The 72089-nt window shown below is 36.9% G+C and overlaps 2 pseudogenes; both read left to right on the plus strand.

Annotated features, from left to right (window-relative positions):
- Positions 1-4416: 4416 nt before the first annotated feature.
- Positions 4417-34730, plus strand: LOC116866781 (annotated as a pseudogene).
- A 17426-nt stretch (positions 34731-52156) lies between these two features.
- LOC116866782 lies at positions 52157-54509 on the plus strand (annotated as a pseudogene).
- The last annotated feature ends 17580 nt before the right edge of the window (positions 54510-72089 follow it).

Consider the following 72089-nt stretch of genomic DNA (forward strand, 5'->3'; position numbering starts at 1 on the left):
AGGTGCATAAAAATACATCTCTGACTGATATAAACATAGAATCACAGATTCTCGGGGTTTGAAAGTTTTAATTCGCTTGGTTCAAACATCCAGCTGATTTTGGAAGCCTTTCTTGCATATTCTTGCCAAATCATCTTCGGAACTAGGTTTGAACATCTCCATGGATCATGCATCGTATGTAGTAAGGTGGTTAAGAGCGTGGGCTCTAGAATTCAATGGACCTAGATTTGAATTCCTAGTCCATCACTTCCACTCATGTGAACTGTGGCAAGTTAACTTTCCTCAGAGTTTCAGAATCTTCCTCAGTACGATAGGAGTAATATTACTACATAAGTCAGAGGTATACCAGTGGAACAATACATGGGCTTCACTCAGCACAATACCCAACAGATAATAAGCCCTCAAAAATTTTTGATACTATAATTATTTTTATTAAGCCATTATTATTATCACTTTCCAAGGCATCATCTTTTAATGTTGGATAGCTACAATAGAATTTTCTTCTTTGCGCCACTTTGAGACCCATGAAAAATCTGTTTTTTTCAGAATATAATTTGGTGAAATAAAGTCAGTATTCCATTAGCCATAATTCATCAGAAAGTTTGAAAGACACTCCTTGTAAAATATATGCATAATCTCATAGATACCCTGTTAAGATCTCAAGATATCTTTTCAATAGTATAAAAAGAGAAACACTTGAAGTATTAAATCTTAAAGCCTTGTCAATGCTATCTGGTTCATAATACTCATGTAAAGTGAAGAGATGTGGACAAGAATAATCTGTTACCTGACATCACAACTGGGCAGTGACTCATATGGCAAATTTAATTTCAGTACCACTCACAGTAATCATTTCCCTGACTTCAGAGCTTTCAGTTGACGTAAGGTACCCCAGACAATCAACAGAACCTTCCTGAAGGAAGGTTTCTGTGAAGCTTCTCTTAAATTCACAGAAAACAAATCTTCGTGCTACCTGAGTTCCTTACATCATTCAAACATATTGCTGATGAATGTTTTTGTCAAGATGTTTGGAGTGTTTGATAATCAAAGTAAGATAATAGAATCAGAATTTCAAGAACTACAATAAAATAAATTATTTCTAATTCATGGGGATGATACTTGACATAGCTAGTAAATTCTGATATACGTGAATGAACTTTTTCATGACAATTATCCAGTTCTTTAAAATCATATCTTCTATGTTATAGTGTCGTGGGGGAAAAAAAAAGTCTTAAAAGTCATTTAACCCTTTCTTCACCGTTTAAGAACCTGTATTGAGAATGCATATATTTTGCACTGAGAAAATCTTTGCCAAAATATATTCTCAGAAAACGTTTGATATGTCATTATTAGTTACCAGGAATCTTTTTAAGTTAATATTCTTTGACTATAGCTTAAAAATAAGGCAGTCTACAAATGGAAGACAGAAGCATTGATAAGTTGAAGAGGGGGGAAGTTAACTTATTGGAAGGAAAGTAACAATAAAAATAAGAGGATTGATATACATGAGCTCTAAAATCCTTTCCAACTATAAAGTTGTTATTCCTGTTAAATAAAAGAAATCAGAACTCACTGCATTAAAATTAGCTGAGATTGTAGCTACAAATATGAAGCTAAGAAGAAATACCTATTGGGTATTGGGAAGAAATACCTATTTAAACCATATTAAATTTCCCACCAAAGACCTCAGCCAAAAGAAAACATGGTAGTGTTCTGGGCTGAGATCTGAAAAGTAATTTGGCTGTTGGATGTTAAGAGAAAAAGAGCCTCAAGTAGCCAGGATATTGTGACTCTTCTCAGTTAACTTGCAAGTAGTTAAATTGATTTGTAGATTATTCTACATAGTGTTAATTAAATTTATCCTCAGAAAATGCACAAGTAGCTTAAAAGTCTTCCTGTAATAAAGGTTAAAGATGATGTAATAATAATGTAAGCACAAGCAAATAGCAAGAAATGGAGGAAGCTGACACTTCTCCCATCAGAAAGTGCTCTTCAGTATCACAGCTAGAAAGACAATGACAATTTTAATTAGGTCTTTGAAAAATTTAAGATTATAAAGACTATTTATAAAATGGATTTACATTAACTCTCATTTATGATGAATGCATTGCTCTAATTTTATTTCTTATTGTCTAATGATTTTAGGAAATGATGATAATTAGCAAGCTGACATTTAAAAATATTATTTATACCATCTTTACCTCAGCCTTTTGCAATTTCCATTTCTCTGTTCATTTTGTAATGTACTTTATTTACTAGGTACTTAATACAGTTGGCCTTGTATTTAAACTGCTAGGACTAATAGTACATGCATATACTAATGAATAAATAAATACTGGTGGTACAGTAAATATGCATTTTCACTGAGTTAAGCATTAGAATTAGTATTCACTCAAAGCCACATATCACCATCATGGAAAGAACATATGGTGTATAATAATAAACAAAATTTTATCAAAAACATTGATTACTTCAGATTATTAAAAATTCTAGTCATTACCTTTCTAAGTTTTGTAGTATTGTCTGAGAATAATAATTTCTCAGCACTGTCATCTCTAGATTATTCTGCAGTCACTAGACATAAATTCTTACTTTAACTGGTCCACTTAATAAAAGGTTAAACTCTTCAATGCATTGAAGAATATAATTCTGGAAACAGTATTCTGGTAGCATCTTTCCTACTGAGAATTTTATACTAACATCCATAGCTTAAGCTAATCTTAAAAAGTCATTATCAAGTACTGAAAATGCCTAAGAGTCTCTAGAAATGACTTCACCAAGATTTCTATTGAAACTCTAAACTGCCATAGCCACAAAACATTAGGAGCTTTTCTTTTTAGAATTGGTGTTATAAAATCTGTTGTTTTGAAGTTTGATTAGTGAGTATAAAATGTGCTTTGGATACCTTATTTTTCTGTAATTCTCTTCATTATATTTTTATGTTCTTTTTTACGTTTGAGTTGAAAATCATTTATCATAGGTGTTTATACAATTTTGTAGGATTTTTCTTCCTTGTACATTTCAAAAGGACAATGTGGGCATCTTTCTATTAAACTATTTTCTCCAGATGTGAAGAATTTTCAAAGAAACATGGAACAGTTTAACAACTTTTTTTTTCATAAAACAAGTACACCAAATGAATCTAAAAATATTAGAATTATGATATAATCTAATATATATTATTAGATTTTTGATTTATGATTTAGATTTAGATTTTATTTTATTAATTTTTGTAGTATTTTGTAATATTAATATTTGTTGCCTCAAAAAGAATATATTGGTCTTTTCAAATTTGTCTACCTAATATGCTATTTGGTGTTTATCTGGACTACCACTCTATTTTTCTATTTAACTCTTTACCAATTCATTAGAATACAAAATAACAAACTTTAAACTTTTGTAAACATCATTAATTATTATACTTCTAACATGAGAAACAATACTGCAGTCATAAATGTCCTGAATCAATGCAAAACCATAATTGTTATAAGAAATAAAAAGTACCAGATATGTTCATCTTTTCCTGTCAACAAACGTATAATCAATTAGAATGTTATAATACTGACAAAATAAATAGTAAAAGTGAAACAGCCAATTGTTCCTTGATAGTGCATGACAAGAATGATTTATAAAAACCATGCTTAAGAGAAAGGATTCCCAAAAATGAAAAATGTGCTTCTCATTTCTCAATAAATCACAAGGTACAGTATTTAAACTGTTAGTGCTCAAACTGTGCATCTTCAACAAAGAAAAAGGCACTCTTCCTCCTAAGTCTGATTTGGAAATTTCTGCAGATCAGAAATTGGACTTGAGTCAATATCAACACTTCTTTGACCCCAGTGACTCTGAAAGGCTATCGAAGAGAGTTTTCTCTCCTCCTTGCTTGGGCAACACATTCTTAGTGATTTTTGCTGACAGCAAAGCCTAAGCCTAAATCCAGAGGGAAAACAAAATAGTGATTTTAAAATTCTCACTGTTCCCAAACTTTGGTACTTAACCCCAACCAGGGTGAGCTTTCAAATTATGTCTGGTCTCCTTATTTCTACCTAAATTATCACCTTTTTACAAAAACATTATATTAGAATTAAAATCTCAATGAAGTGAATAAGTAAAGATCTGAGATAAAAAACTAGTATAAAATTTCTAAAGTGAGAAAGTGCATAATTTTCAAAAGACAGAAACAGAGACTACAGAGTTAGAACCTAGAGAATAAAGAAGATTGTAATATAAAATGAAATCAGAGATAGGCTGAGCTAGACCATGTAGAGGTCTGTAGGCCATGATAAGAAGTTTGGATTTTATTTTAGATGATACTAGAAGTCTTTGGGGGGCTCTTTAAGAAGGAAGAGATGTAATCTTATTATGGTTTTCAAAACCATAAAACAGGCAGCTTAGTTAAAATTACAACTATTGATAATGGAAAATGTTGGCAAAGATATGAAGCAACTAGAATTCTCAGACACTGCTGGGGAGAAGGTAAGGTGAATATGAGCACTTTGGAAAAATATTTTATAGTGTCTGCTAAGTTTAACGTTTTCGGACAAGTCATTTATTGTCTCCCAGCCCCAAGCTTTCCTTCATATTCTACTCTTCTATTTTCCCTTTATTGAACCATGACAAATCGTGGTCAGAACTTTTTGTTAAATTTCTCCTGTTTTAAGTCAATCCACTTCCCACAGTGATATGTCTGCTACAGCTTTGTTCCTACACCTACTAATAATGTAATTTTTGAAGTTACATTTCATGTAAAATGGGAAACTTCCTAGTCATCATATTTCTAAGCACCTTAAGACTAAAAAGAAAAAAAGGAAGCAAGATAAGAAATAAGGGAGGGAGAAAGGACAAAAAAGATTTCATTTTACTTCTAAATGTATATTATTTTGTATCATAATATATGCTATGTACTATATATATGTCATATGCTATGTGTAAATGCTACGATATAAGAGAGAAGAGGTGAATTGTGGGCATTAAATTTTAAATATTTCTTTCCAGTTCCTCAAGGTATGATTTCTAGTATGGAACTGGATAAAACATGAGTTCTAGTGTGGAACTGAGTAAGTGTTAAGTCTTTATCCTGAAAATAGGTCTTTATTTTTTTTTATTATGTTATGTTAGTCACCATATGATACAGCATTAGTTTTTGATGTAGTGTTCCATGATTCATTGTTTACAAATAACATCCAGGATTGCTATGGTCTTCAAAAATTGTAAGTCCATAAGGAAGGGGCTGGGGATAGGAAGGAAGTTATAGGGAAATACAGGATCTAGCCAGTTTTGTCAGGAATTGAGTATGTGCTGCCAGCCTCTATCCTCATTTCCTTAAGGTGGACCAGGTTCCTGAAACAAAAGGTTAAGAAGGGATGAGGGGAAGTTTGCAGAAGAGAGAAAAAAGTTACTTTAAAATCAAGCTTCCTTCAAGCATTCGTGCAGCCATTTTGATTTTTGTTCAACTTTATGCTTTTATGTTCAACTTTGCTTCAGTTTCAGTTCTGAAGTTTATATCTGAACAGAAACGTTTATGAATCTGGGAAACTGATATTAGTGATTTGTAGTACATGTACCAGATCTCTCCTTTCTAACAATCTGAGATCATCTACCAGTTAAGACTTTGCTTTTCATCTTCTCTAAATAGCAATACTGCTATGTAAATATATTTTATAAACTTGACCTTTGCATAACAAGTTCAAGCAATCAAATTTTTGTATTTATTTTTGTGAGTACCTAGATTTGACTCAGCATTTATTTTTGCTTTGCAATTTAGAGATAATCCGTAATAACCTTATAAATTTTGTTTCTTACATAATCATAGTTTGGAATGAATAATTTGAAGTGCTAAAAGTCCCAGAAGAGTCTAGCATTATTAATTAATTAATTAGTAATTAGTTATTCTCTTAAATGCAGAAACATTCTTTACTGCCATAACCAAATTTAGCTACATGATATTCTGAATCACTCCCACTGATGCCATTTCATAACAATTTGCTGCAACATTACCATGAGAAGTCAAGGATTAGGAAATGAAAGGGCGCCTGAGTGGCTCAATCGGTTAAGCATGTAACTCTTGATTTTGGCTCAGGTCATGATCTCAGGATAGTGTGTCTGTGCCCGAGTTCAGGCTCTGCAGTGGGTGTGGAGCCTGCTTGAGATTTTCTCTCTCCCTCGCCCCCTGCTCCTCCCCTGCCCTCTAGCACACTCGCACTTGCTCTGTCCCTCTCTAAATAAATAAATAAATAAGGAAATCAGTAAGAAATTTACTTGGTTACTACAAAAGATTTGGTTCCAATTGGTATCATCCAATCAGATGATTAAGAAATATCATTTTCAGTGATCCGAAGGGGCACGTGCACCCGAATGTTTATAGCAGCAATGTCTACAATAGCCAAACTATGGAAAGAACCTAGATGTCCATCAACAGATGAATGGATAAAGAAGACGTGGTATATATACACAATGGAATACTATGCAGCCATCAAAAGAAATGAAATCTTGCCATTTGCAACGACGTGGATGGAACTAGAGGGTATCGTGCTTAGCGAAATAAGTCAATCAGAGAAAGACAACTATCATATGATCTCCCTGATATGAGGGAGAGGAGATGCAACATGAGGGGTTAAGGGGGTAGGAGAAGAGTAAATGAAGCAAGATGGGATTGGGAGGGAGATAAACCATAAGTGACTCTTAATCTCACAAAACAAACTGAGGGTTGCAGGGGGGAGGGGGGTTGGGAAAGGGGAGGTGGGGTTATGGACATTGGGGAGGGTATGTGCTATGGTGAGTGCTGTGAAGTGTGTAAACCTGGCGATTCACAGACCTGTACCCCTAGGGAAAAAAATATATTATATGTTTATAAAAAATAAAATTAAAAAAAAAGATATTTACCCATATGCTAAAAAAAAAAAAAAAATCATTTTCTTGGCACCCAATACGTATTTGTTCTTGATATCTCTGCCAGATGGTGACCTGATGCTCTAAGGTAATTTTCCAGAAGGGGAAGGAATTTTACAGCAGGAGTACTATCCATATACTTCTGTGGTGCCTACATAAGAAACCTGGAAGGTGACACACTTGCCTCTCAAAGTAAGGGTCAAATAGTTGTGAAAAATAAAATCTTTACTCATTTAAACATTAAACACCACCAAATTGGGAAATTTCAAAAGCATGTATTTTCTCATCTTCTGCATTTCACAGTAAAAATTGTTTTAATAGAATTCTTAAGGAAATAGAGTGATTCTTTAATTTACACCGGTTTGAAGCATGCAGAGACCAGAAAAAATGTTTTAAGACACTAATTATAAATCTCAGCTTGCAAAGTTGGAAAATGAAAAAATAATATTTATCTAAGTGTAGTTTACATTCTTTGTTTGAAAGAAAACTTAATTTTTCTTATTAATTTTCAGTACCTTATATATAACAAATTTTTGTAATGCTTATCTTTTGTAAATAACTTTTAGTACAGAAGTATATAATTATTTTTAGTTAGATTTTCAATTTAAGATTTAATGCTATTTTTTAAAGGATTTTATTTATTTATTTGAGAGAGAGAAAACACAAGCAGGGTCAAGGGGCAGTGGGAGAGGGAGAAGTAGACTCCCTGTTGAGCAAGGAGCCCAACTCAGGGCTCAGTCCCAAGACCCTGGTATCATGACCTGAGCCCAGGTCAGATGTTTAACCAACTGAGCCACCCAGGTGCCCCAGGATTTAATACTATTTTTATTCTGTCATTTAATAGTGAGTTACTAAACTGAAGTTATATTTATAAACTTAAAGAAAATATTTTTTATTGAACTCATATTACTGATTTCTTTAGCTGATACTAACACTGAATATATTTCTTTAAAAAGACTTATTTATTTATTTATTTATTTATTTGAAAGAGAGAGAGCACTCACACAAGCAGGTGGAGGAGTAAAGGGAGAGGGAGGAGAGAATCCTCAAGCTGACTCCCCACTGAGCTCAGAGCATGACACAGACCTCAATGCCAGGACCCTGAAATCATGACCTGAGCCAAAATCAAGAGTAGACCGCCAAACTAACTGAGCCACCCAGGTTCCCAAAACTGAATACATTTAATGATTATTCTAAATGTGCCTTTTGTCCTTTCAGAAAGTGTTTTCATAGTAACAGTAAACACAGACTAGGTATATATTTCCATATTTGTCACTGGTATAAAATGTAATTTCACTCAGAAAATTAGTTCATACAAGTTAACTAAATATTACAGCTTAGAAACTTTTGCTTGAGAGTTCATATACAATCAAATTTATTTCATTTAATAATAAAATCGAGCCTATATTTGTTTGCTGGACATCAGCTCTGACCCATGGTTTTTCACTGTGCTTTATATGAATTCTCTACCTGGGCCAGACAGTTTCATTCAGGAGGAACTGCTTTTATCTGTAAGTCAGAGGAACCTGGAAAATAACCCTTTAAACTCACCAGGCTTTAGTGTCTCAGATGAAAGAATCTGGAGATGGTCAGTCCAGGGCTATCTGGCAGCTGCAGGAAGGCATCAGGGACCCAGGCTACTTCCAGCTCTCTACTCCACTATTCCTGCGTGTGGTCTTAATCCTCAGGGTCTAAGATTCTCACTTGAGCTCCAACTGTCCTTTGGCCTTCCAGGTAGTAGGAAAGGCATACTCCCTCTCTTTGAGACTTTCCAAAAGTCCTATGCAGTGACACAACATTTCTGCTTGCATTTCACTGCCAACAACTTATTACTTAGATGAAACAGGATTCAAAGTGGAGATAGAAAAGAGTTATTATCTGGTTATATAGTTGCTCTGGTATAAAATTAAGGTTCAGCAATTTAGATGGAGCAGGACAATGAGTTTGGAGCAGGCAGCTAACAATCTTTTGTTTATATATTTTGTTTATATGTCCATCGTCATTTGAATAAACCAGATTTCCCTTTCTATATCTTGTTTCAGGAAACTTGCCTTTCCTAAAAAAGTCTTATTCCCTTCCCATACTACTCTTATTGAAGTTCTAGCCCTTCTTCAATGGCCAACATTGTTTCTATTTCTTCCTGTTTTTCCCACTTCCCCAGAGCTCATTCAAAACTCAAGATAGTATTATATTTTAGATCTATACTACCTACTTGGAACTCACAGTGAATTCAATCTCATTACTAATTTGTTTCTGTGTATGTGCTACATTCCCAACTGTTTTTGAGCTTCATGAAATCAGAGATCATGCCCTTTATTTCTTTGCATCCTTGGGGCTTGGAGGATAAAAGATTATATCTGTTTTATTCCATGAGAGATTTGAACTAGCTTACATAAAACATTGATAAAATGTCAATACAAGTTTGGAGCACAGAAAGTATAAACTGAAATAGGAGAGGAAGGAAGTACAAAATACAAAATAGGAAAATGCAGATTGTAAGAATTTGTTTTAAAATTTTTAATATTGAGCTAGTATTTGACTCTATGATACATCCTTGACTAAGATACATATGCTATTCCAGGTAACCAAAGTGAATGAAAAGGGAAATATGGACAATTGTAAATTACCATTGAAAGGGGGATAATTTTGCAGTGGAAGCAAGTCCATTTCCTTTCGCTAAATTTTAAAAGAAATTATTCACTGCAGATTTTCAATGCAGGACTAAGAAATATAGTAGAGAATGTCTCTAGTAGCATTCGTATGTTAAATACAGTAATGGGTTTATGAGGCTGTTTCTTATAGCACCCATCAGTAAGGGGCATGTTATCAAACGCAGTAATGAAGGTCATTTTAAAGAGAGTCAATAGTAATTTTCTTATTACTTAATTTTCAAGATTCAATAGTAATTTTCTTATTGTTTGAAATATGATAAGAATAAAAATAATCAGAGCAATAAAATAATTAGAGCAATGCGTATCTTTCAAACTGTCATTAGTACATAACTCTCTCTTAACCTCATTTCTGAGTTAGGCCAGATGGTAGAGAGTTTAAGGTTGTAGACAGCCATGTATTAGACATGTGAAGCTGTGTGGGGAAATAGCACAAGATAAAAGCACACAGGCTCAGCCTCTTACTGACTGTAGAACACTGGGTAAGTTATTTAAGTTCTCTTTGCTTTCATTTATCTATAAAACGAGAATAGTCACATCAATGAGTTGATGAGGACATTATAACACTAATACTAATAAGATTGTTAGAACGAGAGCTGGCACGTGTTAATTGCTATAAAAGTGGTCACTTATTCATTTTAAGTAAATAGTACTGTTGAAATACTTACATAAAAATTGAGACGGTGGACCAGGGATTTTATTTAATGGCTGTCCACAAGTCATTCATTCAGTTCTTCCTGATTACAAAGAAAATGGCAAGAGCTAAAAATATGGATGAAACTTACTTTGTAATTCACAATTTTAGGATCATGATTTAAAATTTAAATCATGGAAGTCTTACCAAGTGGGAGAGAATGGAAAACAAAAATGCAAATATCTCTAATATTACTCAACAAATCAAACTGTAGAAGAGATGATATAACGAGACAAAGAAAAGCTCAAGAAAATGGTATATAGTCATCTATGAACTTTGAGATATTGGAGACTCATTTAGCCTTTTGTTATTTCAATTTCTTCATCTAAAGTGAATGTGGAATTGTGAAGGCAAATGTCATGAGTTATAAGAAGGATGATCTCTCTCTATGTCATTGTTAAAATGAAAATCCTAGTAAAATGTGAGAACTGCTTATTAGTGGATCAAAGGTAATATACAGTGATACTTCTGTATTACATTACAGCAAAAGAATGTGCTTACTGAGTTATACAATAAACTTACATTTAAAACTAATATTTTAAAAATGCATATATGAAATATATATTTTAAATATATATTTGTAAAAATAATATCATCATAGAAAATGTTTTAAATTCCAGTAAAATTGATTTCTGAGAGTAGCAACAAAGCTTGAGCAATTTGCAGGTCTAAAAGCAAATTATTGGGAAGGAAGTCAGTGTAAAAGCAAATTATTGGGAAGGAAATCAGTTCCCTTATGCCAGCAGAATCTAAATCCACAACCTAGCAACAGCTCAACCTTATCTCATTATCCAGAAAAGGTCCTTTTTAAAATTGACCTTTTTCTATGTTCACTTCTTAAGAAAAGCTAATTGTCATCTTTGTAAGACCTCATGATCATTCACAGATCACCATTTCTCTTATACGTGAGGCATGATCTGACTCCTATTGGGAAGATAATTACAGAATGCACCATAAGCTCCTAAAAGGCAGAGACAGTGGTTTTTATCTGTCCGTGGATTCAGGAACTGACACTGTGCCTGACGTTCAGCAACTGCTCGGTAACTCTTTATTGTTGAAAGAATGTAAGTCTGCAAGATGTCTTCCCAGGCCTATTTAGGTGCTTTTAAGAAGCCCTTTTTGTACAAACAGATAAGATGGAAGAAATGGGAAGAAAGAGCCTTCTCTAAAGAGAGTGAGAGAGAGATTCACACAATAATCTTTCCTCTTCTCTTGGCCAAAGAAAACACTTGAGTAATGCAGCTCTGGAGGGATCTGGTAAGGGAGAAAGGTGAGAGGAGAAGGTTGTTTAAACCTCTTTTAATTTAAACAGCCAGCCTCCTTCTCTTCAGGGTTGAGAGTTTGTTACCTTAAAGCCTAATGACTGTAACCCAATTTAGATAAATATAGCAAGATACCAGCCCCGGACCTGCTAAGAAATTGTTTACTTCCTTATAAAATCATTGCTAAACATTGATATAGTCCATATGGTATTTTAGAAGTGAATAACAAATCATACATGTCACCACTGGAGGAGACAACTACGTTCAGTCCTCACTCTGAAAATTGACAATTAAAAAAAAGATTTAAATATCTAACTTGCCTTTTTGGAGGAAGTCTAACTCATGGCTATTTTTAAATTCTCAATGAAATACTGATTTAATCGAAGATCAAAAAATGTTAAAGCCACCTGGGGTAAGGCTGGTCAGGAGCAGGCTCAGTCCTAACCATTATTCCATAGTTTGCTTGGCAGTTACATGACAGCCTTTACAGCACAGACATTTGACTGGGCTTCCTAAGCAAACTCTTGGAAGGGCAACCTGTCGTATGTGCCTTGTGGGAACTAATATAAAGTCAACACTGGTGAGGCATTCCTGCCCAAAATGCTTCATCTATACTTGAAATTTACTAAGAGGGTAGATCTTAAATTTTCTCAACACACACACATATACACACACAATGGTAACTATGTAGAGGTGATGGATGTTGTTTAGTTTGATTGTGATGATCTTTCCACAGTGTATACATATACCAAAACATAAAATTGTATACCTTAAATATAAAATCTCTATATGTCAAAGATGCCCCAATAAAGTTATTTTTAAAAATCTCATCTGAATCTCCTCAAGACTTTAGACCTATTTCCAGCTTTATAGAAATAGAAGACATAAGAGAACAAACTGAATTGTGTCATAAGGAAGTCTTTTTAACTTTTAAATCCAAAATGTATGATATTTCTCAAAACAGTGCTTTCTCTTCAAAAAACCAATGTCATGGAGAAAAACAAACATGGAGTGTTGTGACTAAACTAGAAATAGATTCTAGAGACATAACAACCAAACACAGTCCTTGAGTCTTAAGTGTATCCTGGTTTAAAAATCATCTATTAAAGATACTCTGGAGACCCCTTAAGATATTTGTATATAAGTAAATAATATATGATATTAGGGTATAGTTATTTATTTTCATAGTTATAATGGTATTGTAATTATGTGGAAGTTTGTTCTTATTTTTAAGAAATGCATGCTAGAATATTTAATTAAGTGTGATGATTTCTGCAAGTTATTTTAATGGTTCAGTAAAAATACATTTTGTATATAAAATTATATAAAAATTTTATATATAATGTGTATAAATAGGTATAAAATTATATAAAGTATATAAAATATATTTTATATGTAAATTCTAATAATATATAAATCAAATAGATACAAAAACATGTATACAAATATACATACGTAGTGTTATTAGAGTGAGGAGAAGATATATACATCTGTAAAACATAATGAAGTGCTTAAGAACACATCTTATAAGATGATTCTAATAACATAAATGAAATTTGCATTCAGCACAATGCTATTTCATTTAGTGGAAGACACACCAATTCTGTAATATTTACACTGAACTGCTTAAGAACATTTCTTATGAGATGTTTCTAGGGGCACCTGGGTGGCTTAGTTGTTAAGCCTGTGCCTCTGGCTCAGGTCATGATCCCAGGGTCCTGGGGTCAAGCCACATTGGGCTCTGTGTCAGCAGGAAACCTGCTTCTCCCTCCCCCTCCCCCTCTCCCACTCCCCTTGCTTGAGTTCCCTCCCCTCAACCTCTCTGCCAAATAAATAAATAAAATTTTTAAAAAATATGTTTCAAAAAAGTTTCTTGTAAGACAGACTTAGCATAGTATTATTTAAGTTAAGTGGAACACATTCCCATTTAACTTCATTGAATCCTGGTTAAGGATATACAGGTGCCTATTAAGCTATTTCACCTTTTCTGTATGTTTGAAAGGCTTTTATAAATTACAGATAAAAGAAGCCAGAAAAAAGTAGAAACCCAGTAAGATAAACACTGTTGTTAGTAATAACTATTTACTGATCACCTACTGTAACTAAAAACCATACTAGTTTCTGTACATACATTATTCATTTTTTAAAAATTGTGGTAAAATACTTTTTACAAAGTGTTTTCTTAAATTGTGGTAAAATATACATAATATAAAATTTACTATCTTAACTATTGTTATGTGTACAGTTCAGTGGCATTAAGTACATTCATGTTCCTAAGCTGCCATTACCACCACCATCCATCTACAGAATTCTTTTCATTTTACAAAACTGAATCTCTATACCTATTAAACAAGAACTTCTTCCTTTCCCTTTCCCCAAGCCCTTGACAGTCACCATTCTACTTTTTGAATGAATTTGACTACTCCAGGTACCTCATAAAGTGGAATGATAAGAGTATTTGTCTTTTTGTGACTAACTAATTTCACTCAGTGAAATATCCTCAAGATTCATCCACATTGTAGTGTGGGTCAAAATTTCCTTCCTTTTTAAGGCTGAATAATATTCCTGTGTGTGTGTGTGTGTGTGTGTGTGTGTGTCCCAGATTTTATTTATTTATCTATTCATCCATTGATGGATACTTATTTTTGCCTTTCGGTGACTATGAATAATGCTACTATAAATATGAGTGTACAAATTATCTCTTCAGGATTCTGCTTTTGGATATATATCCAGTAGTGTAATTACTGAATCCAATGAGGGTTCTAATTTACATTTTTTGAGGAACTATCATACTTTTTTTTTTAATAACAGATACACTATTTTACATTCCCACAAACAGGGCACAAGGATTCCAATTTTTCCATATTCTTACCAACATCTCTTATTCTCTGGATTTTTTCTCATACTAGCCATCCTAATGAATATGAGACGACATCAGTTGTTTTGTGGTTTGGGTTTGAATTTCTGTAATGATTAATGCTGTTGAGCACATTTTCATCTGTCTATTGGTAATTTGTATATCTTTGAAGAAATCTTTGAAGAAAAGTATTCAAGTACTTTTCTCATTTTTAATTGAGTTTTCTTATTGTTGTGTTGTAAGTGTTCTGTATATATTCAGGTTATTAATCCTCTATCAGGTATATTATTTGCAATATTTTCTCCCATCCATGGGTTATTTTTTCCCACTATAGACTATGAGGTTTAAAGTTTTTAATTTTGATATAGTTTATCTATTTTTTCTTTTTTGCAAACTGATTTGTTTTTCATATCACTCTGAGAGATTGGTATTATAGCCAAATTTATACATGAATAAACTAAATCCTGGGGGAAACAATTAACTTGGCCAAGTCTACCAACTCCTACAAGGCGAAGCTGAGTTTCAACTTCAGTTCTGTGTGTCACCATTCTGCAATAAGAGTTCTGTTATTTATGTTGTTACAAAATTAAGAATTAATTAGAATAAACTTTCTGTCCCATCCTGAATGTGCAGATTTGTCAGTTAACATAGAGTCTGGTTAAATTAAGAGACTCTCTTCCCCAAATGCAGAGCTTGGACAGCCAAATGCCTCATATATTATCTTTGACATGGAAGTACTTAGAATCAGAAAAAGATAAATAGTCACGCAAGACTTCTGGCAGACTGTCATTTTTTGGAATAACTAAGACAAGACTTGAAGGGGTCAGACGTTATGATAAGGATTGTCTGAATATGACAACAGGTCCATTGTGGACCTGTTTTGAGATAGTCTCAAAAATTACACTCAACAATCTACAGAATTGCTAAAGAGAGTTTGATGTTCACCTTCTCAGTAAATAAGAATGAGGAATAATTTAATTAAAATAAAAAGTATCTTGCACAGACCATAAAAAAAAAAACACACCTTTTTTTTTTTTTTTTGCCTAATTTTCTGAACCATGAGCTTTCATCTAGAAGGAGCTTAAGGTCATAAGCTAACCGAAGTCATGAATCCCTCATAACAAAGCATAACCTGGATCAATTTTCTTCTGAACTCCTGTCCGTTCTTTGGAATGAAAGAGAAAGCAAGTTTAAGGATCCTCTTTTATAGTCTGTATATCTGTCAAGCTTACCATCTGAGCTTCTTATGAATTTTATTCTGATTATAGGAGACTTAAACACTTCCAACATATCAAAAAGACAATATTGTCTGATTTCAAAAAGAAAAGTCTACATTTACAGGTTTAAATGAGTGTAGTTTGCATATTGGAATCTGACAAGATCTATTTTAAAATATACATGAACTTTGACCGGCAGACTTACTTTTCATAAGCTTACCATTTAACAACAAAGAAATCAGGGGGGTTGTAAACAATCTTAATGCTCATCAATAAAGGAACACTTGATCTGTGCATTTATACAATGGAAATTATGCTGCTATTTTAAAAATAAATTAGATCTTTATGTATATAATTGAAGAAATGATATTTCTTTTCAGTGAAAACAGCAAATTATGGGAATGTATATATTTTTACCCTATTGTGAGCTCAGAAAGGAAGTGTAGACAGTGGCATGCTAACATGGGTTATTTTAGGACTGGAGGAAGAGTTGAAGGAAATATGATCAGTGTCTTTAACTCTCCTATTACCATTTTTTGCATCAGCAAAGTACTACTTTGTAATGTTGTATATAATAAAAAACAAAATGAAACATAAAATTCTGTTCAGGCCTCAAAGTAAAATTACTAAGATCAAATTCTAGGCAATGGAATTAATTCACTTTCCTTTTCCTAAAAGTTAATCACAAAAAGGAAATTTTTTAATTTTAATTTTTTTATTTACTTATTTGTTTACTTTGAATGAACTAAATAACCTGAAAACTGTTTTGTGAGATCATGGACACTTAATCCTAACTTGATTGCATATAAGGGGGAAATAGGGAGCCTAATGTATATTAAAATAAACATCCTACTATGGATTTAATAAATGCTTTTTCATTGGCTCATCTGTAAAATGAGATATAATTCCCTTAGAATAGTGCCAGACACATAATGAATTTTCAGTAAATGAGTTAGGCACATTGCTATAGGATTCAGTTACTGCCCTCCAGGAGAACTTAGTGGAAAAAAAAAAAAAAAAACTTAGTGAAGTAGGGAGACAAACTTCTAAAAATTAGTCAGTAACTTAGCTAATGAAAATTCCTCTGCAAAGGATCACAAACATTTTTAATTGTCCCTCAGGTGACATGTTTTGTAGTAGCTTGGAGATCATGTAAGGACTGTCAGTGTATATTAACTATATATAATATATATAATATATAATATAAGACTATATTAACTTAGAATGTCATTCTGGCTTAAGTCTGAAAGGAGAGCAAATGTGAGAAGAAAGAGATGACTGTTTTCTTTCATACCTGGACGCAAGCATATGGTATATTCAAAAAAGTTGAGATGAGAGACTTCTTGGGAAGATGACAGAGTAGAAAGATCCTAAGCTCACCTTGTCCCACTGTTACCACTAGATAACCTCCACATCAGTGTAAACAACCTAGGAAAAATGACCCAAAAAACAGGCAGAACAAACTCTCCACAGCTAAATGTAGAGAAGAGCCACATTGGAGAGGGTAGGAAGTGTGGAGACATCATCAGGAGCCAAACTGACACACACAACTGTCCACAGAAAGGAAGGACATGGTGGGCACAAAGAAAAGAAAGAAACAACCCCCTAAACCAGGTACACTAGGCATGGGGAAGATGAATCCCCATAACATTTGGCTTTAAAAACCAGAAAGGCCTAAGTTGGTTAGTTTTTTTTGTTTTTTTTTGTTTCTTTGTTTGTTTTAATTTTATTTTTTATAAACATATATTTTTTCCCCAGGGGTACAGGTCTGTGAATCGCCAGATTTACACACTTCACCGCACTCACCATAGCACATACCCTCCCCAGTGTCCATAATAACCCCACCCTCCTCTCCCAACCTCCCTCCCCCCCAGCAACCCTCAGTTTGTTTTGTGAGATTAAGAGTCACTTATGGTTTATCTCCCTCCCAATCCCATCTTGCTTCATTTACTCTTCTCCTATCCCCTTAACCCCCATGTTGCATCTCCTCTCCCTCATATCAGGGAGATCATATGATAGCTGTCTTTCTCCGATTGACTTATTTCGCTAAGCATGATACCCTCTAGTTCCATCCACGTCGTCGCAAATGGCAAGATTTCATTTCTTTTGATGGCTGCATAGTATTCCATTGTGTATATATACCACCTCTTCTTTATCCATTCGTCTGTTGATGGACATCTAGGTTCTTTCCATAGTTTGGCTATTGTAGACATTGCTGCTATAAACATTCGGGTGCACGTGCCCCTTCGGATCACTACATTTGTATCTTTAGGGTAAATACCCAGCAGTGCAATTGCTGGGTCATAGGGTAGTTCTATTTTCAACATTTTGAGGAACCTCCATGCTGTTTTCCAGAGTGGTTGCACCAGCTTGCATTCCCACCAACAGTGTAGGAGGGTTCCCCTTTCTCCGCATCCTCGCCAGCATCTGTCATTTCCGGACTTGTTCATTTTAGCCATTCTGACTGGTGTGAGGTGGTATCTCATTGTGGTTTTGATTTGTATTTCCCTGATGCCGAGTGATATGGAGCACTTTTTCATGTGTCTGTTGGCCATCTGGATGTCTTCTTTGCAGAAATGTCTGTTCATGTCTTCTGCCCATTTCTTGATTGGATTATTTGTTCTTTGGGTGTTGAGTTTGCTAAGTTCTTTATAGATTCTGGACACTAGCCCTTTATCTGATATGTCGTTTGCAAATATCTTCTCCCATTCTGTCAGTTGTCTTTTGGTTTTGTGAACTGTTTCCTTTGCTGTGCAAAAGCTTTTGATCTTGATAAAATCCCAATAGTTCATTTTTGCCCTTGCTTCCCTTGCCTTTGGCGATGTTCCTAGGAAGATGTTGCTGCGGCTGAGGTTGAAGAGGTTGCTGCCTGTGCTCTCCTCAAGGATTTGGATGGATTCCTTTCTCACATTGAGGTCCTTCATCCATTTTGAGTCTATTTTCGTGTGTGGTGTAAGGAAATGATCCAATTTCATTTTTCTGCATGTGGCTGTCCAATTTTCCCAACACCATTTATTGAAGAGGCTGTCTTTTTTCCATTGGACATTCTTTCCTGTTTTGTCGAGGATTAGTTGACCATAGAGTTGAGGGTCTATTTCTGGGCTCTCTATTCTGTTCCGTTGATCTATGTGTCTGTTTTTGTGCCAGTACCATGCTGTCTTGATGATGACAGCTTTGTAGTAGAGCTTGAAGTCCGGAATTGTGATGCCACCAACTTTGGCTTTCTTTTTCAATATTCCTTTGGCTATTCGAGGTCTTTTCTGGTTCCATATAAATTTTAGGATTATTTGTTCCATTTCTTTGAAAAAAATGGATGGTACTTTGATAGGAATTGCATTAAATGTGTAGATTGCTTTAGGTAGCATAGACATTTTCACAATATTTATTCTTCCAATCCAGGAGCATGGAACATTTTTCCATTTCTTTGTGTCTTCCTCAATTTCTTTCATGAGTACTTTATAGTTTTCTGTGTATAGATTCTTAGTCTCTTTGGTTAGGTTTATTCCTAGGTATCTTATAGTTTTGGGTGCAATTGTAAATGGGATTGACTCCTTAATTTCTCTTTCTTCTGTCTTGTTGTTGGTGTAGAGAAATGCGACTGATTTCTGTGCATTGATTTTATATCCTGACACTTTACTGAATTCCTGTACCAGTTCTAGCAGTTTTGGAGTGGAGTCTTTTGGCTTTTCCACATACAGTATCATATCATCTGCGAAGAGTGATAGTTTGACTTCTTCTTTGCCGATTTGGATGCCTTTAATTTCTTTTTGTTGTCTGATTGCTGAGGCTAGGACTTCTAGTACTATGTTGAATAGCAGTGGTGATAACGGACATCCCTGCCGTGTTCCTGACCTTAGCGGAAATGCTTTCAGTTTTTCTCCATTGAGAATAATATTTGCGATGGGTTTTTCATAGATGGCTTTGATAATATTGAGGTATGTGCCCTCTATCCCTACACTTTGAAGAGTTTTGATCAGGAAGGGATGCTGTACTTTGTCAAATGCTTTTTCAGCATCTATGGAGAGGATCGTATGGTTCTTGTTCTTTCTTTTATTAATGTGTTGTATCACATTGATTGATTTGCGGATGTTGAACCAACCTTGCAGCCCTGGAATAAATCCCACTTGGTCGTGGTGAATAATCCTTTTAATGTACTGTTGAATCCTATTGGCTAGTATTTTGGTGAGAATTTTTACATCTGTGTTCATCAAGGATATTGGTCTGTAGTTCTCTTTTTTGATGGGATCCTTGTCTGGTTTTGGGATCAAGGTGATGCTGGCCTCATAAAATGAGTTTGGAAGTTTTCCTTCCATTTCTATTTTTTTGGAACAGTTTCAGGAGAATAAGAATTAGTTCTTCCTTAAATGTTTGGTAGAATTCCCCCGGGAAGCCGTCTGGCCCTGGGCTTTTGTTTGTTTGGAGATTTTTGATGACTGTTTCAATATCCTTACTGGTTATGGGTCTGTTCAGGCTTTCTATTTCTTCCTGGTTCAGTTGTGGTAGTTTATATGTCTCTAGGAATGCATCCATTTCTTCCAGATTCTCAAATTTGTTGGCATAGAGTTGCTCATAATATGTTCTTATGATTGTCTGTATTTCTTTGGTGTTCATTGTGATCTCTCCTCTTTCATTCATGATTTTATTTATTTGGGTCCTTTCTCTTTTCTTTTTGATAAGTCTGGCCAGGGGTTTATCAATCTTATTAATTCTTTCAAAGAACCAGCTCCTAGTTTCGTTGATTTGTTCTATTGTTTTTTTGGTTTCTATTTCATTGATTTCTGCTCTGATCTTTATGATTTCTCTTCTCCTGTTGGGTTTAGGGTTTCTTTCTTTTCTTTCTCCAGCTCCTTTAGGTGTAGGGTTAGGTTGTGTAACTGAGACCTTTCTTGTTTCTTGAGAAAGGCTTGTACCGCTATATATTTTCCTCTCAGGACTGCCTTTGTTGTGTCCCACAGATTTTGAACCGTTGTATTTTCATTATCATTTGTTTCCATGATTTTTTTCAATTCTTCTTTAATTTCCTGGTTGACCCATTCATTCTTTAGAAGGATGCTGTTTAGTCTCCATGTATTTGGGTTCTTTCCAAATTTCCTCTTGTGATTGAGTTCTAGCTTCAGAGCATTGTGGTCTGAAAATATGCAGGGAATGATCCCAATCTTTTGATACCGGTTGAGACCTGATGTAGGACCGAGGATGTGATCTATTCTGGAGAATGTTCCATGTGCCCTAGAGAAGAATGTGTATTCTGTTGCTTTGGGATGAAATGTTCTGAATATATCTGTGATATCCATCTGGTCCAGTGTGTCATTCAAAGCCTTTATTTCCTTGTTGATCTTTTGCTTGGATGATCTGTCCATTTCAGTGAGGGGAGTGTTAAAGTCCCCTACTATTATTGTATGATTGTTGATGTGTTTCTTTGATTTTGTTATTAATTGGTTTATATAGTTGGCTGCTCCCACTTTAGGGGCATAGATATTTAAAATTGTTAGATCTTCTTGTTGGACAGATCCTTTGAGTTTGATATAGTGTCCTTCCTCATCTCTTATTATAGTCTTTGGCTTAAAATCTAATTGATCTGATAGAAGGATTGCCACTCCTGCTTTCTTCTGATGTCCATTAGCATGGTAAATTCTTTTCCACCCCCTCACTTTAAATCTGAAGGTGTCTTTGGGTTTCAAATGAGTTTCTTGTAGGCAATATATAGATGGGTTTTGTTTTTTTTATCCATTCTGATACCCTGTGTCTTTTGATTGGGGCATTTAGCCCATTAACATTCAGGGTAACTATTGAGAGATATGAATTTAGTGCCATTGTATTGCCTGTAAGGTGACTGTTACTGTATATTGTTTCTGTTCCTTTCTGATCTACTAGTTTTAGGGTCTCTCTTTGCTTAGAGGACCCCTTTCAATATTTTCTGTAGAGCTGGTTTGGTGTTTGCAAATTCTTTCAGTTTTTGTTTGTCCGGGATGCTTTTAATCTCTCCTTCTATTTTCAATGATAGCCTAGCTGGATATAGTATTCTTGGCTGTATGTTTTTCTCGTTTAGTACTCTGAATATATCATGCCAGCTCTTTCTGGCCTGCCAGGTCTCTTGGATAAGTCTGCTGCCAATCTAATATTTTTACCATTGTATGTTACAGACTTCTTTTCCCAGGCTGCTTTCAGGATTTTCTCTTTGTCACTAAGACTTGTAAATTTGACTATTAGGTGATGGGGTGTGGACCTATTCTTATTGATTTTGAGGGGGGTTCTCTGAACCTCCTGAATTTTGATGCTTGTTCCCTTTGCCATATTGGGGAAATTCTCTCCAATAATTCTCTCCAATATACCTTCTGCTCCCCTTTCTCTTTCTTCTTCTTCTGGAATCCCAATTATTCTAATGTTGTTTCGTCTTATGGTGTCAATTATCTCTCAAATTCTGCCCTCATGGTCCAGTAGCTGTTTGTCCCTCTTTTGCTCAGCTTCTTTATTCTCAGTCATTTGGTCTTCTATATCGCTAATTCTTTCTTCTGCCTCATTTATCCTAGCAGTGAGAGCCTCCATTTTTGATTGCACCTCATTAATAGCTTTTTTTATTTCAACTTGATTAGATTTTAGTTCTTTTATTTCTCCAGAAAGGGCTTTTATATCTCTAGAGAGGGTTTCTCTAATATCTTCCATGCCTTTTTCTAGCCCGGCTAGAACCTTGAGAATCGCCATTCTGAACTCTAGATCTGACATATTACCAATGTCTGTATTGATTAGGTCCCTAGCCTTTGGTACTGCCTCTTGTTCTTTTTTTTGTGGTGAATTTTTCTGCCTTGTCATTTTGTCCAGATAAGATTATATGAAGGAGCAAGTAAAATACTAAAAGGGTGGCAACAACCCCAGGAAAATATGCTTTAGCCAAATCAGAAGAGATCCCAAATCATGAAGGAGGGGGAGAGGGGATATAAAGTGGTTCAGAAAGAAAAAAAAAAAGAAACAAATAAAAAAAGAAAACCAATAATGAAAAAATATAAAACGGAAAATATATATATATATATTAGATAAACTAGTTTAAAAACGTTAAAAAAGAAAAGGGTAAAAGTTAAAAAAATTTAGGAGAAGAAGAGAAAAAAAATTGAAAAAGAAAAAAAAATTAAATTAACTGCAAGGCTAAAGAATCATGGGGAGAAAGCCACGAGTTCCGTGCTTTGCTTTCTCCTCCTCTGGAATTCCGCTGCTCTCCTTGGTATTGAAATTGCACTCCTTGGTAGGTGAACTTGGTCCCGGCTGGGTTTCTTGTTGATCTTTTGGGGGAGGGGCCTGTTGTAGTGATTCTCAAGCGTCTTTGCCCCAGGCGGAGTTGCACCACCCTTACCAGAGGCCGGGCTGAGGAATCCGCTCGGGTTGCTTTCGGGAGCTTTTGTTCCCTGAGTGCTTTCCGTAGAGTTCTGGAGATGGGAATGAAGATGGCGGCCTCCCAGTCTCTGGCCCGGAGGAGCCGAGAGTCTGGGGCCCCACTCCTCAGTGCGCCCTCAGAGAACAGCACCCAATTGCTCCCATCACCCTGGCCTCCGGCCGCGCTCCAAGCTGACGAAGCCTGCAAGTGGTTCAAGGTAAACCCGAGCTTAGAGCTCACTGCTCTGCTCTGTCTCTGTAGCCGGCTTCCCCGTTCTAATACCTGTAAGCTCTGCGACACTCAGACACCCCCGATCATTCTGTGACCCTGCGGGACCTGAGGCCACGCTGACCCCGTGTGTGCTTCACCCTGGTTAAGCCTCTGGAGCGATGTCCCTCAGCAGAACAGACTTTAAAAGTCCTGATTTTGTGCTCCGTTGCTCCGCCGCTTGCCGGGAGCTGGACCCTCCCCCCGCCGTCTATCTTCCCATCGCTTTGGATTCACTTCTCCACCAGTCCTACCTTTCAGAAAGTGGTTGATTTTCTGTTTCTAGAATTGCTGTTCTTCTTCTCTTCGATCTCCCGTTGGATTTGTAGGTGTTTGCAATCTTTAGATAAGCTATCTAGCTGATCTCCCGCTACCTGAAGTAGTCTCAGCCTGCTACTTCTCCGCCATCTTGACTCCTCCCTCCCTAAGTTGGTTAGTTTTTGTAATCAGTGGATATTAACACCTAAAACTTTAACAAATCAGCAGACTCAGTTCTGGGACAGCTACGAGGGTGGGAGAAAATCAAATCCCTGCCCTTAAGGAGGCAGCATAACAAATAGCCCTACTGAGATACAGCATAGAAGCAGCAATTTGAAAAATACTTGGGGTATATGGGAAGGAGATGCATTTACTAATCTCAGAGCATGTGCTGGAGGGACAGAATTACTTGGGAGACTTCTCCAAGAACAAAAGAGCTGTCAGGTGCTATTTCCTGTCCCTGCTTCCCAGCCAACATACCCAGACACCTGCAGAAACCAGTGCAGTACCAACACTCTCTACCTAGCTTCCTAATTGTGTGTCCCCAACCCCACATTCTTCTAGGGACCTATTCCCTCCAATCCAGCAGCCCTCACCTAGAATTTTCTCAGGTGGCTGCAGGTCCCCTCCTGCAGCAGACCAGTGTGAACCTTGCTGGCACAATATGTCTTGCCCGTGTGTTTCCTACAGACATGCTCCCTTGATGTGCCCTTGGCTGAAGCTCTTCAAAACAGTGCCACAAGCCTGGCAGTGTCAACAGGGGCCAACACCACTCCAAAGTGACTCTTGTCCCAGGGAGAAGGGAAGATACCCACACATTCCAGTCTGATTGCACACCCAGCAGTGGGCTGGGGACAGACATCTAGTCTGACTGTAGGTCTTGCCCACCAATGAAAGCTTCTCAAGGGACAACACCGGGAAAGCACCTGGCGGTTTGGGGCTACTGCATCTGTGGCAAATGCCTGGTCTGACTCAACTCAAGCCCAAGGCAATACCAGACTGGCCCAGAAACAGCACAGGGACAAAACCCTGCCCACAACAAACAAAGAGAGCCATTTCAGACAACTGGACTGAAGGCAAAAACATCTGAACCACGACAGTAGGGCACATACAACACATATAGGACACACTCATGAAGCACCAATCTCTGGTAAACAGGTAACATTGTACTGTGCAGGGCACTACAGAACTTCTTCCTCATAAGGCCAGAGCTTTCAAGAGAAGGAGACATACCTGACTTTCTTAACTTATAGAAACATTCACAGAGAGACAAAATGAGGAGGTAGAGGAATATGTCCCAAATGAAATAACAGGACAAAATCACAGCAAGAGAACTATGAAAGATTTCAGTGAGACCCTTAACAAAGAGACATAAAATCTAAAAAGTAATTAGTCACAGCTGAAGAACTCAATAACAAAGTTAGTAATACACAGAGGAAATAAATTATAGACTAAAAGAAGCAGAAGAATGGATTAGCAACTTGGAAGAGAAAATAATGGAAAATAATCAAGCTGAACAGGAGAGAGAGAAAAAAATAACAATAAATGAAAATAGATTAAAGGAACAAGGGAACTCCAGCAACACCATCAAGCATACTAACATTTGCATTATAGGGATCCCAGAAGTGGAGGAGAGAGAAAAGTGGGCAGAACATTTATTTGAAAAAAATAATAGCTGAAAATCTCCTGAATCTTGGGATGCACACGGAAATCTAGATCTAGAAGGCACAGAGAGCACCCAATAAAATCAACCCAAGGAGGTCCATACCAAGACAAATAGTAATTAAAATGGCAAGAAGCAGTGATAGAGAATTTTAAAAGCAATAAGAGAAAATAGTTACATACCAGGGAAATCCCATAAGGCTATTAGCTGATTTTTTAGCAGAAACCAGAATGCACTGGCATGATATATTCAAAGTGCTGAAAGAAAAATAACCTGCAACCAAGAATACTCTATCCAGTAAGGCTATCATTCAGAATAAAAAGTGAAATAAAGAGTTTCCCCAAACAAACAAAAGTTACAGAAATTCATGACCACTAAATCAGCCCTATAAGAAATATTAAAAGGGACTCTTTGAGTGGAAAGGAAAGACCATAAGTGGGAGTTAGAAAAGTAAAAAGCACAAAAGCAATAACATTAAGTATATCTATAAAAATAGGTCAAGGTATTTACAAAAGGATGTAAAATATGGGGAAGAGAGGAATAAGTAATGGATGCAAACTTTAGCCCTAACCATCAACTTAATATAGACTGTTGTATACACAAGATGTTGTATATAAACCAGTGGTAGCCACAAATCAAAAAACAGGTAATAGAGATGCAAAAAATAAATAAAAGGAATCCAAGTATATCACTAAAGAAAGCCAGCAAACTATGAGGGACGAGAGCAAGAGAAGAAAGGAATAAAGAAGAACTCAAAAACAACCACAAGATAAGTATCAAAATGGCAATAAATACATACCTATCAATAATTACTTTGAATGTAATTGGACTAAATGCTCCAACCAAAAGACATGGGATGACATAAAGAATAAAAAAGCAAGAACCATCTAGACTCTGTCTATAAAAGATTCTGACCTAATGACACATGCAGACTGAAAGTGAAAGGATGGAAAAACATTTATAATGCAAACAGAAGTGAAAAGAAAGCTGGAATAGCAATACTTATATTAGACGAAATAAACTTTAAAACAAAGACGATAACGAGACAAAGAAGTATACTACATAGTCATAAAGAGAACAATCCAGGGGCGCCTGGGTAGCTCAGTGGGTTGAGGCCTCTGCCTTCAGCTGGGGTCATGATCCCGGATCAAGTCCTGCATCGGGCTCTCTGCTCGTCAGGGAGCCTGCTTTCCCCTCTCTCTCTGCCTGCCTCTCTGCCTACTTGTGATCTCTGTCAAATAAATAAATAAAATCTTAAAAGAAACAAGAGAGAGAACAATCCAACAAGAATATATAACAGTTGTAAATATTTAGACACTTAACATGCATCCAAATATATAAAGGAGCTATTAGCAACATAACAGAAGTAACTGATAGTAATACACTAATAGTAGGGGACTTGAACATTTCAATTACATCATCAATTTAAAAAAAATCACTCATCATCAAAGAAATGCAAATCAAAACCACGATGAGATATCACCTCACATCTGTCAGAATGGCTAAAGTAAAAAACACAAGAAACAAGTGTTGGTGAGGATGTGGAGGAAAAGGAATCCTCATGCTCTGTTGGTGGGAATGCAAACTGGTACAGACACGGTGGAAAACAGTAGGGAGGTTCCTCAAAATTTAAAAATAGAATTTCCACATGATCCAGTAGTCACACTACTAGGTATTTACCAAAGAATATGAAACATTAATTCGAAAGGATATACGTACTCTTATAGCTATAGCAACATTATTTACAACAGCCAAATTATGGGAGTAATCCAGATTTCCATCAATAGATGAAAAGAAGTGGTATATATTCATTGGAATATTGCTTGGCCATAAAAAAATAAAATCTTGCTGTTTACAGCAACATGGATAAATCTAAAGGGTATCAAGCTAAGTGAAATAGTCAGAGAAAGACAAATATGATATGATTTCACTCATTTGGAATTTAAGAAACAAAACAAATGAACCAAGATAAAGAAACAAACAAAAAAACAGACGCTTAACCATAGAAAACAAACCAGTGGTTACCAGAGGGAGGATGGTTGGGGAATGGGTGGAAAAGATAAAGGGGATTATGAATACACTTTTCATGACAATCCCTGAGTAATACATAGAATTGTTGAATCACTATATTGTACACCTGAAAGTAATATAACATTGTAATGTTAACTCTGTGGAATTCAAATGAAATTTTTTAAAATTCGGAAAGAGTTTTTAGCTACTTTCATATAAATTTTTATAATAAATTGACATAAATGTATAATTCAGATTAAAAAAAGATGACTTTGGGCATTAATTCCATGAGAAGAGCAAGTAATGAGGAAATGTCTGGCAAACCTTTTTATTCCTACTGATGCCATCAGCACTTTATTTCATTAATGGCTGACTATAAGCAATATGATTTTATTAAACGCAGATTAATATCCAGGCCCTGTTTGTAGTTCATTTGAGCTAACACCTTTTGTGAAGCCAATCAACTATTACTACTCCCTCAATTTCTAACAATAAATAAACATATTAACCATTTGAATTTCCTAAAATTCCTTGTCATCCTTGTCATCCTATGACAAGGAATTCACTATATTTCCCAAATCCCTCATGGATTAAATTGTGTTACTCAAAAATGTATGTTGACATCCTAACCCCCAGTACTTAAAATTTCCTAACTATAATATTAAAGCAAGCTCTTCAATTGCTCCAGGTAAAACCAGAAATGACAATGAGGAAATATTGAATGATGTATCAAAGCAAATAGGTTTTTTATGTAATAGTTTTAAGTTGTTTAGCCTAATATTAAAATAAAGCAAATTACCTGATTGTCCCTACCACTCAAACCCAAAGTTCACACCCCAAGATTTTAATCTGCAGGCTTTCCTAGTGGCAAGGATCCAATTGTCCAGTTAGATGGACTTTTTTAAAGTCAAAAATATAAAACAAGGAACTAGGCAGGAATCTTCAAAGTTATGTCAGTTGGCATGAAAATGTGAGTATTCTCTTAAAAATAACATGAAAATTAGTCTATATCACTTAAAGAAAAGCTACTGAGTGCCTGCTACATGCTTTTTACTATGTAAGATATAGTTGGTCATTAATATATAGTTCCTGCCTCCAAGGAACTCATGTCTAACAAAGGGAACAGATGCAGTACCAAATAATAACATAGTAAAAGTGAAATTTTCAAATAACATTTGAAGTACTACAGAAATAGGAAAGCTTGCAGGGGTCTGAAACACTAAGGGTCTGGAACACTAAAGAATGATCAAGAATGAGTACATGGACAAAAGAAATGAGAAGATGCCATTTTGGCAGAGGAATAGCTTGTAATAATGCAGATGTGTTCGTCAGGGAAGATAGCATTCCTGTCTCCCAGTCTCTGTGGAAAGATTGGAAACTAAGTTTAAGGGATGCCTTGCTCCAAGTTGTAAAACTTCCTCCTGTCTTGAAGATATGAGAAAGTTTACTTTTTCGTTGGGTTAGGCCAATTAACAGATACAATGGGTATATGATTTCTGCCCCCATCCCAGTTCTTACAAATTATCAAGCCTTCTGTTTCATTGAAGTTGAATTCAAACTCTCTTCCTTATTGCCATAGTCTTGAGGAAATGTCTTCTTTGCCTATTTAACTTGCAATTTTAATTTGACATTAATGACATCAAAAACTAGTCATGTATTCCTGCTCTACTATGTTCCCAATCAGTGATGGTATTTGCCTTCATCATGCAATGTTTCAAAGCAGGCATTTAAAAATTACCCTTGAAGTGTTCCACAAAATGCCTATATAAGATAACAGATTATGGTGATGATTTTTTTCTACAGAAAAAGCCAAAATTGAAATTATCTAAAGCTTAGGATTCAAAGTTAACAATAGAATTGGATCAAAATTCCAAGTAAGAGATTCTAGAGTACTATTAAATCCTTTAACATGTGATTGACTGATTAGAAACAAAGATGTTAAGTGATCCAGAATGGAAAATTGATTGTTGCTACTTTCTCTTTTAGTTAGAAAGGTAACTTCAGAAAACTTACAAGGAGCCAGAAGGAGTTACCAAAGAGAATACAGCAGTGTTACATTTGGAGAGACTTAATTTGAATTGAAGCTTCACCACTGATGATCTGTGTGACTTTGGGCAAATTGCTTCCTTGTCTTTAAAAAGAAATTAAGAATACTCTCTTAGCTGGGATATTATGAGTTGTGTGTGAAAAAATGTGTATTAGAGAGGAAAACAGTAGCTTTTACCCTTCTTAAGACACTGATGTGTTAGGTGGCTGTGCGGTGCTTACCATCTAAAAGGGCATCAATAGATTGTGCCAGGGCGGAGTCAGACTTCTCCAAAGTGAACTCATCCCTCAGCACCTCCCTGCCCACCTAGAGGGATGGAGTCTTGTGCCAGTATCTTGTTGGTGGTTGTAGTAGAGGCTCACCTTTTAGCAGGGAGCCAGGTTGAGCCACCTGTCTAGCTGCACCAAGTATTGGTTCTCATCTCTTTTCACCCAGGAGAACACGTTCTTTAAACCCTCTTGAGCAAAGGAGGAGAGCTTAGCCCAATCATTAACTATACAAACAGAACAGATTCAATCTACTCGGAATGGTGAAATGAGAAAGGCTTTCCTTTTTAGTTAGTTCTATAAAAATACAAAATACATAAAACAAAATCAAACAAAAAAACCTGATGTAAACAGATGGGAGGTCTCTTCAACTTAATTTTTTGAAAAACTATAGAAAATAGATTCTAAAACTTTTAAACTTAAACAGAGGAACACAACAATCTTTTAACTTAAGAGGTGGATATGACGGTGATAGGAATTGCATTTCAGATCTAACTCTCATATATAACTCATTTAGTCCTTAATACCTGGTGAAAATCATCTGGAAAGTATTGGTACCTGCCAAGAAATCTCGCCAAGCTACATAGCAATAAGCTATCCTGATGAAAACCAAATTCATATCAACATGGCTCATAGGACATCCCATTTAAAATTAATGGTGTAGTGGAACAGAGTAGAGAGCCCAGATATGGACCCTCAACTCTATGGTCAAATAGTCTTTGACAAAGCAGGAAAAAATATACAGTGGAAAAAAGACAGTCTCTTCAATAAATGGTGCTGGGAAAATTGGGCAGCTATATGTAGAAGAATGAAACTTGACCATTCTCTTACACCGTACACAAAGATAAACTCGAAATGGATAAAAGACCTCAACGTGAGACAGGAATCCATCAGAATCCTAGAGGAGAACATAGGCAGTAACCTCTTCTAAATCATCCACAGCAACTTCTTTCAAGATATGTCTCCAAAGGCAAAGGAAACAAAAGCGAAAATGAACTTTTGGGACTTCATCAAGATCAAAAGCTTCTGCACAGCAAAGGAAACAGTCAACAAAACAAAGAGGCAACCCACGGAATGGGAGAAGATATTTGCAAATGACAGTACAGACAAAAGGTTGATATCCAGGATCTATAAAGAACTTCTCAAACTCAACACACACAAAACAGATAATCATGTCAAAAAATAGGCAGAAGTCATGAACAGACACTTCTCCAATGAAGACATACAAATGGCTATCAGACACATGAAAAAATGTTCATCATCACTAGCCATCAGGGAGATTCAAATCAAAACCACATTGAGATACCACCTTACACCAGTTAGAATGGCCAAACTTAGCAGGACAGGAAACAACGTGTGTTGGAGAGGATGTGGAGAAAGGGGAACCCTCTTACACTGTTGGTGGGAATTCAAGTTGGTACAGCCAATTTGGAGAACAGTGTGGAGATTCCTTAAGAAATTAAAAGTAGAGCTTCACTATGACCCTGCAATTGCACTACTGGGTATTTACCCCAAAGATACAGATGTAGTGAAAAGAAGGGCCATCTGTACCCCAATGTTTATAGAAGCAATGGCCACAGTCACCAGAAGTGGAAAGAACCAAGATGCCCTTCAACAGATGAATGGATAAGGAAGATGTGGTCCATATACACTATGGAGTATTATGCCTCCATCAGAAAGGATGAATACCCAACTTTTGTATCAACATGGACAGGACTGGAAGAGATTATGCTGAGTGAAATAAGTCAAGCAGAGAGAGTCAATTATCATATGGTTTCACTTATTTGTGGAGCATAACAAATAACATGGAGGACATAGGGAGATGGAGAGAAGGTAGTTGAGGAAGGGGAGATGAACCATGAGAGACTATGGACTCTGAAAAACAATCTGAAGGTTCTGAAAGGGAGGGGGGGTGGGAGGTTGGGGAGCCTGATGGTGGGTTTTATGGAGGGCGCGTATTGCATGGAGCACTGGGTGTGGTGCATAAACAATGAATTCTGTTACACTGAAAAGAAATTTTAAAAATTAAATTTAATTTAAAAAATTAATGGTGTGTTATGTTTATGAAATGTGGTTTAGGAGTCTCTTCCCTGTTGGGTTAATTTTTATTCTTTTTTTTTTTTTAAGAGAGAAGGAGAGGGCAAGAGAGCAAAGGGGGAGGAGGAGAGGCAGAGAAAGAGGCAGAAAGAGAATCTTAAGTAGGCTCTATACCAAGCACTGAGCCCAACGCAGGACTTGATCTCACGACCCTACGATCATGACTATCATGACTTGAGCCAAAATCAAGAGTCAGATGCTTAACCAACTGAGCCACCCAGGTGCCCCTGGTTAATTTTTATTCTGCAATGTTCTTAATCTTAGAAATTTTCCATTAAAATTTGCCTATAAAGCTTAGATATAATGGTCATATACATGAGCCAAATTGCAGAATTCACTTAGAAACCGTTTAAGTTTGAATATTTTTATTTCCTAATTCAAAAAGCAATTCAGAATTCCAAATTAATTGATAACATATAACTTTCTTTAAGGCAACATCCATCCATTTTCTTAATCTTATACCTTTTGATTTCCACCCACATGACTTAGCTTTTGTCATGGTAAAATAGATAATAACACAAGGTTAACAAGGAGAGCAACATCTGTCCTGATTATTCAGAGAAGCACAATATTTCTCATCTTCATACATTTGTTGGAAGCAGAAATCATTTTTCTCTTCGTTTCCATAGATACAGTACATCTGGTTATTAATCAGAATGATAGACCATAAATTACAGAGCCAGTTAAATATCATTTGTCCTTACCTAATACTCCAAACATTTTCTTATTTATTAATTGGTTCCATTTTTTATACTGTATATGATTTTGAAGGCCAGTTTGATTTAAATTTAGATACATTTCAGATATATATATAGAAACAATGGTCTTACTATGCTTAACAATAAATAAAACATGATCAAAGAAAGATGCTATACAGATTGTATGAAATAATGTGTCCCTGTTTCTAAGAAGACAGGCAGAAAGACAATGTTTTCTTTATCCCCTGTTGAAATCACTTCAGGTTCTCTATGCATCTTTCTCCCACAAATTACGGTCTATTCACTTTCAGTTTTCCTCCTCAGTATAAAAAGTTAGAATGTTTAAAGACAATATATATTTTATAAACTCCACAACTGAGTGACAATTATTTTATGGAAAGTAGAAAGAACTTAAGGTAACACAAAAGAGCAATAACTAGAGGGAATAAGAAGAGAATTATACATACACTGGAAAGCACATCTAAACGTGAACATTTTGACCTCCTTTACTCAGCCACCACATACTACACACCACTAACACCAGAAGACCGGCTTCCGTTGCTCTCCATGACCTTCGTTCTGAACCACTCTCCTTGGACCTCACTTTGAACTGCTTCCAAATATCCCAGTTATTTACATTTGCTACTCATTTTTTCCCGCTACTTTCCCCTAAAGTATCTTTAGGGGAAAGTATAACCTGTTACAATAAACACAGTATTATTTACACAAGAGCTTCTTGGTCTTGACACTATTGATATTTTGAACCACAGAACCCTTGTTTATGGGGGCACTGACCCTCCTGCACTATACAATTTTTAGCAGCATCTCTGCCTTGTACCCACTAGGTCTCCTAACACCACTCATCCCAAATCTTATCAATCAAAATGTCTCTAGATATTGCCAGATATTCACTGGTAGGTAAAGTCAATCATCCCTATTTGAAACCGCTGGTTAACATCGACATTTACTTATTTATGCATTGATCCATTCAATAAAAGTCTATCAGATGCATGTTTTGTGTCAAATATTGAACTACAACTGTTAAGAAAGATGTAGTGTTTGCCCTCTCCTATCCTGAGTCTAGTTATAAGTATGAACAAGTAAACTGTCAATTACAACTTAGTATATAAAATATTATCACATGGGGCGCCTGGGTGGCTCAGTGGGTTAAAGCCTCTGTCTTCGGCTCAGGTCATGATCCCAGGGTCCTGGGATCGAGCACCATATCGGGCTCTCTGCTCAGCAGGGAGCCTGCTTCCCTCTCTCTCTCTGCCTGACTGTCTGCCTACTTGTGATCTCTGTCAAATAAATAAATAAATAAATAAATAAAACCTTAAAAAAATAAAATAAAATATTATCAGAGAGGTAGGAACAAAGTGCTACTGGAGCATAAAGAACAAAATATTGCCTCTCTGCTCCTCCCTTTCAACAGACAGCTGCATCTTCTGGTGCTGTGACAGCTGCATCCCCAAGACACAATGGGAAGGTCAGAGTGAATAGATTTGGCCATATTGGTCACCTGGTTACCAGGGCTGCTTTTAACTCTGGCAAAGTAGATCTTGTCACCATCAATGACCCTTTCATTGACCTCAGCTACATGGTCCTGTATGATTCCACCCGTGGCAAATTCCATAGAACAGTCAAGGATGAGAACAGGAAACTTGTCATCAATGGAAAGTCCATCTCCATCTTCTATGAGTGAGATCCCATGAACATCAAATGGGGTGATGATACTGGTGCTGAATATGTTATAGAGTCCACTGGAGTCTTCACCACCATGGAGAAGGCTGGGGCTCATTTGAAGGTTGGTGCCAAGAGGGTCATTATCTCTGCTCCTTCTGCTGATGCCCCCATGTTCCTGAGAGGTATAAACCATGAGAAGTATGACAACTCCCTCAAGAGCGTTAGCAATACCTCCTGTACCACCAACTGCTTGGATCCTCTGGCCACAGACATCCATGACAACTTCGGCATCATGGAGGGACTCACAACCCCTGTCCATGCCATCACTGCCACCCAGAAGACCGTGGACAGCCCCTCTGGGAAGCTGTGGCATGACGGTCAAGGAGCTACCCAGAACATTATCCCTACTTCCTCTTGGCACTGCCAAGGCTGTAGGCAAGGTCATCTCTGAGGTGAATGGGAAGCTCACTGGCATGGCCTTCCATGTCTCCACCTGCAACGTGTCTGTAATGGATCTGACCTGCCACCTGTACAAAACTTCCAAATACAATGACATCAAGAAGGTGGTGAAGCAGACAACAAAGGGTCCCCTCAAATACATCCTGGGGTACACTGAGGATCAAGTTGTCTCCTGCAATGTTAACAGTGACACCCACTCTCCCACCTTCAGTGCCAGGTCTGGCTTTGCTCTCAGTGACCACTTTGTCAAGCTCATTTCCTTGTATGACAATGAATTTGGCTACAGCAACTGGATGGTGGACCTAATGGTCCACATGGCCTCCAAGGAGTAAGAGCCCCTTAGACCACCAATCCCAGTGAAAGCAAGAGGAAGAGAGAAGCCCTCCGCTGCTGGCGAGTTCCTGCCCCAACTTATCCCCCAAAACACAGAATCTTCCGTCCTCCACCATTTCCATCCCAGACCCCCTGAAGAAGAGGAGGGGCTTCGGGAGCCCTACATTGTCATGTCCCATCAGTAAGGTATACTGTACCCAGCCAAAAAAAAAAAAAAAAAAAGAGAGAAAGAAAGACAGAAAGAAAGAAAGAAAGAAAGAAAAAAAGAAAGAAAGAAAAAGAAAGAAAGAAAGAAAAATAAAATAAAATAAAATATTACTAAGGCACCTGACCAAGTTGGCCAGGGTGAAGGTTGGGGGAGTCCAGCTTTTCACAAAGAAAGAGGTGCTTAGCCAATACGTGGAAATTAGTTCAGTGAAAAATTTTAAAAGGACAGAGTGTTCTAGGTGAAGAGAACAATTACGTGAAAGCGTGTAGTTGAGAAAGCAGGTCAGCATTACTGAGGTACTGAGAACTGTAAGCAAGGACCAAGTCGTATTAGATCTTATGTTTCATTTAAAGGAGTTTTGACCTTATCCTAAGGACAGGGTGAGCTATGCTCTAGCTCTTCAGGGCAGTGACTCTGATTGGCTGACTTTTGTAACTTCAGATAAATGTCCTTCCAATTTAAATCAGTCTTGAGTACATGTACACCAGCCCAAAACTGCTCCAAGTTCTTTACTCTTTTACCAGGAACAAAACAAACCATCAATCTTCCCAGTCTATCCATTAAAAAATGCGAAATTGGAGCACCTGGGTGGCTCAGAGGGTTAAGCCTCTGCCTTCAGCTCGGGTCATGGTCTCAGGGTCCTGGGATAGAGCCCCACATCAGGCTCTCTGCTCAGTGGGGAGCCTGCTTCCCCCTCTCTCTCTACCTGCCTCTCTGCCTACTTGTGATCTCTGTCTCTCAAATAAATAAATAAAATCTTTAAAAAAATGTGAAATTATCTCTGTAATTTAAGCTAAAGCTATCCTAAATTTTTCACTATTATAAAAATAACTCTAAATTCCTTTTATAATTGATTTTATTTATTTGAGAGAGAGCAAGATAGCAAGAGAAAGAACATGAGCATGGGGGAGAGGGAGAAGAAGTTTCCCTGCAGGGAGCCCGACATGGGGCTCTATTCAGGACCCTCAGATCATGACCTGAGCAAACGCAGATGCTCAATTGACTGAGCCAAATTACAACCCAAGCACCCCAAATAACTCTAAATTCTAAAGATACTGCATGTGATTATAATCAGAGTATCAACTTTTCTGTGTACTAATTAAATTAATACTCAAAAAAAATTTTTTAAGAAGATAAGGCAAGTGCATAGTTAACTTACCATATATAAAAAACTAAGGAAAAAGCAAATCAATGGCATGTCAGGTTTAGACAAAGCCTGCTGACTTACCCCTCTCCATGGCTTGAGGTTTTAGATTTGTCTAGAATTCAGTTGGGAATTCCTGAATTATAAAGACTTTTTTAAATTGAATGTCTAATATATTTATTACATAAGCACTAGATTTGGTTCTTTGTGTGAATTAAGAACATTAAGTAGGCAAGTGATGTTTATTCAATACACCACACAACTAAAAAAGACATTTAGCATGAGAAAACACCTTGATGTGACTTAGAATAATATCTGAGTCACATAAAGTTAAATGAATGCAAAGCATATTGAGAGAATTTATTTTATTTATTTTTATTTTTTACCAAACAGTGACTGTTTTTTAACAGAATCTAGTTTTGGTAGAATTCATTTGAAATTTGAAGGATGAAAAATGGTAGGGTTGCTTTGTTATTTAGTATTCTTACGCAAGGCTTTGTAAAATATGTCTATTTGCAAGTAAATATGTTTGAATTCATTTCTTCCTTATCGTGTGTTCACTACAGCATAAAACAAGGGAAAGAAAGCTCTGGAAAAAATATAGCAGGGATGAACTTTCCACCCAGTTCTTTAAGGAACCACCTTTACTTCTAGAGAAGTGGGTCAGCGACCTCTACGTTTGAACCGTACCACACTTCGAAGCAATTCTTGTCTATTGATTTTTCTCTCACAGGTAAAATATCTTCCTGGAGTTTTAATTTCCCATAAATTCTTTCTCTTGCATTTTTCATTCTAAATGTTTAGAAAGCCTTTCAAGTGCTAGAAACCTGACCTTCCCTGAAACACTTATTTCTGTCTAGTTTTCTTTTAAGAAATGAATTTAAATATCATGGCAGAGTCCCTAAAAATGAACAACCATAGGATCTTTTTATGATATTATCTGTTGTCTAGGTTTTAGAAAGGATTGCACCCTTTCTAAGTGGTTATATCTAAATATCTAGTTAAGATTATAAAGCCTACCAGAGGAAGATTGGAACTTAATTCTTTGTTCATAACATTATTTAAATTTTCAACAGTATTCAATGAAAGTTAAGTTACAATTTAAAATAGTAAATTTAAATGATCTTTAGTCACAATTACAATTTTTTTTAATTTAGCAAGATTAGACTTGATTTTTAAAAAGAGAAAAATGGGGGCACCTGGTGGCTCAGTCAGTTAAGCCTCTGCTTTCAGCTCAGGTCATGATCCCAGGGTCCTGGGATCGAGCCCCGCATCCGGCTCTCTGCTCGGCAGGAAGCCTGCTTCCTCCACTCTCTCTGCCTGCCTCTGCCTACTTGTGACCTCTGTCAAATAAATAAATAAAATTGTTAAAATAAATAAATAAACAAATAAGTAAAAAGAGAAAAATGAAGAAAAATACAAAAATAAGAGAGAGAAAGGAAGGAAACAAAGAAGAAAAGAAGGAAGGGAGGAGGGAGGAAGTGAAGAAAGGAAGGTGGACATGAAGAAGGGAGAGATAAAGAGAGGATATTATGGTTTATGTCATAATTCATAGAAGCTACAGTGTGACAATCTCCACCGAGATTTAGAGTCAATAAATAATGCATGAATGCAGAGATTCCTGGCCAAAAAGATAAAATTCAATCTGAGTGAATATAATAATCCTTAAAGAAAGAAAAGTTTCCATCATAAATTGGTAGAGAATATGGAAAAGCCGGAGTGTTCTCAAATGAAATTCTTAAAAACAAAAATTGGAAGAGCAGAAACTGGGGTGCCCAGCCAAGCTTCATCCAAGGAAGAAAGCATCCTAACCAATTACACTTATAGTACTACAGTCCCATGACAAATGTTCTCCCTTTAAGGAAGATGGATACATCAGACTAAAAAAAAAATTGTATCTAAATCTCACTCCTCTGATTCCGATTCCAAATGGAGGTGCCTACGGTCAATACTCTGATCATGCCAATACTTGTGAATATTGTTATACTAACAATATTGTTATACTAACAATATTGTATGCTATAACTATTAACTATGTATGCAACACACTAGTCTCATGAGTCTGGTTAATGGAAATTCATCGCAGCAGTGGCTAGCACATCCACTCTCAGAGTTAACTATACAAGATTTAGGATTACATACTTATCAAGATAATAAATGTCACTTGCAAGTCCTCTTGCCCAACAATCAGCTAGTCTTTCTCAAGTGGACACCTTGACCATTATATTGCCTATTTGCTTTCTCCATTTGAAATTTCTACAACTAACATTCACCTATTTCTTCTGAATGTTAAACAATCTGTAGAAATCATAAATACAAATGATATGTACCTTTTCTGGATGTAGGAATAAGTGATGATATCAGTTTATATATTCACCTTTTAAACATAACTCCCTCTAAGTACTGTAAGTGGGCCATTCCCACCTTGAAACAGTTCAAAATCTAGGGGGGAGACAGAAGTGTGCATTAATGTGATGGACTTTGAAAACACTACAATGGTGGTTTGTAGAAGTGAAATTGTAGCAAGAGGAGAACCAAGAGACTTTATTAAATATTTTGTTGCATTTTCTATCTCATGTATCAATGATTTGCTGCTCTTTTACCTATAGATTCTCTAACTTATGAGTCACTAGTTCAGATATTTTTAAATTTTTTATTATTATGTTCAATTAGCCAGCATATAACACATCATTTGTTTTTGATGTAGTGTTCAATGATTCATTAGTTGCATAAAATAAACAGTGCTCGCAATCACATGTGCCCTCCTTAATACCCATTACCCAGTTACCATATTCCCCCACCCCCCTCTCTTCTGTTACCCTCAGTTTGGTTCCCAGAGTCCAGAATCTCTCATGGTTTGTCTCCCTCTCAGATATTTTATAACCAAAGGTTTTCACCAAAATTTAGGGAAAAGTTTGTTCTGGGAGTAGAATTTATGTTGGAAAAATTGGCAATAGCATGGGATCCTCATTCTTCCATTTTGCTTTGGAAATAACTTGCCTATTAGCAAAAGGCTAATTTCACTATGTTCCCAATTAGAACTCAGACATATTTCTAATATAATCCACAGGAAAGCAATCACTATGTCTATCTTGCTTACCATTACATCCATAGGAACTATAACAATGTCTGGTACAAAAAAGAAGCTCAATAGCAACTACTCAGTGTATGCACAAATATTTAAGCATGTTAAAAGCTCCTCAAAGCTGTGAAGTGTGTAAGCCTGATGATTCACAGACCTGTATCCCTGGGGCAAATAATACATTACATGTTAACTTAAAAAAAAAAAATGCTCCTCAAGATCCTGGGTAGTAAAGGTCACAGAAGGTTGAAGTGATATCTTGCCCTTTGGGAACTAACCTAAGCAAAATTAGGTATGCAAAATTATTAGGCTATTTTGATAAATATAAATAGTATTAATACTGAGAGGGAGGTAAAAACTGCAGGTCTATGTTCTGAAGATCTCTTAACACATCAGGTGTTCTATTACAATGAGAATAAGTTTCGGACTGAATCCTACAACACATTCAAACACATATTACCAAGCAGGCACAGAAATAGTTAAGTTCCAATTCTCTGACCTCACAGGAACTCCAACTAGCACCTTCCATGAAATGTTTACTGGAGGGAATTGCATCAATATTTTAGTAGCAGGTGTCAACTAAATTTCTAGTCAGAAGCAGAAGACAGACTCCTCAGTTAATGGCTACCCAAAGAAACAAATAGATAGACCTAGGGTAGCACTCTGAAGAATGTAAGCTATGGTTTCTAATGTTGACATTACTAGTATTTTGGGCCAATAATTCTTTGTTGGGGGGAGGGGCTAAGGGGTGGGAAGTTTCTGTGCATTGTGGAATTTTCAGCAACATCCCTAGCATCTACCCACTAGATGTCAGTAGCAGCCCCCTTTCCCAGTTGAGAAAACCAAAAATGTTGACATTGCCAAATCACAAACTTGCCCCCTAATCAAGAACCACTAGTCTAGGCTGCTTGGTTCATGGGAAATTCTGTCTCTCTTTATGTAAGTCACGGGTACCTATGCAATATTTCAAACCAGCCCATATATCTTGAACATTCTCATTTCATCAATGAAAACTCATTTCAAGGTTCCATACGTTATAATTAGGACACCTAGTAGTAGTGATCAAGATATAGATAGTGAGAGTCCTAGAAGCAGGTGCCTCAGGAAAATGGTCTCCTGATTAGATTCTTTCAAATGCTAACTAACTGCTTGTCTGAGTGTATGCCTGATTGGAGTATTTCAAATGCTAACTAACCATCCCTCTGACTTCAAATAAAATTAACACTTGGTATCTAATTTAAACCCCGTGTTAGTTGTACTTACAGGTACTTTGCAGCAGCAACGACTGTAAAGGCTGAACTCTTGGGGGAAAAAGTAATAAAGTTAATAGCAATAGTGCAAACATGTGGGACAACACAAGTACACATGTTAAGATCTTGTTGGGAGAACAGCTAGATAGATGTAGCATGTTTTACATCTTCTCTCCCTGAGTCCTGCCCAATTAAAATGATTTTGCTGGTGCACAAATATATTCATTATAGCAGGTTTTCAGTTCAAAGAATGAAGTATGGGTACAATTTTGCAGGAATATAGAGCAAATGTTTGGATAATGGGATCTGAATAGTGAGGGATATCTATATGTACGATGCTTTTCTTTACACCATCAGGTTCCATGAGTCAAAATTGAGACCATCAGGTTTCATGAGTCAAAATTGAGAGGTGCTGTAGTTTTAGATTATTTCAGTTTTGGTTTTTGTTATGAAATGATGATGATGCTGACAAAAGTCAGGTAGTTCCCACTTTTCTTTGTGCAAAATACAGGAAAAATAGGACAGGCCAAATCAAGTGAGTCCAATTAAATAATCACAGCCCAATGGAGGTATTTTAGATAAATTATGCCCCTGGGCAGGATAGTAGAGATTTTATGCCTGACCCAATGAGAAAAAGAAAGAGGGAATCAGAAAATCAGTCAGAGAAGGAACATTTGTTCCTTAACATTTGTTAAGGCACATTACCCCTTTCACACACATTGTTCTCCATCTCTGAACCCAGAGGCCTTGTCTCTAAGAACATAATAGTCTATAAACACAAAGGACAGCACTCACCTGGGAAGAGATCCAGTGGGACATTTTCAGACAAACAGGAGAAAATTCTACCTAATAGTTATCTACACAAGACATTATATCAACTTTCACTGACTTATATGGTTGGGGGGGGGTGGGATATGATAAACAAACCCTTATAAATTGGTGAGGAGAGGGGGAAACCTTATTCCTCTCATCTAATATTTTCCTGAGTCTCTCAACTCCCTCATCACTCACTCCTTCTCCCCATAAAAAGAGAAATGAGGTAACTAATTAATGCATCTGGGGAAAGAAATGAGTTTGCTTGACGTAGCATGTTCAGTTTTTCTCCTTTAAACCTTCCCACCAATAGGAATTCTACCAAATCTCTACCAATTCTACCAATTCTCAATAGAGAGAAAACACTCTGGGATGCTATCAGCCCTATAGGAAACCCATCGTGCTAAGTTACTGTTGTCTAGATTCATCACTTCCTGAATGGTTAAGTCAGGAGTGATGTATTAAGAAAGTCATTATGACAGTACATCTACACTACAATCTTCAATCCAGTTTTCACCTGTTATGAAGCTGATATCTTCATTTCTGTCTGCTCCCTAGTCTGTGTCTCAGTTAGCTCTGGATTCAGAAAGATAATAGAATAATAAATATTTGCTAATTCATCAATAGAATAAAACACAAGAAACCTTGAGAAATAGGAACAAGGACAGACTATCATAGAAAGGAAACAGCACTTCAATATTGAGGTTTCTGGTGTGATCAGGTTAGGTGGCTCTTAACTTTAAGAGCTTAGAAAGAGTTAAGTGGGATTCTGACACTGTAGTGTCCCAGCAGCTTATAGTAGCTTTGCCCACAGGTGAAAGACTACATCCTTTTTTTAAAAAAAATATTTTACTTATTTATTTGTCAGAGAAAGATAGAGAGAGAGAGTGCTCAGAAACAGGAGGAGCAACAGGCAGAGGCAGAAGCAGGCTCTCCACTGAGCAGAGAGCTGGACATGGTGCTCGATCCTAGGACCCTGGGATCATGACCTGACCTGAAGGCAGATGCTTAACCAACCGATCTACCCAGGCTAAATTCTCTTGTTCATTAAGGTTTTCAACAGACTAGAAGTCACCACACACACACACACACACACACACGCCCATAATAATAGTTTTAAATTGATCTAATTTATTAACTTTATAATCCATGACTATGAGACCTTATTATATAGGAAATATGCCATCTTCTTCAGTTGAAAAATATATATATATATACGTATATATATATATACGTATATATATATATCTCAGCAAAATTATTGGAAATACAACAGCTATGTAGGCAATTTAAAAGAACCGTTGCTCCTGAAACAATCTGTCTCTGGAAATCATATTTGCTCAAAAAAGAATAGATTGAATTAGCTGTACAAAAAAAATATGCTTATACAGAAGGATGATAATGAAAGAACAATGAAGGAAGGCAAGAAGCAAGCAAGAGATTGACCTAGGAGAAAAGGATGAGATTTTGGAGATCAGACTGAAAGTATATAAATGGGAAAAGGAGATGGACTCAGGTCTAGTTGCTCTTAAAGAGAGGATGTGTAAAGGAGAAGATGCTTAGTTATCGCCTGATTAGAAAGTGTGACTGTGGCTTAAGAATCTGGCAAAGGAAAAGACCGAAGTCCTCAGAAAGCAAAAAGGCCTCCAAGGGAAATAAAGATCCAAAAATATGCAGTGACTTCTTTCAAAAACGTCAGAGAAATAGAACCTATAATAAAAACAATTACAACTTATTTCTGTGGTAGCAGAATAGTGTCCATCCTCTAAGATATCCACACCTTACTCCCTAGAACCTGTGAATATATTATGTTACATGGCAAAGGGGACTTTGAAGATATTATTAAGATTGTGAACCTTAAAATAGGGAGATTTTCCTAGAATGTCCAAATTTGCCCAACCCTTAAAATTAGAATGGGAAGGCAAAAGACCGTGTCAGAAAATTGTGGCAGGAAAAGACAGAACAGAATCACGACAGCAAGAGAAGAATTCAAGGCATCATCACTTGTTCTGAGATGCAGGGGCTATGAGCAAGGACTAGAAGGAGACCTCCAGATGAGGCCAGCCTTCAGCTGACAATCAGAAGGAAATAGGCACCTCAGTCCTACCACAGCGTGGAATTGAATTCTGCCAACAGTGCAAATAAGCCTGGGAACAGATTCCAACCCCAGAGCCTCTAGGTGGGAACACAGGCCTGCTGACTTTAATTTCAGCCTTGTGCAGCTTGAAGCAAAGGAAACAGCCAAGCCACTCTGGGACCAGACCTTTGGCCTACAGACTGCAAGTGAATAAATTTGGGTTGTTTCAAGCTGCAAAGTTTGTGATAATTCATTACAGCAGCCGTAGAAAAATAATATAACATTCTTTAAAGATTGGGACAGAAATAAAAAATGAAAGGGTCAATTTAGTGATTTGACAAGATCAGTGAAAAACACTCAAAGCATGAATGGTTTAATATCAGGGAAACATTAGGTAGGCACACAGGTATTTACTGTGCTTTGAGAACATTCTCTAAATATTTATGGATGTAAAAGTCTTTGCAGGAGGCACAGATAAACTAAGGCATAACTCAAAGGCAGCCAAGCAGGACTTCCATTTCCAGTCAAGATGGAGACAGGAATATAACTTATCCCTTTGCCTAAAATATCCAAAAAATGGGCAAAACATCTGAAATACTGGTCTTCAAGGCACAGAATGCTAGACAATGAGGGCTCTGGGTACGGATGACAAGAGTTGAGGAACAAATGAGCTATTCTCTACACTGTTGCTCCAGCTTACTGCTTTGAGAGGGTTTCCAGGCTGCAGCGTAAGAGGGGGAATCCAGGAAAAGCCCGGTTGACTCCCTGACTTGAGAAGACAGAACTCAGACTCCTAGGTAACCAAGGCAGCTTGACAGGCAGAACTCCATAGGGGAAAGAGTTGTGCAGAGAAACAACTCCAGAAAACAGTAGAGGGTTCCTGTCAAGCATTTACTGAGTACTAACCAACCATTAATGTAAGGAAACTACCTGAGGGCAAGAAAAGAATTACCAAGAGGATTAGCTTTGCCTCTGCCCAGAATTCACACAGGACCAGAAATATCGCTGGCTCCCGCCAGCCAGAATGGAAGACTTCATGCTTCACAGGACATTAGGTAAAGTATACAAAAAGATCTTCCCTCATTATTGGAGAATGAATAGACTTAGACTGAGAACTCTTAACATATCTTAAAAGTAAGATTTGACAGAATTAAACTGTTTTCAAGTAACTTTACTGCATTCAGTCCACGTGAAAAGATTTATATTTGCTTGAGCAATCAGCCAGCATCAACTGCCAGACATAGGATTGAATAAGTAAGTCTTCAGTGATTCCAACTCCTTTGCCTTTGAGCTGTACCACATGACACTAAGTAGAATAAAAGTGACCCAACCCAATCAAGGCCCAAATTGCAGATCCTTGAGCAAAATAGATGTAGCTGATGATTTTAGCCACTAAGTTTTGTTGTGGTTTGCTATCCAGCAGTAGATAAATGAAACATTCCTTTTTTGGATTCAATTTCAGGAACAAGTTTGTCACATTCACACTTTTACATACTTCTATTTAATCAAATGTAAGTTTTATCAATCAAACAAAAATACATAATTTCTAAGCCTCTAATGCTCAATTAGTTAGGAAATATAGGATTTCCTCTTTTTTTAGTAATTTCACTAGAGTATGTCTTAGTGGCAGTCATTTGGGTCAATATTCCCACATACTGATAAGCTCTTTTTAAAATTTACTTTCAGATATATATTTTGTAATTTTAGGAAACTTTTCTTAAATTTCATTTTCTAGTATTTATTCTTCCCTTGCTTTGATTTTTCTTCTTAACAGACTGTTATTATTCCTATATTAGACTTTCTTTTTCTATCTTTAATATCTGTCACTTTCTCTCAAATCTTTTATTTTAAATTTATTTTGATTTAAACATTTTTTCTCTTTTTGTCTTATAGTTCTCTTATAACACTATTTGTTGTGTTTATTTAGTCTTGTAGTCCTTCAATTTAATCGTCATTTCTAAAATGATTTTTCTTCAATTTCCAATTCTTTCTTACATTCTGTCACTTTCTTAGATTTCTAAGTCTTACTTATATTGTTTTTCATAACTTGTATCATTTTCTTAATGTCTATTAACTTACTTTTAATTAGTAGGTTATGACTTCCACCTCCTTTAAGGACATGTCTTCTTAGCAGGCTTATATTATCTGTAAAAATGCTATTCTTTTTATTCTTTTTTATTTCTGTAACAACTTTTGGAGACTTAACCAATAGTTTCTGGATAGTTTATATAAAATTGATTTTCATGAATTTTTAGAATTCAGCTTTTCTTTTAATTTTAGAGCTCTCTGTAATGTTGTTTGTATACTGTTAAATAATAAGGCAACTTGCTGAGATTTCCTGTCTCTTTCTCCTCACTCAATCTTGTCTAAACATTGCCCTTTGGTCCCCTGGTTGTCTCTCTGTCTCTCTGTTTGCCAGTTTTTAATCCATTCTAAACAGTTTCTCCTTGGTGTGGGATCTTGTCTTGAAAGGAAATTCTAGATGGTCAATTTTAAGAGTCCAAAGGCCCTAGACTTCTCTAAAAATTTTAGGCCTTACTGTGAAGGTCCCAGCACTCTCTCTCACTCTCTCTCTCTTTCTCTCTCTTTTTTTAAGATTTTATTTATTTATTTGTCAGAGAGAGAGACAGAGGGGAGTGGCAGGCAGAGGGAGAAGTAGGCTCCCCACCAAGCAAAGAGCAGATGCAGGATTCGATCTCAGGACCCTGGAATCATGACCTAAGCTGAAGGCAAACAGGTAACTGACTGAGCCACCCAGGTGTCCCCCCAGCACTTTGACAGTGGATAAAACCCATTCCCATTATCAGCTGCGGTTCTCAGATGGCCCCCACCATATTTTCAAGTGGATATTAGTTGGTTATTTTAAGATCTCCTGTTCTCAGGTCCTTCAGACTCACCATTGATTTCCTCTGCTTTCTCTTGAACATAAGACAGTATCTTTGTGTTGTTACTCTTGGTGGTTTGTACCTCCTTGTACTTTTGGAATTCAAGAGACCATCATGCCACCTAATTTTATTATGAATATTGTCCATGAACACTTTGTTTTGCTCTCTAGTTGCCAGGTTATTCCTATGTGGGGATTTGAGAAGATACAAAAGCCATCTCTATTTTCCATCAAATGATTTTTCAACAACATAATTTATGATGACACATCATCAGAGTTCAGAAAGGAAATATTTTTTCAGATTTCAAGTTAACACTACGTGCCTAATGCCAAATATTCTATTTATCAAATATATTGATTGAAATAGGTAAATACAAGCTAACTTTATTTCCTAACATTAAATTTTATTTTTTTAATTTTATTTATTTATTAGAGAGAGAGAGCAAGCCCGAGTAGGTGCAAAGACAGAGGGAGAGGGAGAAGCAGAAGAGGGAACCCAATGTCTCTCCCCTCAACCCCACCTCCCCACACCACCCTCACTCATGCTCTTTCGCTGGCTCTCTCTCAAATAAATAAATCTTTTTAAAAAAATGTAGTTACAGGCCCATACACATGCAGAAAGTTTCCCAGTTAAGGAAAATTAGCTTGATGTTCTACTTCTAATTAACCTTTGTTTTCTTCACTTTTAAACTTGTACATGCAGGGACTTGTATAAAATTATTTGGAAAAAGAACAGGAAAAAAAAATAGGTGTTTGATGTTTGTTCATTTGTTTCCGTGTCACAGAGAATGCTAAAGGACCTCAGGAATCCAGGGGTGATGGATGCCAAAAGCAATTGAATGTTTCCAAAGATGTGGAGATCACAATGGTCAATAAATCCCTGTCCCTTTTGGTTCATTTGCAGAATAAGAAATGAAATAGAAAATGGATAACTAATATTCTCAGATTTTTTTATTCTAGAAAGAAAATCTTCCTGGATATTAATATTAGCACATATGAATTATGCTTTCAATCCTTTAAGTTATACTCTTCTTGGATATAAAGACCATATTTAGTTTTGATAAGCTGTAAGTAAAGCAAATCATGTATATATTGACAAACAATAATAATAATGCTGATGCTTAAAATTCTAGGAAATTAAAAATGTGGTTCAAAAAAACACACAGATTTAATGAGTCAAATAAAGTAAGTGAGATCAATATCTACAGGTGTTATAAACATAGAAATTGTTATTTACCCAGAATTATCACAATGATTACTGTGCTTGCTCTCTCAGTCCAAAACAATTATAAACAGGTTAACTCTGTTTGACTTCCCTACCACCTGCTGGTGGAACTTGGGATCAAACCTAGGGATTAAACTGGACAAGTGTGCACTTGAATCCAGTTATGGTTGAAGTTTCTTTACTAAAAGATCAGAAGGTAGACATACTTATCTCAGGAATGTGAACAGAGGAGCACTATAGCCAGACCAGGAAAATGGGAGGGATTGGCAGAGATCAAACAGAATGCCCATTGCTGTACTGTTTTACCAACTATGTACTCAAGGAATTTGGGCTCCAAGATAGCATGATGTGGTTCCACTTAACACAGGACAGAATAATCCCTCCTGATGAGTCAGACTCGTGGGAGAGAATCTGTGTTGGGTTTGAAAACTCCTTTAGAGTTTCTGCCAGGCAGCATCTTATACTAAAAAGATATATAATTATATAGAGTGACTAATTCATTTTTGTACATCTCTTAGATGATCTATTAGATGGGGTTATATATTTACCTAATTTGTCTCCACCATTTGGATTGTGCCCCTTTGATACAGGGGCTGCATCTCCTTCATCCTTTCATCTCTGTTATCTAATACAATGCCTAGAATATGTTAAGTATCCAATAAAAGTTTTTTGATAACTGAATAGGTAGGTGAGTCTTCACTCAGAAAATCTAGTGGCATCTGCAGATTTGAGTATTTACCTGTATGCTCCCAGGTGTTCTTGTAACTTCAAATGAAACTGCCTTAAAACTGCATGAGAACTGCTTTTTCTATCCCAAACTACCCTTCTCCTGTCCCTTCTGTTGTTCATTTTTATGTTTATTAAAAAATTAAACTTGGGATGCCTGGGTGGCTCAGTCAGTTAAACATTGATTTTGGCTCAGGTCATGATTTCAGGATTGAAAGGTGGAGCCTTGTATCAGGTGCCATTCTCAATGCAGAGTCTGCTTGAGAGTCTCTCTCTCCCTCTCCTTCTGTTCCACCCTCTGCATGTGTGTGCCCTCTAAATAAATAAATCAATAAAATCTCTTTAAAAAAACTTATCAAAGCATCTTTGCATCTATAAGTATAGGGAACCATAGAATCTTCTCAGCTTACAAATAAAAATATCTGTGAAAACAATAAGGTGGGGTTACTCTTTTCAAAGGTTATGCTATGATTTGTTTCCAAAGTGAGCTTATATTTCTTAAACAACCTAGTCTTAAATTAATTTTTCATTTACTTTCAATACTTATGCACATTAAATCTGACCCAAATAATTTATTCATTCCTAGGTCACCAAATTATGCAGAGAATACCGTCAGCTTATAACTCTCTAAACCTAAAATGTGAATCATCTCTAGATAGAGTTTAAGTATGGCATATTCCCCCAAAGTATTTCTTGGTAAAGATTTAAGCAATTGTTGAATATCTGTACTGTCTCCTTTCCAGCCCTCATAACAACTCCTACACAGTGACTATTGAGTAGTATTCCTTTGTGTTAGCAGCTGGCTTCCTTCTTTCAATATATTTTAAGAACCATCCTAGTTGCAAACTAAAGTTCTATTAAGGCATTTCCCAAATTCATTTTGACTAATCTAAGATTTGGTTTCTACATGGCATGACTTTTCTTAGTCATAATTAAACCAGATATAAAGGGGACCCCAAACAGATTTCCAAAATTAATTTCTTTAAAAAAAAGTTTTTTTATAGGATCACTTCTTATATAGTTATATATAAGAATGTGTATCTTGCTAAACATTCACCTTCTTAAACATTTAATCTTCTTACTGACAACACGTAAGGAGTGTTACTTAAGTCTCTAAGACAAAAGTCTAATCAAGTCAGCTGCATTCTTTTCCACCTTGGATTTGGCAGCTATGGAAGTTCAAAGAAAATGAAGGCTTGGCTTGGACATGGGTGTTTTCACTGAAGGTACCTGCCAGTAGAGCACTGACAGCCCTTCAGGCAAAGGGGATTGAGAAGCTCACAGAGTGACAGAAAAAAACCAGGGTTGACAGAACCCTGACCATATTTTTCTGAGGTACATATGAGACACCATCCCACCATATTCAGAAGGCTGAAATCTTAAACTGGTGAATGCTTGTAAGGTCCTAAAGGTAATGGGAGAGCAAGGGACAGTGAAATTTGAACTATTAATAATAGAGAGATAATCTCATCTGTTACCAAAGTCTAGTGATACTTTTTAACAATTGATTTGAATTTTAAGTATTGTTATTTCTTTAGCATAATGTTCACTACATGCGAGGTAACAAATTGAAAAGAAATAACAGTATCAAATTTGAGAACCACAAGTAACTATGAGGCTATCATATGAGTTATTCACATAACTAATAAACTGAATAGATGGATGGATAGATGAGAAAATGCCAGATTTGGGACAAAAACAAAGAAAGTAGAGCAAATGCCAAGGTCTCAATGAAAGCTGCAGAATAACCAGAAAGCTAATTAAATAACAACAACAACAAGGAGGAGAAGAAGAAGAATAGGCAAATGAGGGATGGAGGATAAGAATTTTTCATACAAGGAATCTAAATACATGATCTGGGAGATTTGGTGTCCCTCTTAGAATTACCTAAGTTCTGAGAGATGTAATTGAATATCAGAATCTTGGGATTTGTGAAAAATTTACATACATGAAGATAATGAAATTGTTTGTATACTACTATCTTGGAAAATTACACCTATGTGGTCACCATGCCTCACTAGGGAGAAGTAGGTTTGGACGCATGTGAAGGAGCCATCAGTAGGTTCAATGGATAGCCTGAAGGAAACTCAGAGAAACCAGTGCTGATAGACATAGCAGGGGAGAGAGGAACTGATCAGCCCAGAAGCAGTGTGAGAACTGAAGGGTCCTGGGAAGGTCCAGAGAGGTGCAAGGGAAGAGAAGAGACAAAAAAATACAGGAGGGAGAGGATGGAAGCTGTTTCAGCAACCCCTTCTAAAATAAAGAATATAGTCCTATATATGTAAACAGATACTCTAAGTTTTAGCTTTATTTTGAGTAATGTACAAACATCCTTTACAGTATAAGCATCTCCTGACATTGTAAGGACCTCAAGGAAAAAGACTCAACTATTAATATCTTTCCCTACAATGTCCACATGTGGTGCCTCTCAAAAAATCCTTTCACAAAATAAAGGCCAGATATTCTCTTTTGCTTTTATCTTTGGTTGTTATAGCAGTTTAGAGAGTTTTCCAAAAACGTTAAGGCATAAAGATAAGTCTCTTTTCACCAAATTGCTTTGCTCTCCCATGAAACTTTCCTGTTCTTTTAAGAGAACATTTTAGAATGCCCTTATTTCAGAATTTTAAAGAAATATGAAATTTAAGTAACTAAGTTATCCTGGTGGACCACCGATTCAAAATTATTGCAGTCTGTTTCTCAGTTTATCAGTCTCCCGAAAGACCATTAAGTACTATGCACAAACAACCGTACATCTTTAAATGCACAGAAGCATAGCCCAGAAATTAAGATGGGAGTTTAATTTATTTCTTCTCCATTCAGCTTTCATTCTTTTTTCTAGTGCTTTGTAAGCTGGTTTATTTTTAATTGTGATTATTCTAAGAAAAGAATTTTAAAGAAAAAAGAACAAGGATCTTTGCCATTAACTTTGTTTTCATGCTTTTCCTTTTTCATTGTCCATGTCCTGTATTGCCTGTCAAACTCTGCCTTTAAAGTGGGGGAGAGGGACCAGGAAGGGGAGTACCACCCTACCCAAACTTTTGGTGACTGCTTCCTCCTCTAAAATGTCATAGCACAGATCATGTTAAACATTCACTTTGTTCTTAACATGTGTATTATACTTACTATTACTACATAACAACAACAACCAAAAAAAAAAAAAAAAACTTAGCAGCTTAAAACAACCACTTCATTATGGTCTAGGACTATGAAAGTCAAGAATTCAGATACCACACAATGGCAATGGCTTATCTCTGTTCTACAACATCAGCATTTCAGCAGGGAGTTTCTTAATGGCTGGGGGTTACAATCACAACTGAGAGACCATTACTGAGACAGGGTGGAAAGAGAAGAGGTCACCGGAAGAGAGGTTAGCCCAGCAATTCAATGGGATAGATGTGCCCTATTAAAGAAAGTTGACTAGTTGAAAAAAGATACAGAAGTTAAACAATGTTCCATAGGTTGTTTAGAAAGTGGCTTAATAATCTTCTTCCTGTTTCCTTGCCCTTGAGTATTCCCCTCCCACACTGATTCTGGGCTTGGTCATGTGCGTTGCTTTGGTCAATGGCAAACCTGACATAAGCAGAAATTTGAAAAGTGCTCGTTTATTAAAGGCTTATCTCTTGTTACTCCAGAATTCTGTTGCTCTCATGTTAAAAGCCAAGGCTAGTCTGCTGGATGATAAAAGATCCCTGGTCTAATCATCCTCATTACCATAGCCAAGAGCCAACATCAACTGCCCAATAGATGGGAAAGGCAATTCTAGAACACCCAACCCACAGATGGTTGTAGAAATACATGACCAACCCATCGACACAGGAGCAATTATAAAATGATTGTTACCTTAAAGTTTTGAGGTGATTTGTCATGGAGGAAAATCTAACAGATATAAATATCTACAATCTTATTTTAAATGGTATGCTGTCCTGTGGTAGAAACTCTTTTTTGTCCTAAATATGCAATAAAAATTTTCTAGAGACCATGTTGATGATGATTTGGAAGCAGAATAAAATTGGGCAATGGTGGTAATTGAGAGATGGAATAATTGGACAACATGGTATAGGAAAAGAATTAATAGAGGCAGAAGATAAATAGTATAATAGACAAAGAGGATAAAATAACATCTAGAACTCAATCCAGTAGTAACTCATTTCATAAAACTGAAGTCATGAAACTGGATTAGAAGTTGGAGCCAATTTCATCAAAAAATTGATAAAGAATATAAGATAACCCAAAAGCCCTATTGAGCATCCAAGATGTTGACATGGTGTTACACTAAAAAGAAAAAGAGAGAGAGAAAGGGATTGAGAGAGAACATGATGGGGAAGCTAAAATACACTCTTGTCTACTCGTCTTTGATATTCATTTGAAAGGTAACATGGATAGGACTTAAGATTAACCACATCCATAGCTGTGAGCTGTGAGCTGAAGCTTCTTTTCTTGCTTCTAGAAGTTCTTTTACCTTTCCTGTCAGTATTTGTTTAAGAATTTATGATTGAGTTGGCTGAATTCATTCCATGAAAATTTATTAACTATGACCACACTGGTAACCAGAGAAAGGTAGAATAAGAAGGGTGAGTTGAAGTTTGTTAACAGTTACAGGTAAGGTACTCAAGTAAAATGCAGACTGCAAGAGTATCAAAATAGAAGGTTAATTTGTCTGTATTAAGCAAGTCGTTGAAGGTTTATTTTGTTCAACAAGATGTAGCCTTCAGCTAAATTCATTTTTAAAGACAAAACTCAGGTTAACAGAAAACATTATCCAAAAATGTAAATTCTATACCAAGAAAGAGACAGAATATTAATATTGTAAACTGCAATAATTTAGAGGCACCTGGGTGGCTCAGTTGGTTAAGCATCTGCCTTTGGCTCAGGTCAAGATCTCCAGGTCTTGGAATTAAGCCCCACAGGAGGCTCCTTGCTCAGTGGGGAGTCTACTTCTCCTTCTGCTCCTCTCCCTGTTCCTGTGTGATTGCTCTCTCTGTCTCTCTCAAGTAAATAAATAAAATCTCTTTAAAAAATAAAAAATAAATTTAAAAAAACGGGGTGCCTGGGTGGCTCAGTTTTTAATAAGCATCTGCCTTTGGCTCAGGTCATGATCCCAGAATCCTGGGATTAAGCCCTGTATCAGGCTCCCTGCTCAGCAGGAAACCTGCTTCTCCTTCTCCCACTCCCCTTGCTTGTGTTCCCTCTCTTCCTGTGTCTCTCTCTGTCAAATAAATAAGTAAAATCTTTTTTAAAAAATAATTATTAATTAAAAAGTAAAACTGCAGAAATTTAAACCTCTATAATTTTATAGAGTGATGTCTACATCCCCATTTCATTCTGAAATATTTGAAAACAATACTATTCATTGAGTTAAAAGTAGACCAGTTTTCCCTTTCCATGTTACCCAGGGAAGGGTCCATAAGGCATTGTTTTGCATTTCCATTGTAATTTAAAGGAAAACTTTCACAACGTCTGGAGCCCTTGATGTCCTGCAAATGAAGGAAGAAGATATCCTCAAATTCCTTGCAGCAGGAACCCACTTAGGAGGCACCAACCTTGACTTCCAAATTGAACAGTACATCTGCAAAAGGAAGAGCGATGGCATCTACATCATAAATCTGAAGAGAACCAGGAGAAGCTACCGCTGGCAGCTTGAACCATTGTTGCCATTGAAAACCCAGCTAATGTCAGTGTCATATCATCCAGGAATACAGGCCAGCAAGCTGTGCTGATGTTTGCTGCTGCTACTGCAACAACTTGATTGCTGGCCGTTTCACTCTTGGAAACTTCACTAACCAGATCCAGGCAGCCGTCTGAGAGCTGAGACTTTTGCTCGTTACCCATCCCAGGGCTGGCCACCAGGCTCTTACAGAGGCACCTTACATCAACCTGCCTCCCATTACTCTGTGTAATGCAGACTCTGCTCTGCGCTATGTGGACATTGCCATCCCTCGCAACAAGAAGGGAGCTCAGTCAGTGGGCCTGATGTGGTGGATGCTGGCCAGGGAATTTCTGCCCACGTGTGGCACCATTTCCCGTGATCACCCATGGGAGGTCATCCCTGATCTCCAGTTCTACAGAGATCCTAAAGAGATTGAAAAGGAAGGGCAGGCCTCTTGTGACCAAGGAGGAATTTCAGGTGAATAGACTGTTCTAGCTCCTGAGTTCACTGCTATGCCACCTGAAGTTGCAGACTAGTCTGAAGGTGTGCAGACGCCCTCTGTGCCTCCTCAGCAGTTCCATACTGCGGGAGGGAAGTGGAGGGCCCAGCCGGCCACTGAAGACAGGTTTGCAGCTCTCACCGCTCAGGCCCCTGAATGGGTAAGAATAACCACTGAGCAGTCTTATGCTGCTCTTCCACAAATGCAAACAAAATGGAAATAAGGTTGATGGAAAATAAACAGTTTCTTTAAAAAAAAAAGGATAAAGAAAGGTAAACCAGTTTTATAAATAGATATATTCTAAAATAAATGTACGTATTATTCCTAAAAGTATGGTTTTCATAAATAAAGTATTTTATACATTTTTCCTAACGAATACTTGACCAGAACTACACATAAAGTGCCTATAAATTGTGGAGGAGAATTTATAAGTATACTACAGAATAAAAATTTTGAATTCATATTTGAAAATTATTATGAAATATCATAAGCAAATTTTATCTTAATTTTTTTATTTGGAATACTTTTGGTTAACCTATGGTGTCAATGCATTAAAATAGATATCTCACTGACATGTAGCAGTGTTTGGATAACTAGTCTCATTATTTCAGTGTTACCAGCTTTTCAAGCCATTACTAAACTAGCAATAGCATATTTAAGATATTACCCAAGAAATTTCAAGAGAAAATTTGCTAATTCCTGAAAACTTCCCAGAATACTAACTAAATGATTTTTATTTTAAACATGCTGTCAATCATTATAATTATCAAAGAAGACAGAGTTATATTCAGGGAAAAGAAAAAAAAGCATTTCCTATGAAGAACCACTTACAATGACAGAAGTAATCATTTGCTCAACTCAAGAATATGGAGAACACAGGGGGACGTTAAGGAAAAAAGAGTCAATGGGAGAAATTGTAGGTTTTCAAAACCCAAGTTTTTTTTTAACTTTTTGTTTTTAGAGCAGTTTTATATTCACAGCAGACTTGCGGGGAAGATACAGAAATTTCCTATATAGCACTTGCTCCCACACATGGATAGCCTTCCCTTTTATGTACAACCCCTACCAGAGTGGTATGTTTGTTACATTTGATCTACATTGAATATCATTATCACCGAGAGCCCATAATTTACATTAGGATTCGGTCATAGTGCTGTACATTCTGTAGATTTGGACAAATGTATAACGACATGCATCCAACATTAGAGAATCATACTGAGTATTTTCACTGTCCTAGAAATCCTTTTCATCCCTTCCTCTCCCTCTACACGTGACAACCCCTGATCTTTTTATTATCTCCACAGTTTTGCTTTTTCTAGAATATTATAGAGTTGCAATCATATAGCATGCAAACTTTTCAGACTGGTTTCCTGCACTTAGTAACGTGCATGTAAGGTTGTTGTGTTCCATGTGTTTTCATGGCGTTATAGCTCAGTTGTTTGGAGAACTGAATAAAATCCCAGTGTCTGTACGTATCATAGTTATTCAACCAATTCACTTACTGAAGGACATCTTAGTTGCTTCCAAGTTTTAGCAATTATGAATAAAGTTGTTATAAACATCCATGTATAGTTTTTGTGTGAACATAATTTTTCAACACCCTTGGATAAGTACCAAAGAGTGGGATTGCTGGATCATATGGTAAAAGTATGTTTAATTTTGTAAGAAACCACCAAACTGTCTTCCAAAGTGTCTGTACCATTTTGCCTTCTCACAAGCAATATATGAGAACTCCTGTTTTTCCACATCATCAGCAGAATTTATTGTTGTCAGTATTCTGGATTCTGGACATCTAATAGGTGTGTAATGGTATGTCATTTTAATTTGCATTTTCTGATGATATATGATATGGGTCAGGCATATTACTTTTATCTGTTTCAATTGGATCCCTGGCCATGACCTTTTCTTGTTCTGTCTTTTGAAATGAATTCCTCCATCTTGGCTTTTTGTCTGTCTCTTCTTCTGTGTGTTAGGAAAGTGGGTTATGTTTCCTGCTCCTGAGAGTATTGGCTATATGAGGTAAAGGTCATATACCCTCAGGGCTTCAGGAAATATCTCTGGTGTATGCTGCATACACTCTACTGTGTTTTGGCTGCTCTATCCCTCAGGTCAGTCCTCTGCAGAGTTTCTCCTTGCCTGTAGTGGGGGATGTTTGGGCCTTGGCCAGAGTTAGGTGTGCTCTGGCCTACATGTTAAGAGACGTGATGCTGTTTCCACTAGAACTGAAACCTTGCAGAACTTTATGGTCAGTAGATGTGGTGCAAGTGGAGCTTTGCACTGATCTTCTGGGGGGAGGGCCTGTGGCTCTGATTCTCGGGCACACTTGTTCAAGAAAAGCAGTACCAGCAGAGTGCAGGGTGGCAGGGCTTGGTGTAAGCAATTTAGGCCACCAGTGGTGGCACTTGCTCTTTACGGAAGTTAGTTGATGCTGAGGGGCGGGGGAAGGAAATAGGACCAGTCCTCCCCTTCATCCCCAGAGAGAGGAGTTTATCCTGGCTGCTGTCAGGGAAACCCTCCCAGAAGAATGAACAGTTCCCCTCATGCATCCCAGGTATCCTTTAGATCACCGCATTCACACAATGTCCAGGTTGCTTGCCTGCCTGGAACAAAGCAGTGCAGTTTGGGCTCTATACTAGTCAGGCTGGCTGAGTCTTAAAACTCCAAATTTTAGTGACCTGGTGTGACAGGGACCTGTGCCTGTCTTCTGGGGGAGATACTTTTGGCACTGTGATTGATGCAGGCTTGACCCAGAAAGGCAGTTGCACCAAACTGGAAGCATGGTATAAAGCACAGTAAAGAGCCAGTGTCCAGCTTAGGAACTGTCAGCAGGCGTCTATATGCCCATGCTGAGGGCTAGAGGAGGGAATGGCACCCATCCACTCCTTTGTCCCCTGAGAGGTAATGCCACCTCTTTCAGTTGTGCTTCCAGAAGGCAAAAGATCTCTCCAATGCATCCCAGGAGACCCTCAGATCATGCCTTCTGCCCCTGGGCTGTCTGCCTGTCTTCTGTACAGGAATTTTCCTGTGAACTTCAAACCACTTTTAAAAATTGTCCTCATTTTTAAAAAATGTTAAGACAAAACCAACAGCTCAAAATTCAATATTGTAAGATAAAACTAAATTATAAGAAAGTCATAAAATTCTTACTTAAAAAAAGCGGAAAAAGAAATTAGAAAGTGAAAGTAAAATGAAGTATCTTAAAAACAAGATGATAGAAGCCAAAGTTACACTCTTATTTAACAATATAAGCTATTAATTCTATGAACACTAAGAGAATAAAATACATAAAACTTGTTTGAAAGTATTTTATACATAAGAGGTAAGGAAAGAAAATGCAAGCTCAATGCAGACAATGTCAAGAGTTTTGGTTTTTTGACCCTTGACTCGTCATCTGAAGATAGAAATCTCTTTGGAAAGATTTCCAAGTCAAGTCTCTAGATTAGAAACAAAAAGCTGAGATTATCAGAGCCTTTAGAGATGATCTTTGCTGCTTCTGTCCCTCTTTTCCTCACACTTCCATCCAGGGCACATATAACATTTAAGCAGCAAATGTGGCTCTCCCCTTATAATGCCCAGTTTCCTTTGTCTTTCCCTGGACCTCCAATCTTCTGACCTCTGTCCTTGAAGTGCACAAGTAAATGAGTCAGCCCACTGCCAATTCCATGTATTGCCATTTTGAGGTGCTATAGAACACAGAATTGCCCAACACCTAAGCTACTCAGAATTCCAAACTTCACCACTTACAACGCCGGTGTGGGGGAGAGAGTTGAGAAGTGGGCAGAAACTAGGAAAAATAAGCTTCAAAATAGCACTAGATTGAAGTGACATCAAAGAGAAGAAACACCTTCCCCCCCAAAATGTGTCTCAAATATGTATGCCAAAAGAAAGATTTGACATAAAGAAAGTAATCCCAAGGCACAGTATTCCTTTGTTATGCTTTTTATCAGTCTAGTCTTCTCAACCAGTACCAATAGTCAGCAAACTTAAATTTCAATTCATTTTCCATTTTGCTTGAAATAGCAGTGGATTCCAGAACCATAAAGCTTGTAGACTCTGAAAATTATGTAATTTTATTCCCTGGCCTTAAACTACAGCCTTGGTCAATAAAAGATCAAATATTATTAATTATTGAGATATTTTGAATGTATAAACATGCCATAGGTTCAAGTTCTAGTTTCAACACTTCAGAAATCACTGAACTCTGAGTGTTCCAGCCTGGTGTGATGAGACAATTCCCAGGGCACCATAGGATAGTTTACCTTTTCAAGGGAGACATAATGATACTTGACATCTTTTCAACAGAGTGCAAACTACGAGCTCAAGCTAGCTTACATTATCAACATTGGATCATGCTACGTTTCTTTCAATGATGTCGTATCTTTACAAAGCTGGGTTTTCAGCAATTGGTGTAATAAAAAGCAAGTATCATTTGAAAGTCAACGTAAAACAGGAAATGGAAGAGGTAATGGGCAATCTGTGCAGTTTGGAAAGTTGTTCAGGGCCATGAGGCATACACATCCTGCTAGTATTTGTGGGTATTTAAGAATGAAGTAAAAATATTAATTTTGGTTTTAATTTATGTATATCTCATTTTCAAATGGGTACTGAGTTGTTAGAACCTAAGTTTGGACCAACAACTTAATAAAGGAAACTTTTATGTGTGTCTTTTGGCAGAGTAATTTCATGAAAACTTACTAAGACACAAAGCATACTGTAAACTGAAAAAGTTTAGGATCCTCTGATTTCATCCATCTGAGGTGAATTTTTTTTATCTGTAAAATGAATATAAAACCAATTTCATTTGTGAAAGTTAGAGTACATAATTCATGTAAAAGTATCTAAAGGAACAACCATAGAAACTACAAATTTTCATTCTCCAATTTCCTGAATGATTAACTGAATTTTTTACTTTTGCGATATCATTATGTGAAAACTTTATGAAAGTACCACTTTAATATATAATATTTAAAATAATTTAGTTTATCTATGCAGTTATACCTGAGGAGATGGTATTCCGATTCTAGACCATAACAATAAACTGTTTCATGAATTAGCAAACATAAAGTATAGTATATCCTGTAGAGTTTTAATATTGAAGGGATTTTTGAAATAGATAAATCCTGTATGGTATGTATAGAAAGGCTTGGTTAACCAGAACATTTGCTTAACTAGAATACTCTATTTTCCTGAAAAATTCACTTGTCATTGAGTTCAGATTCATGTCATTTTCACTATTTCCTATAATGAGGTGGCTGTAACAAAAAATTTGAGGCTGTGTGAAATTTTTAAATTTCTTTTTCTGTTTCCACAGATGTAAGGTCCAATGAAAGCCTCCTGAAGAAAAGCCAGTAGACTGAGGTTCTACTCCCTTTTTTTTTTTTAATTTATTTGACAGAGATCACAAGTAGGTAGAGAGGCAGGCAGAGAGAGAAGGTGGGAAGCAGGCTCCCTGCTGAGCAGAGATCCCGATGCGGGGCTCGATCCCAGGACGCTGGGATCATGACCCGAGCCCAAGGCAGAGGCTTTAACCCACTGAGCCACGCAGGCGCCCCTCTACTCCCTTTTTAATGATTAACTTCAAATCATTTGACGTCCCTAGGTATCAATTCTGTTCCCTCTAAAATGACAGGATCAATTCCCCTCATGCTCCAAGAGCAGTAAGGGATGCAAAAAAGTATGAGCCAGTAGCATTATTAATGAAAAAGCCACGAACATATTATTTAACTTTAATAAGTTCTAATTTATCAGCCATCAAATGAAAATTATAATGTCACTTGTTTCACAGGGATGTTATAAAAATTAAATGAGTTCATTTATGTGTTAAGTTATGTGTTAAACTAAACAATTTGGCACTGTGGCTAGGATAAGGTTTTCAACATTTAATCCTAGGACAACTTACAGGGTACCTACTATTATCTCCTTTTTATCAGTGAGGTAGCTGGGACTCAAAAGATTACTAACCTGCCCAAAAGATGAGCGGCAACAGCCAGAGTATTAGGTAAATTCGTTCAGATTGCACAGCACAAAGACAAGTTACCTCTGATGATAGGTGTCCACTCCAAGGATAAGTTACATACAAGAAACGAACTTAGCAGTAGTAGAGTAAGTCCTCATGAGAACTGGCATTTCTCTCTGGGTACCTCAGCAATTCCAGTTGAAAACCATTCTCTTGACTCAGTTTCTCTACTTATGCTTCTTCTCCCCAAGCTGCATCTTTGTGTACATCTGCTACCAGTTATGCTAGAGAGCATCATGCTTCTGAGAGTATCTTTTATAGGCAGAATTCTTTCAGCTATTTCATACAGTGGTTCCCATAAATTAGAATTACCAGGAGAACTTTAAAAAACATAGCAATCCTGGATCTGGCCCAGACAAAGTGAATCAGAATCTCTGGGGCCTGGGGATGTAGACTGCAGTCAGCAATATTAAGTGCCCCTAAGCAAGCCCAATGTGCAGCCAAGGCTGAAATCCGCTGGCCCTCAATGAATGCTTTTGAGTCAGGAGCTGACCCCTGGTCCATTGAGTGATATCTTATATACGACGTCTTCTGAAGGAAATATGGCTGGAATTTCAGATTTTTCTGATGTGCAGTAAAGTATTAACCTTGCCCATGCAGTGCCTGGGTGGCTCAGTCAGTTAAGCAGCTGACTCGTGGTTTCAGCTCAGGTCATGATCTCAAGGTCATGAGATTGAGCCCCACGTCCAGCTCCCTGCCCAGCATGCAGAGTTGGCTTGTCCCTCTCCCTTCCCCTCTGCCCTTACCCCACACACCCAGGCACACATGCACACTCTCTCGCACTCTCTCTCAAACAAATATATAAAATCTTTAAAAAATAATAAAACAAAATAAAGTATTAACCTTGCCCAAAGAGAAATTGGCCTTTGCCCTCAGGTCCTGACAGCTAACTTCTCAGGTCGTGCCCTTGGAATGTCTTGCTTAATAAGAGTATTTCTATGTTTTATTGGGAACAATGGACCATGTCAGAAAGTTTGTGCTTGTCACTTATGGTTGAGGAGCCTTGAGCCACAGGGTGTCAGTTTGACCTCTGAAGGAGCTAGAGACAGAGATCAGCCATTTGGGTGATCAACCCTATTTATATGACCAAGCCCCAGTAAAAACTCTGGGCACCAAATAAACTTTCCTTCTTGACAATACTCTGTGAGTGTTGTCACACATTGCTGCTGGGAAAAGTTAGTGCTGTCCCTAAAATTCCCATGGGAAGGGAATATCTGGGAGCTTCTGCCTAGAACCCTTCTGGATCCTACCCTCTGCACGTCTCCCCTTGTTTCATTTTCATCTATAACCTGTGCTGTAATGAACTATCACCATGAGTATAATGGTTTTGCTGAGTTCTGTGAGTCCTCCTCGTGAGTTACGGAACCTGAGGATAGTCTTGGGGACTCTCAAAGTTGCAGTTGACATCAGAAAAGAGAGTAGTTTGGGGAATTTCCTATATTCTGTGTGTGGCCTATCCAGTTTACCCAGCTCAGATGATCTCTGTGGAGACCCCAACAACCCATACTGTGTAATTATCCCTTTGAGTTGCATCAGCATCCTTTCATATTTCACACCTTTTTAAAAAAAAATATTTTAAAAATTTATTTATTTGACAAAGAGAGAGAGATCACAAGTGGGCAGAGAAGCAGGCAGAGGGGGAGGGGGAAGCAGGCCCCTCACTGAGCAGAGAGCCTGAGGCGGGGCTGGATCCCAGGACCCTGGGATCATGACCCGAGCCAAAGGCAGAGGCTTAACCCACTGAGCCACCCAGGTGCTCCCATTTCATACCTTTTGTCAGCTTTTCCCTTTGTGAGAATGGTTTTATTCATCTTCATCACCGATTTATTCCTCTTCATTTGTCATAAATTGTCTCAAGGGTCACTTGCTTCTAGAAACCTCCACAACCCATCTGGATTACATGTTAGCCCTTCATGTTCTCATAGGACCTTGTACTCACATCTAGCATACACTTACCGAATTTTAATACACATGTCTGAAGTTTGGCATTTTTCTTTTCTTTCAGGTTTATATATCCTTGATAGAACTTTGACCAAGCTCCAATTTTAACATCAGAGGAACTTCAGTATTTCATATCCATCTTACCCAATTTCTCATTTCTTTGGTGCTCTCTGCTCGATGTCTTAAAGTCATGGACATTGTGTTATTATACTTAAGCTTTTTATTTGTAAGACATTGCTAGAAAAACAAAAACAAGTGTAACCAAGAGAAGGAATTAGAAAAGAAAAAAATGAAGAGTGAAATATCTTACTAGTTCCAAGTGAAAGTAGAGGCAGTGAAAGAGTTTGATGAATAAGGAAAACAATACAATGATAGTCAAAAAGTGATGGGGCCAAAGATTTACAGTAAGAATCATAATAAAAATGATCATTTATTAGAAAAATGAGTAGATGTAAATGAGAATTTAATAAAGATAGAATTGAAAGCTTTTTCAATTCAATGGAATTGAAAGCTAAACATATTGGCAATAGGTTTACTACTTTAAAAGATGGTATGTATTATATTTCTCTTTCGTGTATTTTCAGTAAACATGGCTATTTCCAGGAACATGACTCATTAACAGGATGCAACAAAAAAAATATCTACTAACAGACTGTGAGTTTCAGTAGGAGGGACTTTTTTCTCTATGTCCCTGGCACAAAGCACAGGCCTGGATTGTGTTTGTTAAATAAATGAATGCCCTACAAAGAGAAGATAAACCTTAGAGAAAGAAAACCCCTGTTCTGACACCATGTTAAAATTATGGGTGCCACTGAAATTATCCATAACAAGGGGGAATTATTTAGGGCAACGACTCCCACATTCCTCCATGCCTTGGTCCAGCATCAGTCAGTGATTAAGTTGCCATTGATTTCTCTGGGGGAAAAAAAAGATACTATAATAGGTTTATCCTAAAGCTAAACTAATTCCACATTCTTAATTTCTGCCATTGTGTTTTCCCTATTTGCCTTCTAAAAACATTTTTATCCACTATAATAAAAATGGGTAGTAATTGGTTCACTTTATTAACATAATTACTTGGCCAAGTAGAAAAATCACAGCACTCTGATAATTCTCAAAAATTGAGGGGAAATACTGCTGATATGTGAAGTTCAAAAGTCTCAGCATGTTCAGAAACTATTATAGATGCTTCAGAAAATGAGAATAAATAAGCTCTGAGAAGGGACACCTGGGTGGCTCAGTTGATTAAGCTTCTGCCTTCTGCTGAGGTCGTGATCCCACCTAGTCCCACATCCCGCTCCTTGCTCAGCACGGAGTCTGCTTCTCCCTCTGCCTGCCACTCCCCTTGCTTGTGCATGCTCGCTCTCTCTCCCTCTCTCTCTCTGTCAAATAAATAAATAAAAGCTTAAAAAAAAAAAAAAAGAATAAGCTCTGAGAAGACACTGTGTGACCCAAACAAGCAGAGAAATGTGGAGCTAGTTATGGTCCCCAGTGACCAGAAGGGCAGAGTCATGAGCAAACCACAGCAACAGAGGGAAATGCTGCAGACTTTGTCAGAGCCACATACAGAGTGGCTACGTGATCGTGCATGAAAAAAAAAATCTTCAGAGAAGATTTTGACATTGGGAAATATCCTTTGTGGAACATTGATATTCTAAGAGTTTACATCACTGTAAATAAACTGTTGTGAGAGATACTTTTGCTCCTTTTATCAAATTTTTGTTCAGAATGTATTAGAATTATCACACATGTAAGTTCAGGAGAGTTTCATGCCACTGAGCTCTCAGAGAAGATTTGTTGGTATTTTTAGTAGCAATTAAGACAAGTGCAGGGTCCCATAAAATGTAATTTTTTAATGTATTTCTTTATTCAATACTAATAGTAATTGAGTCTATTTGAATCTCTGGAAATACAACTATTAATGCATTTTTGTATTAACATTAATTTTAATTATTTTATTTTTTATGATTTTTCAAATAAGTCCTTGTTTATTGTTTTAAAATTCTAACTGAAATCCATTTTTTCATACAATTTTTTTATTTTGATCACAGCATCCATAAATTTATTAAGCTGTATGTGGGGGATTACTCTGTCAAGAATATTATAAGATTGTACCTTTCTCTTGTGGAAAAGTTATCTTCCATTGTTATCCCCTATACCAGAATAAATATACCAAGGATTTAAAAATGAATGTAAATTCATTTTTAATAATTAAAATTAAAAGAATGTGAATGGTAATAAACACTCACCTTTTTCACATTCCTGACTAATTCAATTTCACAGACATAGATACAAAACTATAACTTTCTTTACTTGCCTAAAACTCAATTTCTATTTTGAACATCTATCTCATCAGGATGGGAAATGTTAATCTTAGCTAATTTGAGCTCCCAATATTTATTTTCCTGGAGCTCTAAATCCTGGGTGTTTACACACTGCCCGAGCTTAGGGTAGAACATATTTGGACCTCAACTGATAGGATTCTGTAGACATTCCCTAGGATGTCCATCATCTCATCCAATCATCAGCCCACACATGACACTCAGGACAATCTTCATTCCTGCTTGGGTTCAGGTACAGCAGTTCTCTCCACTGCCTCCATATTAACCTTAGTGGTTTTGTACTTCAGGGCTGCTATAACAAAAATACCCTAGACTGGGTATTTTTATAATAAACTACAGAAAGTTATTTCTCACAGCTCTGGAACCTGAAAAGTCTGAGATCAGAGTTCCAGGATGGTCAAGTTCTGTAAAGATCCCCTTCCAGATTGTAGGTTGCTGACTTTTCACTGGTCCCCATAAGGTGGAGGGGACCACATACAGGGGGTATCTCTGGGGCTCTTTTATGAAGGCACTAGCCCCATTCATAAGGGCTTCACCCTTATGATTTAAGTAGTGCTCAAAGGCCCCACCTCCAAATGCCATCGTTTTGTGGATTAAGTCTCAACAGTGAATTGGGAAGAGGGAGAGTATAAGCATTCAGTCCGTAGCACTTAGGGGCCAGGAATCATCTCTACCAGGGCTCTCTCTGTTTTTTCCGCCCAGATACATCAATCAGTCATTCCCTCTCTGAAGTTTTGCCACATCCCAAAACTCTTAGGTCTGAAAATTGAAGATTCTGTCTCAGGAGCAGGGGTATAAATCCCCCTCTCTGTGAACCCAAACCACCAGCTCCTTCAGGCCTGGGAAAATATTGGCTCTCTCCACTGGAAACTTCCACCCTTCGAGAGTAAAAGAACCATCTTTCTTTATCAGATGTTTTTGCTTCAGAGAGAACCTAATGTAATCTCCACAGTGTACTCTTTCAGAAACACAAAAGTCACAGACTCCAATCTTTTTTTTTCACTTTCCAACCTAACAAACACGTGCTCCTAAGGGGAAATACGAGGAGGAAACATCCATTTTTTTTAAATGATAATGTTATTTTGGGGACACAGGGGTGGCTCACTCAGTTAAGTGTCTGCCTTCAGCTCAGGTCATCAACTCAGGGTCTTGAGGTCAAGTCCCACATCAGTCTCCTTGCTCTGCAGGGAAATTCTCCCTTTGCCTGCCGCTCTCCCCTGCTTGTGCTCTCTCTTTCTGATAAATAAATAAAATCTTTTTTAAAAATAAATAAAATAAAATTATATTATTATTTTCTAAGCCCATCAAGTATTTCCAACCATTTAAGATAATTTTTCTTTCAATGGTTGATTATCATTTTACAGATAATCCATTGTTGGGTGCCTGGGTGGCTCAGTCAGTTAAGCAGCTGCCTTTTGCTCAGGTCATGATCTCAGGGTCCTGGGATCGAGCCCTGTGTTGTGCTTGCTGCTCAGCAGGGAGCCTGCTTCTCCTTCTTCCTTTGTCCCCCAATCCTATTTATGTTTTCACTCTCTCTATCTCAAATAAATAAATAAAATCTTTCCAAAAAAGATAATCCATTGTTTTTCCCTCCCTTTCAGTGTGTTCTGGTGCTTTTAGATCTCCAATAAGAATTCTAAAAGTTTGATTTGATGTAAATACAACAAAAATGTTTGTAGTTTTTTCCAATATTTATAATATTCTACAGGATTTGAAAGTATTTACTTCTACCTAAATAAGTTCAAGATGGTAGACAAGAAAAGTATAGCAGTACATCCTAAAGAAAAATGAGGTTTGCGATTTAGTCTGAAATTTACAAGATGTGTATTACAGTTCATGCATGTTCTTTTGGTTTGCTAATTTGTAATGCATGCACTGAATAATGGAAATAGCCTCAGGAAAGAATTGTATATTTTCAAGACTTTGGAGGATGAGATTTGAAAATCTAGTGGTTCTATTTATAAACTATTAAGTATGATAGAATGGTTAACCCACTCCCAGATATGTAAATGTTCTATCTTAGACAAGAATTGAAGGGTGAGTATGTTTTAAATGCTTTTTTTTTAAAAAGAGAATTGATGAAGGGTGGGAAGGAAAATATTCAGTATGAGATAGAACTACTCTATAAAATTAGAAAACAAGTGATTGTATTGAAATCTTCTTCTACTCGTCTTGGTTCCCAATCCTAACTGTATATTAGAAACACCTTAGAAAGATTTTTTTTTAATTTTTTTATTTTTTAATAAACATACAATGTATTATTAGCCCCAGGGGTACAGGTCTGTGAATCGCCAGGTTTACACACTTCACAGCATAGTTTTTTTTTTTTTTAAATGCCTGTGTTTTAGATCCATCTGTAGTGATTCTGATTCAATTGATCTCAAATGAGGCAATAAAAAAAATTCAAGGGGCGCCTGGGTGGCTCAGTGGGTTAAAGCCTCTACCTTCGGCTCAGGTCACGATCCCAGGGTCCTGGGATTGAGCCCTGCATCAGGCTCTCTGCTCAGCAGGAAGCCTGCCTCCCTTTCTCTCTCTGCCTGCTTGTGATCTCTCTCTCTCTGTCAAATAAATAAATAAAATCTTTAAAAAAAATTTTTTTTTCAACATGATTTAAAATATGCAGTCAAGACTGAGCACCACTGTTCTATCTCATTAGGTCAGAGAGCAGCTAAACACAAGAAGGAACAGTATACAGTGATAGTTTCCCAAATGAATAAAATTAAACTATCCTGTATCTAGTTCTTATAAGACTAGCAGTAATCCACAATGTAAGAATAAATAAATATTATTTATATAGGGCCTACAAAGAAATGATAGGAATGACTAGATATTATTTTTAGAAATCAATCCATACTATCATACATCCAAGCCACCCATTTTCCATGCCCTGATGAGTAGAAAGCAAAGTCATTGATTGACCTGAGGGGGTGGGGATCTTAAAAGACTGAGCTAGATTTGATAGAAGCAAAGGCTAGCCCAGAAATTAAGAACTCTGGAAGCCTAGAGGTAAGGATAGGTCCAAAATGAGAAGAAAACTTGGACCAGAAACAATAGGGGATAGACAAATCCAAGGATATATTCAGATACGGACTCCCAAACAGCAAGTCAGTGGAAGAAAGTATTTTAGGAACAAGAGAGAGTCTGTGGGTGTAGAGCACAGTTAGAACAATGATCACCAGAAAGGATATGACTTAATTTATATGGAATGGTACTCAACAAAATCATTATTATTATACCAAGATGTTCTTGAATCCACAATGACCTGCTGTTTGCAGATATTGGACTACAACTCTGGTATTATCTATGAATTGCCATCCATCAAAATTTCTGGGGTCTGGGAAGAAGAAGGAGGTGAAGATATGAATATGTAGGCATGTGCATGCCCTGAGAAGGGAATCTAGTGAGAGGAAGAATTAAAGATGGAGGTCACAGCAGAGTGACCATCTTTCTGCCTGACCCAATGGACTGGTATAGACATCATATAGAAAGACAAGTTTGGGAGTAGACAAACCTAGTGAACTTCTCTAGGAAAGCCGATGTGGGAATCCAAGCACAAGAAATCTCCAGGAGTCTTGTTTCAGGCCTAGGAGACAGATATAAAACAACACCAAATTAAACCAAGAACTGCATTTTACCTGTTCTTCCACAGACTAGAGTTAAGCCCTGGGGCTCAGGGCTGTCACTAGCAACCCAACTTCTAGGGCATAGAAAAAATATTAGTGAGAGCACACAGGGGTCCCTGAACACCTGTGAGATATCTTCAGAAGGTAAGTTAATACGCATGAAGAGTCTTGGGGGTTAAGGGTGGGTCTTGCCTGAGCAGGCTATTGCTTAAAAAGCCCTCTATTTGGATGTTAAAAGCAAACAACTTCATTTTTGCCTACAGGCTTCAGCCAGGGTTATTTGAATTACATGATTACTTAATAAAACATTGTTGCAAACTTCTATCAAGTCATCTCACTTGAACTTTACAGAAACCCAATAGATGATAAGACAAGTTTTATTCCCATTTAACATTGAAATTCAAAAGATAAATACCTGCTCAATATCACCCACAGGGCAATGCCACAGGGCATGCTCAAGGCATAAGTGAGGCCTTTGTTCAGAACTATAGCTCTTTATTGAAAAAGTCTGTATTCAAAAGAAGAAACAGAAACCACAGAATTTGTTACCTAATAATGAGATGCTCACATACCAATGCATTGGGAAATGTCTGTCAATAACACTAAATGCTAAGAGGAATTTATGAGATGAGTCTTCATATTGGTATCATGGATACCAATGAATATTATTTTCAATAATAATTGAAAGATGATGAAACCTTTCTTTTATAACTAGCTCTCATACCAACTACTCATGAAAACTCAGAGAATAATATGAAATTATGCTCCTGGCAATTATGCATAATATAATTTTTTATGCCGTCTTGACCAATTTTAAGGCCCTATCTAGATGCTGGTCAGTTCCCTTTCTTCAGCAGCTGATCGAGTCCATATGCACAGCCACTTCCCTTATCAGACTCCCACACTCTGGGCCACTGTTCATTAGCCCTAATTGCATCAGGGCTGGGTACCAAACGTCTACAGGCAGCCTCCATGTTCCAGAGCCTGCAAATTATTCATATTAGTCAATCCATAGGGAGTCTATAAAACCTAGCTCATCTCACCCCTCTTGTCATCTTAAGTTGCCTCCTACAGTTCCAGCTTGCTGTTACCCTGTCCTTGAATACAGCCCTGTGTGTCCCTGAGTGACAACTTTATCTCATTTGGAGCAGTAAGTAACAAAGGGTGGTAACTTTCACCTACCTTATCTATCCAGTGTCAGCGTGTTCTGCTCTGAAATTCAAAAAACAAAAAACCAAAACCCGTTAAGTCTTATAGACTGAATGTTTAAGTTTACCCAAAATTCATACATTGAAGCACTAACCCTCAATGTGATGGTATTAGGAGAGGGGGTTTCTGGTAGGTAATTAGTTTTGCATGAGGTCCTGAGGGTATATCCTCCATGATGGGATTAGTGCACTTAAGAGAAGAGGTATCAGAGTTCCCTCTCTCCACGGTGAAAGGATACAGCAGAAGGCACCTGTCAGCAAGCCGAGAAGAGGGTCCTCCCTAGAACCCAATCATATTGGTACCCTGATCTCAGACTTCCAGCCTCCAGAACTGTGAAAAATAAACTTCTGTTGTTTAAGCCATTCAGTCTATGGTATTATTGCAACTGGAGCTAAGACAAAGCCTTAGAAATACTATGGAATGAAGGCAAGTTGAAGTAGGTTTTTGGGGGTACATGTTCTGGTGCTCTGACTTGATACAAGTACAGAGATTGGGGAATTAGGTAGCTAGCTTGACTCTCTTCTACTATATCTTCCAAATATCTGTTATCTCCTTCTGGACTTTTAATAGGTGAGATTGAGTTTGAGGCACCTGCCTAAATGCAGGACCACAACCATGAAAAGAGATCTCTTTGTTTTAGGGATAATTCAGATTTAGGGAGAATTTAGATGACCCCAATTTATATTGGTTTGGATAACAGTTGGCTGGCTAGCTGGATACAGGGCCATGTCACCAGTTCTAGGAGAGTCTAAGCCTTGCAGTTTTCATGTGGGAACACTGAATAACAGAAAACATGAAAATGTGAAATCAGTTTACATTGCTTTTAACTTGTTAATACCACATATCATACCACCATATCATAAACCCAGGATATATTTTTGAAGGGCCCAAGGCTAGGAAGTCAAGCCATCATGTATTTCTCGCACAAAAGAAACCCAAGCATTTATTTTACTAATAAACACATCCTTCCTCATGTATAGTAACATGTGCTGTAGTGTTTGCATCGAATGTGACTTACGAGTGAGAAAAACAAAAGGGAAGACAGGGAATTAGGAAGACTTACAAGGATAAAATTCAAGCAATGACAGATCAGAGATAAAGGCAGAAAGAAAAGTTACCTCTTATAATGGCAGGTTGTTACACTGATAAAGCAGGAATGGGGGAGCTCACCCTGCTCACCTCCTGCTCACCATTGCCTTTGAAATCTGCAGGGTATCTGCATATGGGAGATATGTAAGGTGACTGAAAATTAGACTCCAGCTTGAAGCTGTTTTTGATATGCTGTCACTGATTTCAGAAGCAAAAAGGGAACTTCAACAGCAGATAGCTTCAGGTCACTATGAAAAAGGAAATGTAAATAAATTCCTTGCATTCTAGCTAAAGCTCTTTATTGATGAAAACTAGAAAAGAACCATGAAATTCAACTTCAGAAGAAGGTTAAAGAAAGCTTTGAGATCTACAAAATATTTAATGGAAGCAAAGGACACTTGAAGCTTTTTAAAGCCTAAGAATATAAATATAATGCTCTGTAATTCTTTTTAAAGGTAGCAATCTAGGCTGTTCCTTTTGAAAATTCTAATCATTTCAAAGACTTCTTAAATATATTAAACTAATCTTAAATATATTAAACTAACAGTGAGCTTGTTATATTAATCCTTGTACTGATATGGAAAAAGCAAGAGAGAAGTCACTTTGGAGGATGCTATAGATATCAGGGACAAATTTAGCAGCAACCTGTAGATCCCATAAGAAAAATGTTTTCTAATATACAGGAGACTTGGAATAAAGAAATGGCTGAAAAGCAAATTGCCTTCATTGTAAAAATTATAATCTCTTTCAGGCAAATCAAGTCACTCTCAGTGCATTTGAAATTGCTTTAAGAGATAGTTCATTTAAGTTACTTTTCAAGTTTGATTAGCATTAATTTTATCTAAGGAAAAACATTGTTCATAACAATACTATAATTACATCAATTTGCCATGCCAAGCTAAAAGATTTTCCAGACATCTGCAGTTGATGATTAAAAATTAATTCAATTTTTTTCTTATACTATTTTCACCTTAACAGTACTTCTTCCTACAAAAAAAAAAGAAAGAAAGAAGAAAAGGAAGAATAATATAGTTAGAGAGTTTGCAATAGTTGCCTAGAAATAGAATCCTAGTGGCCTAGAAATAGAATCCTAGTGGCCTAGAATCATTGAATGACTTCAGAGGAATTTGCACTTACACAGTATCTTACTGATCCTTGCCTGGCCTGAATCTAATTATTCAATTATTCCTAATTTACATTTCAAGAAAATAGAAGGATGTGAGACAAGCAGTGTGGCTATCGGCAAGCAAAGTCAAAGGTAATCCACTGGGCTCGAAGGGCCTCCAGCATGAAGCTAAAGAGAGCTTTCCCAAGGACAAAATGCCTCCAAGGAATTTTCATCAAACCTAAGATAGTCAAATCTTCTAAATTGGCATACACCTCCTAATTGATGGTGCTAGGAAAACCTAGTTTAACTGGCATTCTATTTTCTTTCATTGTGGAACACAAAATAATGGGCTGCTGACAATTGAGGCATGTTAGAATGGATGAAACGTGGAGGAAAACAACCGGGCACATTCTTCATGAAGAACCCAAAGAAGTAACATGGTACCACATATCATATTAATGTTCTGTGAAGAACC

Source organism: Lontra canadensis, unplaced genomic scaffold (genome assembly GCF_010015895.1).
Source record: "Lontra canadensis isolate GAN:19392208 unplaced genomic scaffold, GSC_riverotter_1.0 scaffold11, whole genome shotgun sequence".
Lineage (NCBI taxonomy): Eukaryota > Metazoa > Chordata > Mammalia > Carnivora > Mustelidae > Lontra > Lontra canadensis.